The sequence below is a fragment of the Pelodiscus sinensis genome, chromosome 5 (genome assembly GCF_049634645.1).
Source record: "Pelodiscus sinensis isolate JC-2024 chromosome 5, ASM4963464v1, whole genome shotgun sequence".
NCBI lineage: Eukaryota > Metazoa > Chordata > Testudines > Trionychidae > Pelodiscus > Pelodiscus sinensis.
Window position 1 is genome coordinate 26345207 of NC_134715.1, and position 72089 is coordinate 26417295.

Sequence of the window (72089 nt, forward strand, 5' to 3'; positions counted from 1 at the left end):
CCCCACTAGTTCGAACTAGCGGGGTAGTGTAGACATACCCTTAGAGTGGGTCACCTGGTTTATACCCACTGTTTTAAGGTCAGAATTAAAGGCTCCATAAGGAGATCCTTTTGTATGTGAATTCACTCCAGTGGCTTCTGGAATCTTTTTGTGGCTGGACTGTGCTTTGAGCCTAAAGCCAAATCCACCACAAGCCAGCAGGGTAGTGATGTGGAGGTATGTGTTGCAGCTGGTGATTGATGGAGAAGTGTGAGGAGCATCCAGCAAAGTTGTGGCTGTAAGGGGCAATGAATGGGCCAGCAGGGCAGTACTGGAAAGCAGCAAGCAGGTGGATGGTAAGTAACCAGCAGAGTGGGTGAGATGACTCCTACCCCCACACACTCCGGCTGTGTCTACACTGGCACCCTTTTCCGGAAAAGGGATGCAGATTAGCCAAGTCGGAATTGGAAGAACAGTTGCACAAGAGGGCTTATTCCTGAGCAGGAGCATCATAGCTCTTGAGCAAGAAGCACTGATTTCACACATTAGAACATCAGTGTTCTTGCGCAAGAACTCCCGCCAGTGTAAAGTGGCTGCTTTTGCTCAAAATCATGCCAATGTAGACACAGCCCTAGTTAATGTTTTTGTTCAAGCCCAGGGTCCTACAATTGACAGGTACCTTTTCCCCCCTCTGATATAAAATATTTGGTTTCTATTATTCCTCTCCAGCTCATCATCTGATGAAGTAGGTTTTACTCATGAAAGGTCATGATACTATATATTTTTGTTAGTCTCTAAGGGTATGTCTACACTACCACCCTGGTTCAAACTAGGGTGGTAATGTAGGCAAGCGGAGTTGCAAATGAAGCCCGGGATTTGAATTTCCTGGGCTTCATTTGCATAAAGCCGGGCGCCGCCATTTTTAAATGTCTGCTAGTGCGGACTCCGTGTAGCGCGGCTACACACGGCACGGACTAGGTAGTTCGGAACAAGGAGTAGGTAGTTCAGAACGTGAAACGAGGAGTAACGGTAGTTCGGACTAGGAAGCCTAGTCCGAACTACCTAGTCCGTGCCGCGTGTAGCCGCGCGGCACGGAGTCTGCACTAGCGGACATTTAAAAATGGCGGCGCCCAGCTTTATGCAAATGAAGCCCGGGAAATTCAAATCCCGGGCTTCATTTGCAATGCCGCTTGCCTACATTACCACTGTAGTTTGAACTAGGGTGGTAGTGTAGACATAGCCTATGGTGCCGCAGGACTACTCATTGTCTGTAAATAATTGTGAGGCAATAAACATGGAGTACCAGGATGGTATTTTAATACACAGAAGAGCAACACTTTAAAAGTCAGATTTAACATTCTTGCCTGTTTACTTATTGCCCACTATGTTTGTATGCAATATAAAAGTCATGGTTGGGGACTTCAGATGCTTGAATCATAGAAATGTAGGACTGGATGGGATCTCAAAAGACTATCAAGGCCAGCAGCGCTCTGCTCTGAGGAAGGACCAAGTAAATGAAGACCATTTCTAACTGTTGTTTTTCCAACTTGTTCTTAAAAATCTGTGATGGGGATTTTACAGCCTTCCTTGGAGCCCATTCCAGAACTTAACTACTTTTATCATGAGAAAGTTTTGAATAATACCTGACCTAAATATCTTGTGCTTCAGATTAAGTCCATTATTTCTTGAAGGCACAAGAGCATAAAAATGGCTATGCTGGGTCAGATCAATGGCCCATCCAGCCCAATATCCTCTTGTCCAATAGAGGCCACAGGCTTTAGAGGGAATGAACAGAATAGGGCATTATCCAGTGATCCACTCCCAATTGTCCAGTTCTAGATTCTGACAGTCAGAGGTTTAGGGACACCCAGAGCTCAGGCTTGCTGCCCTATCTTGTCTACTAGCTATTTCTAGGCCTGTCCTCTAATTATTTTCTAAGCCCAATTATACTTTTGGCCTTCACAACATTTCATGGCAATGAGTTCCACAAAGGGGTGATGCTTTGTGTGAATCAGTATTTCCTGATGTTTGTGTTAACCTGGCTTCCTAATAACATCATTGGATGACCCCTGGTTCTTGTATTACATAACTAACATCACTTTCTGCATGCTTTCCACACCATACGGCTACATCTAGACTGGCATGATTTTCCGCAAATGCTTTTAACGGAAACGTTTTCCGTTAAAAGCATTTGTGGAAAAGAGCATCTAGATTGGCACGGACGCTTTTCCGCAAAAGCACGTTTTGCGGAAAAGCGTTCGTGCCAATTTAGACGTGCTTTTCCGCAAAAAAGCCCCGATTGCCATTTTCGCAATCCGGGCTTTTTTGCGCAAAACAAATCTGAGCTGTCTACACTGGCCCCTTTGCGCAAAAGCTTTGTGCAAAAGGTCTTTTGCCCAAATGGCAGCAGCATAGTATTTCTGCAAGAAGCACTGATTTTAGACAGTAGGAAGTCAGTGTTCTTGTGGAAATTCAAGTGGCCAGTGTAGACAGCTGGCAAGTTTTTCCACAAAAGCAGCTGTTTTTGCGGAAAAACTTGCCAGTGTAGACACAGCCTACGTGATTTTATACTCCTCTATTGTCCCATGTCATCTCTTTCCTAAGATAAACAGTTCTCTTTTAAATCGCTTTGTATGGAAGCTGATCCATATCCCCTAATCATTTTTTGTTGCACTTCTCTGCACCTTTTCCAGTTCTATGATCAAAACTACATGCAGTATTCAAGGTGTAAGTGTACCATGGATTTATGATATTTATGGTCTTATTATATATCCCGTTCTTGATGGTTTCTAACATTTTTTCCCAATCACTACTATTATGTTTGCAGAGAACGATCTACCATGACACCCAGATCTCTTTCTTGGCTGCTTACAACTAACTTAAAACCCATCAATTTGTATGTACGAATCACCCCATACGAGTCGTGAGGTTAACGTAGCCCGTTATGCCATTTAACTCCCTAGGATGCACCTGGAGAAGAAGCCAAGGAGCAGAGCTTGATTAGATATGAGGCTCAGCTGGACAGGAATAGAGAGGCCTGTAAAAAATCCAGGAGCTAAAAAGCAAAAAGAGGCTGTAGGGAAGAAATCTGTAGTCACTTCCTGGGAGGTGGGAATGGTGTTTGGGACTATAAAGCAGCATCTATAGCATTGGTTCCTCTAATTTTTTCCACCCCTGAGGAGAGTGAATTGTCTTATGTGCACCAGTGTGGTGTTGGTGATGTTAGACACATCACCTTCATATTGGTGCACATAACAAAATTCATTTGGTGGGGGTATGGCCAATGGATTCTGAGCATAGGACTCAGGGCTAGGGCAGAGGGTTGGGGTACAGGCTTTGTGGTTGGGGATGAGGGGTTCATGGAGGGGCTTTGAACTAAGGATGGGAACTCTGGGGTACAGGAGGATGCTCAGGGCTGGGGAAGCCTCAAGATGCGCAGGTAATTGGGGCTTAGGCTTACCTGGGAAGCTCCCTGCTGGGTCTAGCAAGGAAGAGCCTCTTCCCCCACGTGCAGCAGCTTGGTGTTTGGGCCAGCATGGAGGGGCTACTCTATGCTAGCCCCAACTCTGTGCTGTGGCCAGAGGAGAGGGGTGCTTCTTACTGGCTGCAGCAGCTTCAGACTTGGGGAGAGAGATCTCCCTGCTGTGGCCCTGAGCCCCTCATGGAGCTTAATAAGAAGCTGCATGGCCATGAAGGTTAGGGGAAATTCAGGACTACTGTTATTACCTTGTGCTGTGTCTACATTGGTGCGATCTTGCGCAAAAGCAGCTGCTTTTGCACCAAAACTTGCTGCCTGTCTACACTGGCCGCGAGTTCTTGCGCAAATATACTGACGTTCTAATGTATGAAATCAGTGCTTCTTGCACAAGAACTATGATGCTCCCACTCAGGAATAAGCCCTTTTGTGCAACTGTTCTTGCGCAAGAGGCCAGCGTAGACAGGCAACATGAATTTCTTGCGCAAGAAAGCCTTATGGTTAAAATGGCCATCGGAGCTTTCTTGTGCAAGAGAGTGTCTACACTGGCATGGATGCTCTTGCGCAAAATCATGCCAGTGTAGACGTAGCCTGGGAGGAGGAGAGTTTGGAAGAACAAAAGAGGCTCAGGGAAAAGCAGCAAGGGTCAGGAACGCTCATCTTGGCTGCTAATGAGGGGGCATCTAAACTGGAACTCAGAGTGGATAGGTGGTTTCCATGCCAGCTACTGGGGATGTGACACCGGGTGGATAGTGAGCAGGAAGACTGCATGAGCCCATTTGTCAAAAAACCCCTTAGTACTCGGGAAGGGGGAAACATGTCTAGGGACCTGGCTGGAGACCAGTGGAAGAGGGAGCACCATGCATTGCAGATGGTGTGAAAAGAGGATTGGATATGCTGCTGGAGACGGGCACAGTGCTGGGCCAGAGCTCATCTGTGGAATGACCAGGAAGTGATGCCATTCAGTGAGTGGATCCCTTTATTTTGACTATATCTGTTTAGTTTCATCTGCCTCGTTACACTTAACTATCCATTTGAATGAGATCCCTTTTGTAAATCAGCTGCAGATTTAACATCAGCAATGCTTGACCACTGCCCTCTTTATAACAGCCTTTAATGTACTGGAAAATTATTAGCCCATCCCGTCCCTTGTCGTGTTTTTCCTCGAGACTAAATATGCCCCATTTTTAAGCTTTTCCTCACAGGTTAAGTTTTTCAGAACTTCTTAATTACTCTTGTTCTCTTGTGGACTTTTTCCAGTTTATCCACATACTTCCTAAAGTGCCCGCAATTGGACTAGAACCAAGCAGAGAGGGACATTTAGCTCCTGGATCTTGTATGTCCAGGAGAGCTGAGAGGATTGCTGGGCCTCTGGGCAGTGTGTGTGGGGGGATGCCAAGCTCTTGGAAGGGACAGGACTGCGAAGAGAGACTCCCTCCCCTTGCCCACCAATGGCCGTCAAAGCTGGCCAGAGTGTGCTGCTTGAGGTTCCCATGGCAATTTGAAAGGGCCCAGGATTCCAGCTACCTTAACTGTTCCCTTTCCCCCTCTCCTGTTGGCAAGCCCTGTGCACATTACCACTCTTATAAATAAACCTGTGATGAAGTATTTCCTCCTTTCTTGTCCTGAAAGGGTTAATGTAGACCCAAAAAAAGGGCCAATTAGCCAGGCTCAGCGGAGGGGAATTAGGAGGAATGTGTAATCCTCTGAATGAGGGAGCTCAGCTGAGGAGGAACAAGCTGGGCTGGGTTTTATTACAATGGCAAGGTGATAGAGGAGGTAGGCTACAGGGAAGTAGTCTCTCTGGAAACTATAGTGGTGGGAGGCATTTAGGAGACTGGCAAACCCAGTGGGGAGGCTTGGATTCCCCCTGCCAGCCACAGAGGAGGGTAGCATCATGAAGCTTTGAGAATCCTGACCGGGCTGCAGGGCTGAATTACAGGGAGAAGGCTGCAGCTTGTGGTGTAAGAGAAGGACTGAGGAGTGAGGGAGAGGTGCTATCCCAGTGGTAAGTAGAGCACCCTGTCACAATACCCTTCAATATTAGCCTTCTTCACAACTTCATCACTTTGATTCATAGTTAATTTGGGGTTCTCTAACCCCAAGATCCTTTTTGGTAATACCAGTTATTCTCCCTTCCTTCCCCCACCCCTCCATTTTGTGCTTATGCATTTCTTTGCCTTCCTAAATGAAATACCACTTCACACTTAATTAATTTCATCTTGTTGATTTTAGACCAATTCCCCTATTGATTTTGAATGTTAACCCTGCCCTCCCAGTGAGATGCCCATCTACAGATTTTTATAAGCATGGTCTTCATTGCATTGTCCAAGTCATTAATGAAAATATCAAATAGTACCAGTCCCAGCATTAACTCCTGTGTGACCTCACTAGATACACCCTCGTCGTTCAAGAATAAGTAGAGGGGCTTGAATTAAAACCAGAGAAACAGTATGCATAATATACTTAGTGTTCACTCTATATAAGCTACTTTAAGTAGGTGCATAAACACCATAATTGTCTCCCATCTTCATGCTTGGCATCTTATTTCCAAATAGTCACCCCTCACTCCAAGGGCACCTATGCTTTGTTCTTTCCTAATGATTGCAGCAAAAATGTTTTCAAAATTGGGTGCCTAACATGCAATTCCTATTGATGATAGTAGGAGATGAGGGTGCTCTGAAAGCCAGGCCATTTCTATGTAGCAATCTAAATATTTTTTTAGATGTGTATATATCCTAAGGAAGGCTACTTAAAATGTCTATTAAAACAATTTAAAGACTTCTGTAATTGCCACCAGCTGGATTTGAACCTGGGACCTCTGGAGCTTAGTACAGATGCCACTACCCTTTGTGCTAAAAACTAACTAGCTCTCAGCTTGTGCTGTAGAGGTCTCTTGTTCTTATCTGTTACTGTGGTGCAGGTGCCACTGCATGGGACAGTGAGCCACACTAGAGGTGTGGGTTACACCGGCAGTGATTCAAGCACCCAGATTTGAAAATGGTGGCCCATATTTTTTGCATATTGATGATACAGTCTGGATGTGTCCACCTGAATCTAAATCCCTGTCTGTCTTTAAAGATCTATCTCTCATCTTTTGCTTTTGATTCCATCTTGTCTTTATTCTAATTTAATATCAAATATGAATCATTGGCATGTTACTTTTTCACAATGGCATTAAGAATTTATTACTTAGTGTTGAAAGAGCAACTCTGAGTAGAGGCTTAGAATGTTTTTATTTCACCAAGAAACAAAATCAGCAAAAACATTGCTGCCTGCATAGTAGTGACAGGGAGATGGTGACAAGGAGACAGTATTTCTTTCTCTCTCCCTTTCTTAAGGAGAGGATAGTGTTAAACTACTATCCAGTATAAGCAGAGATTTTTATGCTGAGGTCTCCAACTCAGTGAATTTACATTTCGTAAGAACACCCTGAGGGGCTTTCAGCTACTTTGCTTAAAAGGTAGACAGATACATTTACAGCAGTGCATGCAGTGCTTCCTGTGCTAACGCAGTCATATAGCCACAGCTTCTCTCTTTTCCACATGTGTATTAAGGGTGACTTAGTTTTAAGTGGATAATGGGGAAGGACACTTTTATGTGTAGGCTGGGAATATAGTTCAGTAAAGAATGTGACTGTAATTACTAGTAACAAGGATATAAATTTCTGATTCTTTGAATTTTGCTAGTGTTCTGAATGCATTTACACTGTATAACTGCTTTATTTGTAGGCTGAAATTGGTACACTAGATTTTAAGGATATGAAATTATTTTATTCTATTAGTGAGCTGTTTGCCTTAAAAGTGGCTGTTTTTTAAAATATGATTGCATTTAAACATTTTTGGTAATGTAATTATTGAAAATTTTACCTGGATTACATAAATCACCTGATATCTTTCTTATTTTTGGAGAGAAAAAACCTTGAATCATTTCTTCAAGTTCATAATGACTCTAGTGAGAAACAGCCAACATTTATATTAGTAATCTGATGATATCGAAAATATCCCAAAATGAGGAAAAACATTTCTTAAAAATGTAAGTTGGTTTAATGAGTTACAACTTCAAGGATTTAGAGTACAGTCAATTATTTCTGATAATATTGGAAAGATACTACAGGTTGAACCTATCTGGTCCAGCAACATCTGTGGCCCAGCATGATTTTAGTTAGCTGGATGTTGTGATGGATAGGAGGAGTGCTGACAAGCACTTGGTGACTAAAAGGTTAAACTCTGGTAGATCGGGGGTGTTATTAGGGAGCCAGGCAAGCCAATGGCAGAGACTGTGAAGATTTGAATTGTAAAGATCTACCTGCCTGCCATTTTGCTTTTTGTATGAGTTTAAGCTGGGAGCTGTGGGAAACAAGATGAATTAATCCAGGCAGGACTACCATCCCTACAAGGAATACTGGACCTCGAAGTATATTGTGAGTAAATAGGGAAAAAAGGTATATTTAGTTGCGAGCAGGTTATTTACTTTGTTTTGTTGTTTGGCTAAGCTTCTCTGTGCTAAGCCCATGTGTCCTCCTCCTCCTCCTTCTCCCCCCACCCCATTCACTATATCTAAGCTGTACACAGAGCTGTTTCTCTGTGTTTTAATTTGTTTTTCTCAGTTGCTCTGTAACACCTAGTAACCAACTATGCTTTATTAAGTATATGTTTTTGTTAATCATCTTTTTTTAAGGCGATTATTTGATTCTTGTGTCTGGAAGGTATCAGAGGATCTGTGTATGCATGCCTAAGACTAAGAGATCAGCTATGAGAGACTGCAGTTTTTCTGTTTTTTCTCAAGCCCTCTTGCAGAAAAGCTTGGGGGTACCCCTGTGAAAGAAGATCAAGCGCTTCTTCCTGCATTTCAGAAGAAGGGGTCTTTGTTTTACTCTTAATAGTGTCAGCTACCAGTGTTCCCTCTAAGCTGAGTGGCAGCACAGCTTCACAGATGATTAATCCGCCCCACCCAGTCAGAGGCTCAGGACTCTGTGCATGGTGCTGACTCACTGGGCAAGGTTTATTAATCACCTGTGAAGCTGTACACAGCTTTGAACACTGGCAGCTATTTCCCAAGGTCAGGAAATCTGTGACCTTGGGGAGTTTTTATAAGCAGATGCCTGAAGAGACAAGGTATTTAAGGTCTCTTGTGAGCCCCCACCTTTTGTCAGAATGGGAAACATCCTTGACAGATGACCACTTATCATGGCTGTGGCCAAGTTTCCCACAGTCCCATAAAGTTTATTTACAGCCACCAGTCCTGGCTTTGTGTTCTGTCCTATTGTTTAGCTCTAATATACCCCTAAATACCTTCTAACAGCTCAGAAGTATTGGTAATGCTGCTAGATAACATTAACCTGGTCTGGAAAATTCTCTGGTCTGGCAACAGTCAGAGGGTCCTGGACTAGAGAGGTTCAACCTGTATTGGTTTCTCTTTCTGATGGGGAAGAATATACTCACTAAACTGTAGGCTGGATGTTGAGTTTTAAATTATTCAGCTTTATCTTCTGATTGGAAAACACTACTGGAAAAAGCTTTGTACAACAGCATTTTTATTCATCAGACTTCCATTTTCACGTAAATGTGGGATATTTTAGAACTTCAATTTAAGAGCAAATATAGTATCAAAATGTCTAGATTTTAGCCTGCTACATCTTTCCTTTTCCAGTGTGTTTTTTTTCCAGCAGCAATTGTGGATTATAACAAATTGTACAAAATGGTGCTTTTGAACAAATGACCGTATAGCATGAAACTATCACTGCCGTAGCTTCAAAGACATAAAGGGCAGATCCCTAGGTGAATGGCCATTATGTTAACCTGATCCAGCATAGAGCTTTCAAAGTTCTTATGTGTATTTAAAATTGCAGCCATTTTGCAAGAGCATCTCAGAAATATTGTGACTTTATACCTGCTAGATGCTACTCCTACTATTTCTGTACTCAACTGTTCCATTATTACTGAATAAGAGTTATTAACATCAAAACACAAGCGTTAAGGATTTGATTGTGCTTTAAAAGAACAGACCTGTGCTGCGGGTAGACGGGCTTGCTGTAATTAGAACCCCAAGAAGAACTCTGAGCAGGACCTGCACATTTATGGCCATCTCCTGCAAAGGTGCAAAAAGGAATCAGGAGTTGGAGGAGCTGCTAGCACCTACTTCTCCACTCTTTCCACGGCTACGCAGCACCACCTATGACTTAGCTCTAAGCTCATGGTTGACCACTGAGTTTTATTGCTGCTTAAGAAGAAAAAGACAGGAACATGGTGAAAGAAGCATAGCCACAGCCACATTTATAAAGGAAAATTTGAAGATTCTTGTCCAATGGAGCCAGAGAGAAACTAGCATATAGCACAGGCCTTATGGATTGTATAGAGATTGGGACTATGTTTATAGATGTATAGATTTCAAGGCCAGAAGGGACTGTTATGATCATATTAGTCCAGTGATGGGCAACCTAGGTTAGTGAGTGACCGGCATGAGTGACCCTACATCTCAGTGGGCTGCAAGATAGTCATAACCAAGATGGTTTCCTGGGATAGGGTAGTTTTGCTAACTGCGCTTGCATACATAGAATGTGTGGGAGGTGCTGATTGGACCTTAGCAGAGCTATGATTGGCTGCAGAGGTAGCAAACATGGCTGTTATAGTCAGTGTTATGTACAATCAGCAGCGCCTTACTTCACATGCCCCTGTTTTACACATGTCACTTTTCCTAATACTGATATGGGGGTGGACTGTAGAGGGAAACCAGGAGACTCTGGCCACTGTGTGTAATGGTGTGTTCTCACAAGTCCTATTGGGATTGTTTCCCCAGTGTGCTCATCATTCCACTGCCACCTATTCTTGTGCTCTTGGGCTCCCCATCACCCTATCCTGATGGGCCAGATCCTCTGGTCTCCCCCAAACAAGGCACAGAGTTGGGATTATCACCCCCTGCAGAGCAATGCAGGAAACTGAGCCACTACAGGTCTGGGAAGATGCAGCTCTAGGGCTCAGCACAAAGGAAACAACCCCCTAAAAGGGATCAAACCCCTAAATAAATCCTCCTTTCTGTGTTAGTTTTACAGATGGGGGAAACTCATGAGAATGTTCAACCTCCCCTCCCCCATCTTTGTCAGTGAAAAAGAGAGATGAACAGTGGTTGCTTCTCTCAGGTAACAATTATTTTCACTGGGCCTGATAGTAAACAAGTGATTTTTATTGAGTGCAAACAGTAGGATTTAAGTGGCTGCAAGTGAAAACAGACAGATGAAAGTAAAATGAATAGAAAGCACATAGCTAGTTCCAATTCACTAAAATTTGTTACTTGCAAATTCTTACTCTAAACCACTGTTCTTATTTCAGGTTAAAAAACCCCTTCAAATCAAAGTTGGTCTTTTACTCTATTGGGTCTCCAGCCCTCATAGAGTGTGCCAGGCAGTTTCAAAAGCCAGCTGAAGACAAAAGGCTGATAGCTTCCCATTGCTTAAGAGACAGCCCCAGAGTGGGAATCTTTCTGTTTGGCATCTCTCCCCCCTCCCATAGAAAAACATCAGGTTCAAAATGGATTCCAGTACCAGGTGGTATGGTCACATCTTTCTAGGACGATCCACCTTCTGGACTTACAGGACAAACAAGGCTGTTCACAAGTCATCGAGTTGATCAAATCATTAGGCTCATGGGGCATTGCTGATGGATCTCATTAGCATATTTAAAACTATAAACACTCTCACTTCATATTCCTAACTTCACATACAAGAATCCTATATGCACAAAAATAGGATATACAGATCCAGCAAATTGTAACTCTAAAATTGGTATGTTAGATGACCTGTTTTGCATAAAGTATCTTCAAGTTATGCATAGCTAATTCACATGCCAATTCACATGAGGAGGCATGTTACACCCTGCACATGGGGAACATTAAACAAAATGGGCCGCAGGTTACTCACCATTGATTTCGTCTGACCTGTTACAGAGCACAGGCCATAGAACTTCCCCAAAATAATTCCTAGAGCATATGTTATACGAAACTTAGTCTCAAAATATTGCACAAGGTGGGGAGGAGGAGGAAGCAAGGAAAACGACAGAGTGGTAACAGTGGGGACATTGTAATTCCCTAGACGTAAGAGTGGATTATATTAAGTGGCATAAGTAAAACTTGATTTGGTGCAGGACTGCTTTCTAATTTAATGGCAGCATAAATGGACAACAAAAGAAAGAATGTCACATTCAGTATCAAGCAACACAGAGTATAATTTAGGGCACTGAAGGTAGAAGAAGGTATAGGGAGTGTAGTGATTCCAAGTTATCTGGGTAGTGACTTAAGCAAAAACAGAAGCTGGGGTGAGATCCTGTGCTGTACCCCTACGACATACAGGACAGAACTAAGTCTGTGGGAGAGGTGAGTGAAGATGGTAGTGCAAATCAAATGTGAAAAATGTAGTTCAACAAATATACCGCTGTGCCATTTTAAGCACCTAGAGAGACACATCGAAATAGGAACATTCCCATGAAGGCAAAGCATTCAATTCCTCCCAATTTCTGTAGCAATTGTCATCTCCCAAGAGGTTTTCTGGTGAGTTTGAGGTTTGCTTGTAAATGCTCTAGAAATTTTCCTTTTTGGGACATTAATATTGGTCAGCACTGCTGTGACATTGTGCTAGCGCATAAAGCCCCCAGGTAGTGTATAGGCTTTTTCCTGTGGAGGGACAGTCTGATCACACTCATCCCCTTGGTGAAAGTGGAGTAATTCCACTGAAGTAAATAGAATTTCTCCATTTTTACATTGATTCAAGATTTGGCTCATACCGTGGTTTTCAGTTTCCTTTATTGCATTATTCTACAACTTAGCAGGTCTGACAATGCCATTCCATCCAAAATTGAACAATTATAAACACTGTCCGGAAACTCTAAAGTAGCAAATGCTTAAAAAAAAATCCTGCAAGGAAATAAAAAAAATCAAGGGAGAACTTTCGCTTAATACATTCAAAGTGCACAGCCTGCCAAGCAATCAGTGGGGCCGTTAAAGGATCTGAGTGGGAAGCCAGTGGACAGGCTGATATTGCCAAGAACCCCCATGAATTCTTTGCTTGAGAATTTGTGAAAGAAGCTGAAGGTCATGTCCTGGAAACTGGGATACATTTTCTTGAGGGGAAAAGTGAAATGTTTTATCATCACCCCAGAGCAGATAGTTAGGCAATAGAACAATTAAAAGTTGACAAGGCACAAGATCCAGATCAGCTGCATCTCAGAGTTGTGAAGGAACTAGCAAGGGAAATGAGAGAACCTTTAGTAATGATGCTTGCAAAGGAGGAATGTTTGTCTAAATGCCTGGAAGGTAGCTACTCCAGTTCAGCTGTATTTAAAAAAAAAAAAAAAAAAAGTCAAAGGAGGATTTAGGAATCTACTCACCAGTAATCCTAGCTGTGGTTGCTGAACAGCTATTGGAAACATTAATAAGGGACAGGATTATGAAATGCATAATCTGGTACAGGGGAATCTGCACATTCAGATCACCCATTGCAAATGTGCTTGGCTTCTTTTACTATGTTAGTAAATCAGTAGGCAGAAGTGAAAGGCTGTCCATAATTTATCTGGATTTGAAAAATTCATTTGGTGCTGTACCCCACAAAAGATTGATCTACAAAATCAGTAAGCATGGAATGGGAAGAGAGCAGTAACACATGGATTGAAAATTGTCTGAGGCACCAGAAACAGGATGTCAGCAAAATGAAATGGTTCAGGGTGAATAGAGGGACAGTAACAAGACAGTTCTCCCAAATTTCAGCAGGATGCCCACTTTTTTGTTAAACTTTTATATAAATGGCCCACAGGGGATATATTTTTTTAAAGTGGAATTTTTTGCTGATGGCAGATAAAGTGGAGAATGGTGCACAGAGCAAGCAAATTTAAAATGATTTGAATAAATTATGGTTACACTCAGTTAAAGACAAGCACTTCAGTGCAGCTAAGTGAAAGGTAATACACGGAAAGGAAGCACAGAATGGAATACTGACCAGGGCTAAGGACACATCTGTGTCTAAATACTAAAACTGTGGGAATAATGGTAGGCAGAAATAGAGAAGTTTTTGAGGTATTGTTCTGTGTTTTGCATGCTTGGCTATTTCTTTTAGAAAAGCTAAATTGACAAACCTTTTGGGGGATCTAAAAATAATATTGGAATTAAATGTCCCAGGTTTATAGTAAGGGGAAGTGATTTAATAAAGAACTGACAATGAGGGGCTCTGTAGCCATTTTTTCTTCTCTCCCTGTGCCCCAAAAAACAAAGTATACATTTTCCCTGCGCGTGCGTGCACACACACATATGCTTTTCCCTAACACAATTTAGTATTTTTCTGTTTATTCTCTCACTCTGAAAGGCAGTTTTCTCAAGTGGAAAAAAAAAAGCCAGATCACTCTAGGCACAAATTCAGGAATATTCAAGTTCACAGTTTTCATTAATAATCAAGTTGAACATCTGGATTAAGGGGTCAAGCAAAACTCTTCCAGCCAACTAAACATGATCTCCATGATCTACTGTTATTACATAAGGATAAATCCCTAGAATTTATCCTGGCTTTGCACTCCATGAACCAAATTTGTGCAGGTTTTGCCTATATATGTGCATGCAGAAAAGAAAATGTAGTAAGAACAACAAGAAGGAAAGGGACACTTTAAAAATACCACTAAAATAAAAGCTGCCGAAATATATGCTCAAGTGCCCTGTTTCTGAGGCAGTGTATAATCAAAAGGGGAAAGAACATGTGAAAAATAAACTAAATGTTATGGTTACTCCACAAAACTCTATCCCAAGCTGTCCAGTCTTAATACATTCAAGAGCGTGGGTGTATAATGGAGGGGCCTTTGGGAAAGGAGAAAGACAGGAAGCTGGAAAGGGGAAAGAGCAGGAGACAGATGAGGCTCAACACCATTGTAGATAGCAATGGCCATAAGCAGGGTGACAGAAGGGATGATATGGGAGAGAGAGAAAGGAAAAGAGGCACCTTTCAAAAAAAATCAGTGCGGTGACAAACAGCATATACTAGCCTGCACAGTAAAACACATTCCCATTAAGCACATGATGAGTACTTACCAACACCTGAAAGGCACAGACTGTAAGAAGAAAGAGTGTAACAGTGCTTGCTTGCTTACTTGCTTTCTAAGATGACACACATGGGGAAAAAAAGGCTGAGAGCTACAGCCTGAACAACAATCACCAGCCCCATCCTTGGCATATCTTAGCACTAAAGCTCCATCTGTACAACCCTTACGGACACAGTTCCCCACACCACTGAGGTAACCACTCACCTAAGCTAGCCAAAGTGAGGGTTGTGTCTTAAGCCTCACCCCCTCTCAGGGAATTTAGCACCTACCAATGGCTGGAGGCAGGTACCTCATGCTGCTTGGGAGTCTCAGCTGCAAACCCTCTCATGGTTTTAGGGGGCTATATAGGTCTTGTAGGGATGAAGGCTTCCCCCATAACTTCTAGCCAGAGGTTGGGGTACTCACGTGGAATGTGGGAACACCAGCTTCAGGTTCCTGTTCCACCTAAGGGTGAGAAGGAATTTGAAGTGGGATCTGCAGCCTCTTACGTGAGCTATTACAAGCTCTAACCCCTGAGCTCTTGATGTCTGACTTGGGCTCTCTGGCTGAAGCTTCACTGCAAATAAATAAAGAGCTAATGCTTCTGCCTCATCTCTCATAGGTAGGGTTTTTAATCCCTCTGGGTTTTACCGATACAGTCCAGTTTTTGGCTTCTATGTTTAGGTGTCATTTAGGAGTGCCAGGTGACTAGTTTTTTACTAAAAGGGCTGGTGAAAAGGAGGACTTGGCCATCCTGAATGGTACACAAGCTAAAAATCCAGTTACCTGGGGACAGGGAAGGTGCCAGGTCATTAACCCATGTCAATCCCTGCTGCTTCCTACCTGCAGGCAGGCTCTTTGAGGCAAGCCAGAAAGCTATGGAGAGAGGGAGGAGAGGAGCAAGTGATGGAGACGGAGCCTCCCAAAAAGAGGCAGAGTGGGGTTGGAGCCTTGGGAGTCTGATTGATAGCAATTAGACTGCAACTCTAACTCCAAGGGAGGGGAGACTTGAACTGGGGGGGGGGGGGGTCTCCCACGTCCCTGGTGAGAACTCTAACTACTAGACTAAAAGTTATGAAGTTAGCACCATCACCTTATGTGAGTTTCCCTGCACAGATTCAATCCAGCTCTAAACAGGCTTATCAGATAAGGCCCTGAAGATGAGTCAGACAGAGGAATGTCCATCTTCCCCTGGTTGATGCATCACACTGGGCCTTATGCATATGGATGCCTTGAGGGAACCTGCGGTGCATATGTTCGGGGCACCAAAGGAACTTGGACTTCAAAAACAGATGAGCTGAGTGATATAAGCCACCTATACATTCTGGGCACCTGAGTGAGTGCTGTGAATCATAGTGGGTCTTGATTTTGGGATTGAAGGACCAGAAGTGGTAGTTAGGTGCCTAGGTGGTAGTTACATGCCATTCTTTTTGTGAATCTAGGTCTTCATACTGTGACGGGATATTCCATCTTCTTTATGGGAATACGCTTGTGTCAAGGCTGATTCCCCACTCTGGCACGATGAATGCAGAAGTGTGGGCCTGCAAAAGCAACCCTAAAACCTTATCTTTCCAGGCATTGGTATAAAACTTCCCCCAAAATCCTAAAAACCTAGATTTTGGGGATAAAAATCCACTGCCACCATCAAGTGCTTTTGAACCCACAAACAAGGGTGGACTCTTGAAACCAACCCCAGGGGCACCCCAAGCTCTTTTTCCCAAAGAGCTTGAAAAAGAATAGAGAAAATACAAATTGCAGTCTGTGGCTGCAATCCCCTAGTCAGAGGCATGCAGATCCCACAGACATATTTTTCTAGGACACAGAACTGAACCAATACTAGGTTAATAAAAAAGAAATAACTTTTATTATCAAAACTATACTCTTATTGCAAGCATAATGACTAGATGGAAAAAGTCACCAATTAATATACTCATGGGGACTCCCATGGGTCAAAACTTAGTTACAAAAGAGAAGAATCCCCATTTCTAACAGCACAGACATCAGATCCAAAGTCCCACAACAGAAAACAATAAAACCTAAAGGAATTATCTAAACTTTACCCTACTTACACATTATGAAGAGTCTTTTTCTTGCAGAGAGACATGTCTTCTGTCTCCCTCAGTATCTACAGCAAAACTGGTTCAGAGACAAAGGAGGGAAACCCAAAAATTCCTTTCTCAGTTTGAAATCCTGATCTGCATTTCTATTGGCTGAGCAGATACCTGGTTAGGTACAGGGACATAGTTAACCCCTCAGTCCCCAGGCTGCTGCCCAACCCTCAGTGTTATGGCAGCTTGTTAATGTTGTTAATGTTTATGCAAGATTCTTCATGCTGGCATCCATTTTGGAGGCTGTATTTTCCCACAAGAGCACAGGGGAAGTGTATACTGAACACACAAGATTCTTACCTTATGTTAAACCTATTAAGGGTGGGAAATGAGGTAATCTTGGTCATAAGCTCTCCCAGGCTACCCCACCTATGATGACTGCTGGAAACATCTAAGACTGAAGTGGGGGAAGGATGGGCCCAGACTGGAAGATTTTCTATTATCTGCTATCCCCTAGTCAGAGGCATGCAGATCCCATAGACATATTTTTCCAGGACACAGAACTGAACCAATACCAGGTTAATAAAGAAAGAACGTTTATTATCAAAACTATACTCCTATTGCAAGCATAATGACTAGATGGGAAAAAGTTACCAATTAATATACTCATGGGGACTCCCATGGGTCAAAACTTAGTTACAAAAGAGAGGAAACCCCATTTTTAACAGCACAGACATCAGGTCCAAAGTCCAATAACAGAAAACAATAAAACCTAAAGATTTTCCAGTCTGTGAAAGAAGCTTATTAGAATAGTTTTGAGGGTGAGATATTACATGTAACTAATTTATTTAGTGTATTAAGCTTAGCTTTTGTGTTCTGTTTTATTTTGCTTAGTAACCTACATTGTTCTGTGTGCTATCTCTTATTGCCACTTAAATCCTACCTTGTACACTTAATAAATCAGAGGAGCTATGTACCTGAGTGCTGAAGACAGTTATCTTGCTGTGCTGTTTTCAGTTAGGGTCTGCAGCTTTGGGGGCATGGCCCAGATCCTGTGTCTGTGTGGCAGCAGTCTAGCATGTCTGACTCAACAAGACAGCATAGTAGGGGACCAAGACAGAGGAGGTCTCAGCACATTGGGTAACAGTCCCAATAGGGTCCTGATTCAACACCCTTGCCTAAAGATTTGTTGATTGAATCTGGTTTAATGACCAGCTTCAGGGATTTAGCTGCTTAATTTGTAGGCAAAGATTTCATTTTACCATAGAAATGATTTCATCATCTCACAAGTTTCTGGACATAGAATTGTACATACTAGAGATGAAGAAAGCTTACTAGCTCACTAATTCATCCCCCTGACAGAGTTTGTCTTTGTTTTATGGTCTACTTTTGGAAAAACCCAAACAATGGGGACTTGGTTACTTCTCTTGGGAGACCATTTTACAGTGTAATAGAATTCACTGTAAGGAAGTTTTTCCTGATATTCACCCTACAGTTTTCCTTTATTAACTTCATCACACTATTATCTAGTTATTTTGCTATCGGGCTAGATGATGTGTATGTTGCACACTTTGGGTACTTGTTAGCTTTTATTTTGTCTCCCTGCCTCTTGTTCCCATAATTTACTACATATTTAAGCTAAAATGTTGAAACATTGAAAGGTGTGGGCTTTGGTTTTTCCCATTGAAAATGTAAACACTGTAGGATGAAAAACATGCTCTTCAGGGCAGGCACTTGTCTGCCTTTGTGTTTGTACAGTACCTGACAAAATGGGATCCCAGTTTTGATTGGGCACTTGGACACTGCTGCAATGCAAATAATAAAGAATAACAATAAAGAGATTTTGATTTTTTTTTCTGTGCTCCAGTCACAACCGCAGCTATTCAAAGACAGAAGCTGAGTGGTTCCTCTGCGTTAACGTTTGCATTATTGCTCCTAGGTAATTTGGATGCCCACTTAGCTCTATGATTCTCTTTGACCATTTTCAGACCTTTAGCATTTGAGTCAAGAGGCTTCTTTCTTTAGAAATTATAATAAGATTCAAAAGCACATTTCCTAATTTGTTTTAGCAGGCTGCGATGATTTCTTTTTCTGTCCATATTGAGACAGATTTTTTTTCTCAGCATATGATATAAAACATTCTCTATTGGTTTTTAATAATTCTGTCTAAAACCAAGTGCATTTAAAACCTTAAAATATTTTAAAATTATCCATAAGAAAATAAAAAACCTTGCTTCCCTCCCCCCCTCAGTCAGTAAGGGACAAATTCAGAGGTAAATCTAATGCCTTTTCTATTCTTACAGTGGCATTTAGCATACAAGAACTAGTCCTGTAGCTATGCAGCTGCATCCACGCTCATCCCTACAGTGCGTAACTACGTGCAGCAGTGAGAGGCCCCAGCAAGGAGGAGGCAGCATTAGGGAAAGGCTCTGGCAGCTTCCCTCTTCCAGAGCCTTTCACCACTGCCTCCCTTCTGCCTAATCCTATCCCCATTATAGGAGTCTTTCCCTGCAGTGAGGACAGGCTGTGGCAGGGAGGAGGCACTGGGACTCTACACAGCTAAAAATAGCAGTTCAGATGGGAATGTGGAGAGCAGTGCAGGGTACGTACCCTGAGGGTGCAGGTGTGCAAAGCACTACAGTCTACTCCGTTCTCCTTAGATGGTGAGATATCACTTAACAATGGATATCTGTGCTTGCAGTGTCCAGACTCTACACACAGCCCTAAGTGTAGACATCTTAAATAAATGTGAAGAAATCTATTGTGCTACCTATAGCAGACAGTATGAGTATGTCTAGACTACATGACTCCATCAACGGAGCCATGTAAACTAGTTTACCCGGCATAGGCAAAGAAGCGGGGATTTAAATAATCCCCACTACATTAAAATAAACATGGCCACCACGCTGTGCCGACGATCAGCTGATCCAGCACAGCGCGGTAGTCTAGACGCAGATCGGTCAGCTGGGGAAGCCTTTGCCAACTGATCCTGTAAGCCTCATTTCAAGAGGCATAAAAGTCATTATTTAAATCCCCGCTTCTTTGTTTATGCCACGTAAACTAGTTAACATGGCTCCGTCGATGGAGCCATGTAGTCTAGACATACACTATGGTATAAAATACACATTATTCTATGGGATAGTTTAACTCCTTGCATCTTCTTTGGTTATTTCCTTTCTTGCTACGCTGTCTAACATCTCATCTAACACCTCACTTGTCAAGGGCAGGTTTAAAAATTTCATGCATCAGCATGGCATAGGATGTAAGCTCTCAGGCATCTGATGTGTCCCTACAGTTGCCAACCCTCCAGGAATTATAGATTAATCTTTAATTAAATATTATGGCATAAGAAAACCCCCAGGAATACATGTAACAAGAATTGGCAACCCTATCTCTCTCACATGAATAACTCTGGCATGTCATGGAGATTCACTGCGGAGTTTAAAGACATAAGAATTGCTATCCTTGAGTAGATACAGTGCTGAGCTCACTTGGAATTCACGATTGCAAATCTCAAATTAGATTTTATTTAAAAAATATTCCCTTATGGAACATTTATCTGTAACTTAATTGTGCTGCAGAAACTTCATGTTTTTAGAGTCTGCTCTTCACACCATGGTCCTTCTCTAATGTTAGATGTGCTATAATCTATTCCTGATGCACTTACATTTTTTCATGTTCCTATGCTAGTCAGAACACTCATTGTTCTTTCTGCACTAGACACACATAATCCTTGTCTCTTACGTCACATGCTAAAAGCACAATCACTAGAATGATCTATGTTCCCTCTTAGGACTTAGAGCTTTCTAAGGCCTTATTGTATATAATATTACAAAATGGGTTAAGAATCTGACATCAGATAAGTGTCTGAAAAATAATACTGCATTAAAACAATATATATTAGACCTTAGTGCAGTTATTATTAAAAAAAACATTTGTGGGATAATAGTAGCTGCAAACATTGTTTTAATATAAACATGTAAAAAAAAAAGTCATAAACATAGTACTCTTTGCAGCATTTTTAATTTAATTAGCACTTTATATATTAGCACTTGCTGATAAATATTTTAGTCCGACAAACACAAATACGTGTGTTTAATTTAGGCACATGAGGAGTTGTCCCATTAATTTAATTGGCACCACTCATATACTGAACTATAAGTGGTTGCAGGATGACTACCTTATTTTGGAAAATTCTTCATTTTTCTTACTGTGAGATGAATCCTGCCTTGGAAGTCCCATTAACTCCAATGTGAATCATGTATGCATGTCTACAGGTAAAATGAGGCTCAACATTCTGATCCCCATGTATTCAGTTTCCCACTAATTTAGTTTCGTAGTAGGATGTGTGATGATTTCAGGATAAATGACATGAGGAATATTAGAAAAACTTGGGGTAAGGGGAGATGTTCAAAGTCAATTAGGTGACTTTCAGTGGGAGTTTGGCTCTGAGCTGTCATTTGTGTCTTTCAAAAAATCTCCCAAGGTTTTAGATTGAACAGTGATTTGCTGAAAAATATCTCTTTCTGTGGGTGGAGAATTGAAGGGCTAGAGCGGTCCCCTCAATGTCTATGCAATAAAAGCACATCTGTCATCATAAGCACATATGTATTAGCACACAAAGCAATGCAAAATCTTTCCAATCATATTTTAATTAAAATATTATTTAACAGTGTTTCTATGGAATAATTATATAGTATCGCACATCATTGGTCATATTTTAAACAAACATTTAATTCAGTTTACATGTACATTGCATTCCCTCTGTAGGGCTGTTCATGGGATTGCCTGTTTTGAGGAGGTTAAAAGTGCATGGCGGGATGTTTGAAACAACCTATAGTGATGTTCAGACCCGAAATGCAGTAGCCTCATTTTTTTTTAAATGAATTTAATACTGGTGAACTGAGTCCCGAAGACTTACATCTTTTATATCCACAGAAAAGATTCTGCAAGGGCAGTTGTAGTGCAGGTTTTCTCATTATCAATACCTATTACTCTGACCTTGTGGGACTCCCTTTAACAACAAGCAATTTATTATTTACGTCAACTCACTTTGTCCTCTCTACAAAGTCTACCAAAAAAATGACACATAGGACTGTGTTTCTTGTGATGAAACTGGACTGATATCTCCAAATCATTTCACGTAGCCCACTGCAGAGCTATCCCACACAGGTTGTAATTATTTTAGTAGTACTTCCCTCCAATCTGAACTGACTTTCACTTGAGGATACAATGCCAAATCCTATTGGCCTTATGAACAAAATTAGCCCCACAAAACATTGCAAGCAAAATTCGGAGCTACGTAACGTCAATGACTTCAGGTGAGTTTACTGAAGCTATAGGGATTTAACTGGAGTGAATTTGGCTTACTGGGGCTATACACAGGCCAGAGTCAAGGCAAGTAGCATCTTACATCATGCATACTCTCACCGTAGTGCTACTTGCCATGAGTAAGGCTATTCAAATCTGACCTATAAAGTGAATGGGATTTTATCCAGAGCTGTTGCATTTTCCAGTCCTTGGTACCATTCAGTGCCTCAGAAGTGGTTCTTCTTCGAGTGATTGTTCATGTCCGTTCCATGTAGGTGTGTGCGTGAAGCGTGTATGCATCGTTGGAAGCTTTTCCCTTAGCAGCACCCATCAGGCTAGTGGGGGAGCCCACTAGAGTGGCACCGGTATACCGGCCCATATATACCCCTGCTGGCCCTCCACCTCCTCAGTTCCTTCTTACCACCTGTGACGGTCGTTGGAACATGCTTCTGTCCTTGTTTAGCAAGCGCCCCTTCATAGCTTAGTGTTACAGTTCTTTGATATAGTGCTATAATTATGGTTCTTAACAAGTTCTCATTAAATAGTTAAGTGGTTTTCTGAGGTAAGGTCCCACCATAGTCCCTGTCCCACGCTCCCAGCCCTGTGAGAAGTGCCAGAGACCTATGGCCTGTGACGACCCGCACTCTGCATGCCTTAAGTGTCTGGGCGAAGCCCATTTGTCCGAGGCCTGTAATACAGCCGGTCCCCAAGTTGCGAATGGTCGACTTACGACCATTTGCAGTTGTGACCGAAGCTGTCGTAAATGGTGGACCTCGAGTTACGAACGCGATCCGCATTTGAACCCTTGGTGATGCTGGTGTTGGTTACTACACCTGTCCTATAAGGTCAGTGGTCCCCAATGTGGTGCTAGGTCAGTGGTCCCTAACGTGGTGCCCACAGGCGCCATGGCACCCACCAGAGCATTTATGTGCACCCGCCTAGCCCTGCCTCCGGGAGCCTGGCGCATGTGCGGCCCCTGCCCCAGGTGCACGGCACATGCGTGGTGCTGGCAAGGCGTGCAAGGCGTGTGGCGCATGCGTTGCCCCATCCCTGGGCGGCCCGTCAGCCCTGCGTGTCCCCCAAAAGGGTTGGGGACCACTGCTCTAGGTGGCCACCATATTGCCAGACGTGTCCGAACTGAGAGCCATCATGGCAGATCCCTCACTTCCCCCCCCCCCCCCCATATAGTTTTATTCAAAGGCAAAGTCAGGTTGCACCCTACCCTGCATTGCTGCCGAAGGCAGTGTCCAACTTTCACGTACTGCAGGACATCTTCCTGCCAGTTTTTTACCCCAAGTCCCATGCATCGGGTAAGGAACAGGTGCTACACCCTTTGGCCATTTGGAGGGCTCTAGCCGTTTATTTAGAAAGAACAAAGCCCTTCCACAGGTCACCTCAGCTCTTTGTTGCTGTAACAGAGCGGATGAAAGGCCAGCCGGTATCAGCACAAAGGATCTCCTCTTGGATCACAGCCTGCATTAGGGAGTGCTATGGTATGACTGGGATTCCAGCCCCTCCCTTCACGGCCCACTCGACTAGAGCTCAGGCCTCTTCCACAACCTTCCTGGCTTGGGTCCTTATTCTGGACATATGCAGGGTTGCCACGTGATCCTTTGTCCACACCTTTGCTAACTATTATGTGCTGACTAATCAGGCATGGGAGGATGCTGCCCTGGGTAGAGCTGTCCTCCACTCAGTGGAAGGTTAGAACTCTGACCTCACCTCCTTGGGTGTCTGCTTTGGAGTCACCAACGTGGAATGGACATAAGCAATCACTCAAAGAAGAAAGAACGGTTACTTACCTTGTATCTGTGGTTCTTCGAGATGTGTAGCTCATGTCCATTCCAAATCCCACCCACCTCCCCTTCCTCGGAGTAGTCCAGTAAGAAGGAACCAAGTGGGTGGAGGGCCAGCAGGGTACATAGTGGCGCTGGTATACCGGCCTCTCCAGGGGGCTCCCCCACTGGCCCGGCGGGTGTTGCTAGGGAAAAAGTTTCCGATGACATGTGCATGCTGCATGCACACCTACATGGAATAGACATGAGCAACACATTTCGAAGAACCACAGTTATGAGGTAAGTATCCATTATCATCTTCAGGTAACCAGAATCCAACAGTTTATATACTGCTATCATTCTATCTTCTGTCTTCATTGAGAATCCACAATGGACTTTAGACTGTGAAAGTGAAGAGGACAGCAGGTTAGGTCCAGAAGAAGTAAGTTAAAATAGGTTATAATTAAAATATTGCCAATAGACTAGAAAATTTACAGTGTACAAGGGATCTCTTGCTGGGTAAAAATTGTCAAAGTATTTATTAGAAGAAAAAGCAAACCTAGCCATAGCTCAGACATTTCAACCAGATTCTCAGCTGGTGGGGTTCACCATAGCTCCATTAATTTCTATCCTAAACCAGATTAGATGATAGACCATTGCTCTTTAAGGTGAAATATTTATTCTGTATCATTATATCATATAAAGAGTAATGAATAGCTGTAATTCTATTTTTGTTTTGACTAATTACAGCAGTAAGGACAGTACATAAGTGCCAAAAATTACATTCGTAAATCTGTATTTTAGCACCTAAATAAATGGCCTGGTTTTTCACAACTGCTTAGCATCCAACACAGGATGCTAACAGAATTTCCAGGCCCCTGGGCAAGGTGGGAAATCCCAGCACCGGGCCCCCAGAAGGGCTGAAGCCTCAGGTGGAAGGGGTGGAGCTGGGGCTAGCCTCCTCCAGCCAGCTCTTCAGTGCTGCTTGGTCCACACCACCCATGGCTCAGGGAGCAATTTAAAGTGCTCCGGTCCAGCCACAGCCACTGCTGCTGCCATGGTATGATCAGCCCTTCCTCTCCTACCAAAATCCCCTCCTTTCTCAACCCTCCACCCCACCATCTGTGATCTTTTCTTTTCCACCCTCCTAACAAAACAAGCTCCCTCCCACATTCCCAATGGTTGCTCAGTCCTTGAGAAAGCAATCCAACCTGACCCCCCACTTCTGCACCAGATTCCCTCCCTTTGATTAACAACTTTTCCCCTGCTGTGTGCTCTGGCTTCCTGCCAATTGTCTCACTTTGAACACATTTGTTATCAATCCAGCTTCCCATTTTGATATCTGGCTCAACAGTCAGGTTATGAATTTCTTGTTTTCTTCCCCTGCAATCCCATGTCATAGCCTGGCCCTTGTGCATTGTTTCTATCTGCCCACTCAATCTTCCTTCCTTATTCATTCTCTCTCTGTCTCTCTTGCTTGTTTGTTTTCTTGCTTCATTCTTCTATCCCTGGAATCCCCTGTTCATTCCTACATTTCCTGCGGGGTTCACCCTGCCTTATCTCCCTCTTTTCTCTGTGGTTACAACACTACAGACAGGACCAGATCTGCTAAAAGTAGGGCTCTCAAGGAATGTCCTTCAATAGGAAAAAAAATGTTGGTGCACCCTCTGGATCGTTCAAGCCCTGTTACATCCTTACATTCACAACATGGTCTACATAGAGAGCGAGCAGAGAAGTAATGCTTTACGGTCCCTGATCTATCCACTGAAAGGAAGAAACAGTGAACAATGGTGAAGTAGAAGAGAGAAAAAGCTGAAATTTACTATCACATTGGTAGATATTTGGCAAGTTAGTTACAGGCAAGGAAGATTGCATTTAAGGATGAATGAACCAGAGTCCCCAGTGCTGATAACAGCCAGCAATTCCAAATTCTTCCAGTGCATTACCCAATTATCTCAGTACTAATAATATCACACCCTGAACCTACTTAGCCCTCATTAGAATTAATTACAATGTTGCAGACTATCCTGTGGGGGGTTGAATGCCTCCTGGGAAGTGCTGAGCTTTGGGGGATATTACAGGATCAGGCCCCTACAATTAGGAACTCAATTAGAAGAAATAAATGGTCAGACTCTGCTCTCCGTTACCTTCCCTCCACCCCCATTAATTTCAGAGCAGTTTTAGTATGTCAGAGCAGAATTTGGAGCAGGTTTTTTTTTTTTAAATATTGCTAATATTTATACAAATACAGGCCATGCAGCACTTCACATCCTGCCAATATCCTCAGTGTAAGTACAGGCAGTCCCCGGGTTACGTACAAGATAGGGACTGTAGGTTTGTTCTTAAGTTGAATCTGTATGTAAGTCGGAACTGGCGTCCAGATTCAGCCGCTGCTGAAACTGACCAGCGGCTGACTACAGGAAGCCCGAGGCAGAGTTGCTCTGCCCTGGAATCAGCCGCTGATCAGTTTCAACAGGCTGAATCTGGACGCCAGTTCCGACTTACATACAGATTCAACTTAAGAACCCCAGGCGTCCCCAAGTCAGCTGCTGCTGAAACTGATCAGCGGCTGATTCCAGGAAGCCCGGGGCAGAGCAACTCTGACTTGGGGATGCCTTGGGGATGCCTGTGGTAGAGCAGCTGGGGTGCTGCTGGGTTGGTCCAGTAGCGCCGCTCCTCGGCACTACTGGACCAACCCAGCAGCACCCCAGCTGCTCTGCCCCAGGCGTCCTGATTCAGCCGCTGCTGAAACTGACCAGCAGCGGATGAATCAGGACGCCTGGGGCAGAGCAGCTGGGGTGCTGCCGGGTTGGTCCAGTAGCGCCCAGAGCGGCGCTGCGGGACCAACCGGCAGTGCCCCAGCTGCTCTACCACAGGCATCCGGAGAAAAGCCTGGTCTGCTGGGGGGTGGGGGCACACTAGCTGCACGCCCCCCCCCCCAGCAGACCAGGGAGATGCGGGCGGTGGACCGAGATGCACCGCGGTCCCGCCGCCCGGGTCCTCCGCGGCTTTGCTCTGCGTCTCCCTGGTCTGCTGGAGACCAGCAGACCAGGGAGACGGGGAGCAAAGCCTCGGAGGACGCCGGCAGCAGGACAGCCGCTGCGCGTCTGGGCTGTCCCGCTGCCCGCGTGCTCCGCGGCTTTGCTCAGCATCTCCCTAGTATGCTGGGGGGGACTTCCCCCCCCCCCAGAAGACCAGGGAGATGCGGAGCAGCTTTTCTCGCCCCGGAGGACACGGGTGGCGGGACCGCGGCGCATCTGGGCGTCCCGCCTCTCCAGTCCTCCGGGGCGAGAAAAACCCCGTTCGTAACTGCGGATCCGACATAAGTCGGATCCGCGTAACTCGGGGACTGCCTGTAGTAAAAGAAATTGGGTCAGTGTGGACAAATGTGGGGTCTCGCATGAATTCATTCATCATGGACTAGTTGTGTGAATAATTGCTCAGGACTTAAGGTGGGTTTGTATAGTCTACATTAGTGTGCACACTACTGCAGCTTCTCTGCTGCCAAAACAGCTAAATAAAAACTAGCGTGGGCATGTCTACATGAGCTGCCCTCACACTCCATGATAGTAATGGGAACATCATTGATGCTAGGAGTGCTGCTGCATCCCTTGGCTTGCAGCAGTAATAAAAACTCAAATAAATGGTTCTGCCCTCAGCACCCCCATTGTAAAAATTGTCCCTGCAGACATAACCTGAGACCGCTTACTTAGGCCACTGCATGTGTAGGCCTCCACACAGTGATCCGATTACAACGTCTTTTGATGATCACTGACAAAGTATCCAAAATATCGGACATGCCTGGGGCAGAGAAGCTGGGGTGCTGCTGGGCTGGCCCCGCAGCGCCGCTCCTCGGTGCTACTGGACCAACCCAACAGCACCCCAGCTGTTCTGCGGCAGGCGTCCCCAAGTCAGCTGCTGCTGAAACTGACCAGCAGCTGACTACAGGAAGCCTGAGGCAGAGCAGCTCTGCCCCGGGCTTCCTGGAATCAGCCGCTGATCAGTTTCAACAGCGGCTGAATCTGGACACCTGAGACAGAGCAGCTGGGGTGCTGCCGGGTTGGTCCCCACAGCACCGCACCTCGGCGCTGCGGGGACCAACCCGGCAGCACTCCAGCTGCTCTACCCCAGGTGTCCCCAAGTCAGCTGCTGCTGAAACTGACCAGCAGCTGACTACAGGAAGCCCGAGGCAGAGCAGTTCAGTTTCAGCAGCGGCTGACTTGGGGACGCCTGGGGCAGAACAGCTGGGTGCTGTTGGGTTGGTCCAGTAGCACCACACCTTGGCACTAGCTGCGCCCCACCACCCCCAGCAGACCAGGGAGACGCAGAGCGGCTTTTCTCGCCGCGGAGGACGCAGGCGGTGGGACCGTGGTGCGTCTCGGCGGTCCCGCCACCCGCGTCCTCCGTGGCGAGAAAAGCCGCTCCGCGTCTCCCTGGTCTGCTGGGGGGAAGTGCCCCCCGCGCCGCCAAAGGCGGCGACAGTGAGGGAGGCACCCCGCACTAGCGGCCCCCCCCCCCCGGTTCATAACTAGGGGTCCGACTTAAGTCGGACCCACGTAACCCGGGGATTGCCTGTATATACCATGTACCACAAGCACATCAGTATGGATAACAAATAATCATATGAAATCTGAGCGCCCTTGAGTTTTGGCTGTCAGCTTCAGCAGCAATTTTCTTCATAGGGCATACCTATTTTTTGCCTTAGCCCAAAGTAGCTTTTAGAAAAATTGACTGTAGCTATAAGTAATAGATGTAGCATCTTCATTTCTTCATTGGATTCCCAGAACAATTTCAGTATTTATCTGCATAGTGAGCCTTTAAATTATTGATCATATGCATAGTCCAGATAACACATCTATAACATAAGCATATAATATGGAGAATAGCTAGACCCAAATGTAAGATATTTTTTTTATTTGGATTACAATATAAACCTTAAGAGCAAAATCTGAGTTGTTTATATATATATATCACCAGGAGTCATAAGTAAAATAATATTTTTATATATGTAGAAGGTTTTATATAATTGAGGCTTATCAAAATAACTCTCGAATAGCAACAAAAAACATAAAAAAGCTTATCATTCAAATTTAACATTTTGCATCACTTCCTGCCTTTCATAATGTTTGTTTCATCTGCTGCACACTTTCTCTAGTCTCCCAAAAGCTACTAAATCTGAGTACATTTCCAGAAGTAAAGCTGCAATATATAACTGAAATCCCTTCAAATATTTTGAGTTCTCTGGTGACATCTCTAACAGTAAATTATAGGTAGAGTCATGGTCGTGCCACTATTTGTCATGGTTGAGAGAACACTATCATTCTATATTCATCTTTTCAATTGCTTATAATTTTCTCACAATATGACGGTTTTTGATGAATTTTCTGATGCTTGGGATTGAACCAGAAGTGATACTTTTGGAAAATTTTATGACCCTTTTTGAGTGTAGGATTGTTGGGTTCTTCACAGCTAGACAACTCAAAAATAAGCTTTGTTTAAAAATGTTTCAGTTTGGCATGAGAATGGCCATACTGGGTCAGACCAATGGTCCATCTAGCCCAGAGCTACTCAACTTTAGAAGCCCCAGGGGCCACAACGATACCCACAGCACATGCTGCGGGCTGCAACTTGTTTGGTTGAATATTTATGCAAATGTATGCAAATAGCTTATTTCCCACTGATGGGCATGAATACAAAGATTAAGCAAGACTACACAACACGCAGGTCCCATTTAAGTCAGTTCTGCTGATATTAACAAAATGCAATATTTGCCTAATTTCCACCCACGAGAGTATTTTAAATGAGACATGAAAGTCCAGGAATTGAACTACTAAAAAGCATATCAACAGAAGAGCATTATATTGACTATATTTTGTTTTGGCTTCACAATTCTAACAAATAAAACAAAAACTGCTAATACAATATTTACTGAAATATAAGTACAATGTGAAGTTTAAGGCACCGAGGAGAGAAGTGGCATGGCTAGAAAAGGAACCCAGTAATCCTGCTTCCCAGAATCCCTTCCTTTCCCCTGCCTGCCCCACCAAGCACCAGCTCCCACAGTCCTCACAGGGCAGAGACCAGAACCCCCAAATCTAACCACCAGACCCACTGCCCGACAACAGGAAAGGAAAGAAATCAGAAGTTTTAATTCCCAGTTCCCTGCTCTAACTCAATGCACCCATCCCTCCCCCAGAGCCAGGCACCCTCCAGCCCTCCCACTCCAATTCAATGCCCTTCCCCTCCCCTAGAGCCAGGTACTCCCCAACCCCCTGTTCTAAACCAATGCCCCTCTCTTCCCACAGAACCAGGCATCCCCAGCCTTCCTGCTCTAAACCAATGCTCCTCCCCTCCCCTCCCCCAGAACCAGGCACCCCCAGCCTTCCTGCTCTAAACTAATGACCTTTCCCTCCTGCAGAGCCGGGGACATAAATCTAGTGGGGCAGAGGGTAACACCCTGTGTCTCATCAGAACAACGCACTTTTCCCTCCAGGCGCTGGGGCCCATGCTCAACGCGGCTGTGAATGGTCCGAGCGCGCGGCTCCAAACATTCCATTGAAGAAGGCACGTCTTCCATCCCCTCCCCAATCCCCTTTGCAGGGCAAGAAATCGCAGACATTTCTTGCCTTTTAAAAAACCCATCCGGATGGTGATTTAACATGTGCAAACAAGGACGTGTCCAGGGAAAAGTGGACGTATGGTAACCCTACCCAAGCTCCAGTGCGGACCTTTCTCACTCCAGCCTCGCTGCCTGGCTCTGCCGCCACATCACTATCTCCCTGCCCACGTCTCTTGCTGCCCAGCTCTGCCACTGCCTTGCCACATGCCTCACTATCCGGCCCCCCCGCTGCCTCTTGCTACCCTTGCAGCTCCTGCGAGCATGTCACCACAGCCTTGCTCAGTGCCATGCTGCGTGGCTTCACTCGCGGGGAGGTGCAGCCGCTCTGGGTAATGCAGTGGGAGTGTTCTTCCACTGCCTCTTGCTGCCTCCACCCCGCCAGCCGGCAGCTCCTGCACACCCAGCCTGTCTCAATGTGGCACCACACAGCTCGGCTCATGGTGAGTCGCTACCAGTGGAACCCACAGCAATGAGACAGGCAGGCAAGCCGGGAAGCAGCTCACGGCACTGCTGGCTGCATGCACATGGGCCACGGGCCTCAACTGGCCCTCACGGGCTGCATGTTGAGTAGCCCTATTCTAGCCCATTTATCCTGTCTTCCAACAATGGCCAGTTCAGATGCTTCAAAGGGAATTAACAGAACAGGATGATTATCAAATGATCTGTTCCTTGTTGTCCAGTCCCAGCATTCAGAGGCTTGCGGATACTGGATTTCTATTATCCACATGTTTGTTGATACCCTTCACCCCGAAAGAAGGCCAATAGAGTGTTGAAGCATGCTTTGGCCTTTGCAAAAGCCAGTGATGCCAGTTTGAGTCTTCCCCAGCAGATTGTGTTCATCTGTGTCTCTAATCATTCTGTTCTTTACTGTAATTTCAACCAATTTGTCTGGTGCTGGTATTTGGCTTACTGGCCTGTGATTGCCCCTGGAGCCTTTTTTTAAAAATTGGCATTGTATTAGCTCTCCTTCAGTCATCTGGTACAGAAGCTAATTTAAGTGATAGGTTACACCAGCAGATCCCAACCGCAGGTCTGCGGACTGGCACCAGGCCACGAACTGCTGGCTGCCAGGCTGCGGCGGCTCTGGGGCTAGGATTTGGGATACACCACCCAGCACCTCCCCTCTTGCTACAGCTGTTGGGAGAGGCATGTCCTGCCCGCCTCTCAGCCAACCAGCACCGGGCAGGGGTGGGATCTACTCCCGGCTGCAGCCTGTCATGTCAGCCTTAGAGCAGCCATGACATGGGCAGCAGCGCTTAGCTGGGGGCTAGAGGCAGAGCAGGGCTAGGTGAGGGGGGTGGGGCAGGCACTGGAGGCTAAAGTGGTGGGGCTATGGGTGGCTCTGAGGATGGGGTCTTTAAGAGGCAGGAGGCTGGCACTGGGGGGCTATGTGGGTGAAGCTAATACTGGGGGGCTCTGGGGATAGGGCTAATACGGGGGGCACTAAGAGGTAGGGGCTGACACTGGGACAGTGGGGGTGGGGCTGGCATGGGGGGGCCAACACTGGGGACTAGGTGCTGGCACTAGGGGGAACCCTAGGGTGTTGGGTGCAGTGGGGCTCTGGAAGCAGGAGGTTGGCACAGGGAGTGGGGGTCTGGTGGTGGACAGCTCTAAGGAGTGTGGGCTAGCGCTGAGGTATTTTGAGTGGCAGGCTGACACTGGGGGGGGGGCTATGAGGATGGGAGGTTGGCACGGGTATTGGGTGGAGAGGATGCTGGGGGGCAGTGGTGGGTTGGGGGGCTCTAGGTGTTAGGTCTGGCACTGGGGGGCTCTGTGGCTGGGGCTTTTCATACCATGGACCAGCAAAACCCATCCATAAACGTTTAGTGGACTTGTAACATTTTATTTGCATATTTGAATATTCGTTATTTGGATAATGAGTATGGAACCATGCAAATAAAATGTTACCAGTCTACCAAAAGTTTGTGAATAGTTTTGCCGGCCTGTGGTTGGGAACCACTGGGTACCAGTTAGTGTTTCTGCATTTTCATATGATAGTTACTTCAGAACGCTTGGCTGACATCTAGTTCTGGTGACGTATTGTTTAATTTATCGATTTATGCCAAAACCTCCTCTACTGACATTTCAGTCTGGATCAGTTCCTCAGATTTGCCACCTAAAAAGAATGGCTCAGGTGTGGGAATCTCCCTCTCATCCTCTGCAGTGAAGTCTAATGCAAAGAATTCATATAACTTTTCCACAGTTGCCTTACTTGAATGGTCCCTTAGCTCCTTGATCTTCCAGTGGTCCCCTGTTTGGCAGACTGCCTGTTTCAAATGTACTTAAAGCACTTTTTGATGTTAGTCTTCTGCTAGTTGCTCTTTAAACTCTTTTTTGGCCTGCCTAATTATGTTTTTACACTTCACTTGCAAGAGTTTATGCTCATTTCATTTTCCTCAGTAGGATGTACATTATGATTGTTTTAAGAACCTGAAAACTAAAATAACTAAGGTTAATAGGGTAAAATCTGTGTGGATGGAGAACATTGGCCCTAAATTATGGATCTTAAAAGTTAAACTGTTGGAGGTCCCTATACAGATGCACATGCTTAATTTTGCACACTGTAAAAGTCCCACTGAAGTCTATCCAGGTGTAATCAGAGTCTGAATCAATGCATGGAATGCAGCCAGCTGGAATGGGAAAGAAATCCTGGGTGTGGTTATGTAAATCCAGTTCAATGAGTGATATAGGCCTGATAGATATTCAGTTTTTAGAATATTTTGCCTATTGTAACTAATTTGGCTGTTGTGGGGTCACAAACCATGTTAACCCTAAATATAGGAACTGTAAAATGTGACCACCAGTGCATGCAGGAGAGACGCTGACTTGGATTGATAAGGCTTTCTCTTCCAGAACCAGTGAAGTCAATTGGAGGGGAAGGGAGAGCTCTGAGCCAGCAAGCTACATGTCTTCCAGGCATGAGCTGTAAGATTGGTTCAGCCTGCTTCCCTCTCCTCCCTCTCCCCCCCCCCCCACTTTTCTAATGATAGAACTAAGACTGGCTCCATAAGGAGTCTCTTTAAAATAAAATGTTATTCCAGTGGATGCTGGAATCTTTTGGCTGGTGAGCCAAGAGCTGAAATCATTGAGAAATTAACATCACACAGAGCTGAAATCACTAGGTTTGGCCTAAAGCCAAACCCATCTCAGAGGAATGGCAGATGGCCAGCAGGGTGGCTGGCAGGAGCAAGTGGCTAGTGGAAGCAGTTGGCAGGTGGCTGGTGGGAACAGCAGCAGGTGGCCAGTGGGGCGGTTGGCAGGAGCAAGTGGCTGGCAAGAGCGATTGGCAAAAGCAGCACATAGGTGGTATTGCCATGTGCTCAATGAGTGAAGACATCAGGATGCTGTGCCTATGGACTCTGGGTCTGCACTGACTGGACAGAGCCGTAAGTGGGGGTTGAACTAAAGATCTTTAAGCAAAAGACTCTGCCCTGTGGAATCTGGGGATGGTGCTTTGCTTACGGGTTTTCTTTGTTTATGGGTGTTCCTATTGGTTGATGCTAGATTACTGTTACTAAATAGACTGTTTCTATCTCTGATTCAGTGCTTGTGAGAGGGGAAGAATGGCCTCTAAGGATGCCCAGTGGATAGGTTGGAATTTTTTGCAGTTCACTGGGTGGGGGCTTGAGCCGGTTTGATTACTTTGTTGAAAGAACCTCCCTAGATACTGAACCCGGCCCTTCTGGCTGTCGACTGCTACTGGCAGAAGGGTTACACAGGTGCTCAGAATTCAATATATACTTACTAGGGATGTAAAATCCCAGTTAATCAGTTAAACATAACATTTAATCAGTTAACTGGTTAAACGAGGACAGATGAGCTGGAACACTTCCTCTCTTCCCCCCCTTCCCCCCCCCCCCCCCCCCCCGCTCCACCAGGGACTGGCGCTGCTCTGGATGGGCTTCTTAACCATTCGCATCCCTAATACGTACATGCTTTGATGGATCAGAGCCAGTGTTCAGCATCTTGCAGGATCAAACCTTTATTGACCAGTCATTCAGCTACTATGTTGGAGCTAGAACTGGGCTAGTACAAGACATACCAGCAACTTTCCTACTCCCATCTAGTTCTATAGAATTGAAGTGTTTGTTTTAAAGAAAATATCTGGCTGTTAAGGGGTTGGGTGCTCTCAGTTTTGTCTCTGAGGTGAACATATGGTGACATCAACCTGTGCGTATGAATCCTGAAACAAAAGCTTTCATTGACTTTCAATTAACTTAGATTTCTAAGTCACTTAGGTGCATTTGAAAATGTTACCTATTATTTTTCCCCATTGTTTCCATCTTGTTTTCCAGTAACTTAAACGTTTAGAATTTTTTATAGACAATAAATTGCAGGATTTGTGACTTATAGGTCTGTCTGGTCTTTCCAAAAGTACTCCCCTGATGATTCCTCCCATCCCTGCTCCCTCTTGCATGTTTGCTTTTTTCCATTTTAGAAGGTTATCACATAGGCCCCAATCCTTCAAGAGAAAACCAAGTGAGTGTAGCAGACTGATGCCCTACAAAAAGTTGCCAGATTGAGACCATTTTTTGTTTTATTTCTCGCCAATATATATAAAAATAAAATCACACTATTTGTTTTACAGAGAGGCTAAACTTTATGTATGTATTTATTTAGCATCTATCTTTACCCTAGGGACGGTTGTAGAGGCACCTATTATTTTCACGTCATAAAACGGAGGTATTGTTCGAGATTGAAGTATCAAAAGAGAAAGTGATGGAACAAACACATCACCAGGACTGAATGGTATAACACCAGACTTCTGAAAAAGCAGCCCATCTGCTTCATAACACAAATATGTGATGTCTCATTAAAATCTGAGTGAGAGGACTAGAGGGTAGCACTACTTTTCTGTCTTTTAAAAAAGAATATCCAGGGTTATTCTGGGGATTGCAGGCCAGTAAACTTTACTTCAGTACCAGGAAGACTGGTAATCTGTTTCCAATTATCATTTCAACCAAACACTTAGAAAAACTTGATATGATTAGGACAAACCACCCTGACTGCCTGTAAAAAGAAAACCTTTTCTGTCTAATCACTAGGACTCTTTGAGCTTTTCATTTAAAAAAAAAAAAAAAGATTGTGAAAAACCAGCCAATGTGCTATATTGGACTTTCAAAAAGCTTTTGACAAATTTCCCTACAAGAGGTTATTAAGGAAACTGCATAGCATGGTGAGAGAGGCAAAGTACAGTTATGGATCAGAAACTAGCTAGGACAGAAAGCAAAGAGCAGGAATAAATTGACCACTTCCAATATGGCAAAAGGTTAACTCTGCTTGTCACTAGGATCTGTGCTAAGATGTGACTTGTGTAATATACTTGGTTAAAGGTATGGAAAAGGCAGCAAACAAGGAACTGGCAAAAAATTTTAGATCCAGTTGTTCAGTTCAGACTAAAAAAACACTATGACAAACTTCAAAGGGCCCAACAAAGCTAAGTGAATGAGCAGCACAGTGGCAGGTTAAATTTAGTGAAGGTAAGTCCAAGATAATGTATATTGAAGAAATTATCTGAGCTGCTCATATATTTTACTGAGTGCTAAATTAAGTGTAACCACACAGGCAAAAACTGTAGGTAACACTGTGGATGTCTCAGTGAAAACCATTGCTCAGTATGCAGCAGCATTCAAAACATCAAACAATATGTAATGAAGGGAATATAATATAACACTAATAACATCATGCAATTACGTAAATTAACGTTATGCACTCACCTGGAATACAGGGCAGCTCTTCCACTGTTGTAAATAGGAAGCCTTCCTTTAAAGTCAATGAGGACCTAGCTTACTGTGTTCCATTTTGGTCACTCTATCTGAAAAAGGTATGGCAGAAATAGGCCACTATGATTAGAGGCATAGAAAGACATCTATATAAGGAAAGATTGAAAAGAGTGGGACTGTTCCTTTCTGAAAGGAAATGGGAGTAGACATGACAGGTGTGCAAAATAATAAGAGGTAGAGAAAGCAAATTGGACATTCCTATTTACTGTCATAAGTACAAGGGAAAAGTGACACCTAAAATGGTTAAAGGGAAATCCTGTAGGTAATGCATAGCTAACCTGTGGAACTCATTGCTATAGCATATAATTGAGGCTAAGATCTTAAGAATCAAAAAGGGAAGAGATGCTTAAGAGAAGTAAGAGCATGCACAGTTAGGATAAAATGAAGAAAAGGTATAAAACCTCAGACTTCATGGTATAAATCAACCTCTAACTGACAGGTGCTAGGCCAATATTTACCTTATAAGTAGGTTATTCCATAATTGGCTAGTATGTGGTTTCTTGCTCCTCTGCAGCGTTTGATTCTGGCAACTATCAGAAACAGGATACTGGACTTAGATGGATCACCATTTGGATCCAGTACACCAAATCCTACTGTGTTGACGCTACTAAAGGCAGATGGGATGTTCAGTTGTCTATTGTTCAAACTGTTCCTTTAAGGAATATTCCTGTTCAGTAGAGGCATAAAAGAGTAGAAAAAGGAGAACAAAAAACAGGTCATTTTTCTCAGTAGAGGCCACCATGAATTTGTTTTTCATGTATTCCCAATGATCCAGCTACTGTAAAAAACTGCTGTAAATCCAATATGCAGACTATGTGTAGTAGCAGTAATAGTTTTGTCTTATTTATTGGTAAGAAGCAAACACTGGGTCCAGCACTTACTGCACTGGCAGGAGGAGTGGAGACAGGAAGAACATACCAAAATTCTATGTCAGATGTGATTATTCAGCGTTCCACAGCTAATGATTATGAACCACTGATTCAATATGACCGGGGTGAGATCCTGTATCTTGCATAGCATCTCATACAGAGAAAGGGGTTACTGTCAAAGCATGTAGGATTGTAGGGAGACAACAATAGATGTAATTGTTTCAAGGAGTCTTGGGGGAAAAGGCCTGATTCCAAAACTAATTTAATTTTAACTTTTTAGTAGACTGGATCAGGCTCTTAGATTAGAGGATTTGTGAGTCAGGACTCATAGCTTTTAGTTCTCATTTTACCACTGAAAAGTGTTTTAACTTGTGTAAGTCATTCAACTAGTCAGATCTTCAGTTTACCCATTTGTAAAATGGGGATGATAATGATTACCCATCCCATAGATTTTTAAAGGTTTGGGTTTTTTGGTTTTTGTTTTTTTTTTTTCAATTTGCCAAGTTCTTTAAGATCTCTGAATGGAAGAGCTGTCAATGCAAATAATAAACTGCTTGAAATTGAATGCTTAAACATCAGTTGGCCATGGTTGCTTTTATACAGTTTGACAATGTTATAAAAATGATCTCTTTGAAGACACGTAGGTCTATACTGCTGTGTTCTTTCGGAATAACTGACTCTATTTCGAAATAACAAAATGCGCATCTACACAGCAAGCCATTATTTTTCGAGCTGGAGGATGTCTTACTCTGACTCCTGTAATCCTCAATTTATGAGGAGTAAGGGAAGTTGAAGGAAGAGCATTCTTTCTTCAACTTTCTTCAACCTCTTGCTAATAAGCTATTTCAACTTTAGCTACATAATTGACATAGCTGAAGTTGCGTATCTGAATTTGACTTTTGCCCTACCGTGTAGATGTGCCCTTACTCTTAAATACCTGTATTCTATCGATGATGTATTTCCCACTTGTGAATGCATAAATGTATTTCTTTCAAGATTTCTTTTCAAGTCCCAATATGGTCAAAGGATAATACACAAATATTTTTTCTGTTAATCTATAGCACTTCTTGGGATACTTAAAAATACCATAACAACCACTGTTCCCTGAAGATGTTTTAAAACCAGCATTCTTTAAAATTGTTGGTTTATTGTGACAAGACAAAGAACGTTCATGAAAGAAGATTCATTGATGAACCTAGTCTGAAGCACATTTAAAGAGGAAGAAGCTTTATACAGGCATTTTATTTCTCTTACACAAGGAAAACATATGGTGGATAGATTGGAAACAAATGAAAATGTAAAATGTCACTTTGTATGGTATCATTCTCCAGAAAGTTACTATGCTCAGCAGGGTATAATTCCATGGGGTTTAAGAATTTGCAAGAAAAAGTCAGCTTTATACAAATATAAAGAAGGAGTTTGCAAAGTTTCTTAATAGCATTGGGCCAAATTCTCATACTCTTAATCATGTTGAGCACTAATTTCAGTGGCACCAATTATAGAGGATAGTACTATTTAATGTGAGTAAAAGTCAAAATCTAGTCCAACATAATGTTGTATAAAAGGAACTAACTGAGGGTATGTCTACACTACAAAATTAGTTCGAACTAATATCCGTTAGTTCGAACTAACTTTCCTAGGTGCTACACTAGCGCTCCGTTAGTTCGAACTTAATTCGAACTAACGGAGCGCTTAGTTTGAACTAGGTAAACCTCATTTTACGAGGACTAACGCCTAGTTCGAACTAGCTAGTTCGAATTAAGGGCTGTGTAGACCCTTAATTTGAACTAGTGGGAGGCTAAGGCTTCCCAGGTTTCTCTGGTGGCCACTCTGGCCAACACCAGGGAAACTCTATTGCCCCCCTCCCGGCCCCGGAGCCCTTAAAGGGCCACGGGCTGGCTACACACTTTGTGCCAGTTGCAAGGCTGCAAGCACCCGTGCCTGCACAGCCTGCACCTGTCACACAATGAGCCAGCCATCCGAGGGCTCCCAGCCCTCCACTGCTCCCCCGGACCAGCCTGGCGGCTCCCAGGAGCCTGCCCGGGGGCGCAAAAGGCGGGCGCCCGCCTGGTCAAGTGCGGAGATCGTGGACCTCATCGAGGTTTGGGGGGAAGCCTCCAATGTCCACGATCTCCGCACTAGCCACAGGAACACGGCAGTCTATGGCCGAATGGCTGACAGCCTGGCCGCCAGGGGCCACCAGCGCAGCCGGGAGCAGGTGCGCTGCAAAATAAAGGACTTGCAGCAGTCCTACTCCCAGGCCTGCCTGCCAGGGGCCGACCCGGAGGCCTGCCCCCACTTCCATGCCCTGGACCGCATCCTGGGGGCTCATGCCGTCCCTGCCCCCCGGGACGTGATTGACACCGGGGCAGAGGGATCGCTCCTGGACACAGAGGAGGAGGAAGAGGGCTCTGAGAGCCAGGAGCCTGCCGCCAGCCTGCCCGGGACCCCCGAGGCACGTCACAGACCCGCTCGCCTGCGTCGTCTGAGGCCGGGGAGGCGTCCACCTGTGAGTACCCTCGTGTTCCCCTTATGTGTACGGGGAGCTGGGGCGAGAGGGAGCCCCGGGACCGTGTGCATGGGCCTTGCCCACCACGGAGCAGCAGCTGGGGATCCTGCAGGGGCCCTGGCCTTGCAGAGGGGAGCTGGGTTTCACACACCTGGCCCCTGGGGTAACTGACCGCTGGTCTTCTTGCACCACAGCCGCAGCACCTGGGCCTGCAGGGCGCACCACACCGCCTGCAGCAGCCACCCGCGCCCGGGCAAGCAGGACAGCCAGGAACCAGGAGGACTACCAGAGGCGGCACCTCCGGTTCCTGGATCGACAGCTCCGTCTCCAGGATCACTGGGTCCAGGAGGACCTCAGGCTGCGCCGGAGGAGTCTGGAGGCCCTGGAGGAGCAGGGCCGTGCTCTGTGAGGCCACCTCCAGAGCCTGCAGGACCGCTTCCCATTTCCTCCCCCTCCTGCTCCCCCTCCTGCTTCCGCTCCTGCTTCCTCCACACCCCCTGTCCCTCCTGCCCCCCCCCTCCACAACCATTTCCCACCGACGCCCCCGGACACGCAGTGTGGCGAGACGGGAGAGGCAGCCGGACTCCCACCCCTGAGCTTTCCTTTCCCTTCCTCCCTTCCCTCCCCTTCCCTTCCAGCTTCCTCGTCCCAGGTTTCCCCCTCCCCTCCCCCACCCTCATTCCTCCCTTCCCGCACCCAGTTATGTTCAATAAACAGATGTGGTTTTTTTTCAAAAACAGGTGTCTTTATTTTACAGTAGATAGGGAGGGGAAAGGGGAAGGGGGGTAGGGTGGAAGAAGGCCCCAGTGGGGCATGCAGGGAGAGGTCAGTCCTCCTCCTCCTCCACCAGGAAGCTCTCCCGCAGGGCTTCCCGGATCCGGACGGCCCCCCGCTGGGCTTCCCGGATGGCAGCGGTGCGGGGCTGACCGTAGTGTCCAGCCATGCGGTCAGCCTCAGCCATCCAGGCTGGCAGGAAAGCCTCTCCCTTCCGCTCACACAAATTGTGGAGCACACAACATGCTGCCACCATGGGAGGGATGTTGTGCTCGGCCAGGTCCAGACGGGTGAGGAGGCATCGAAAGCGGGCTTTCAGTCGCCCGAAGGCCCCCTCCACCACGATGCGGGCCCTGGTCAGCCTGGCATTGAAGGCCTGGCGGGAGGGATTGAGGTGCCCCGTGTAGGGCTTCATGAGCCAGGGCTGCAGTGGGTAGGCGGCATCCCCCGCCAGGCAGACGGGCATGTCTACGTCCCCGACCCTGATGTGGCGGTTGGGGAAGAAGGTCCCGTCCTGCAGCCGCTGGCACACGGAGGAGTTGCAGTACACCCGGGCGTCGTGTGCTTTGCCGGACCAGCCCACATTAATGTCCGTGAACTGTCCCCGGTGGTCACACACGGCCTGCAGGATCACGGAGAAGTACCCCTTTCTTTTGACGTACCGGGACGCCTGGTGTTCCGGGGCACGGATGGGGATGTGCGTCCCGTCGATGGCCCCCCCGCAGTTGGGAAAGCCGAGGGCGCCGAATCCCCGGATGACGGCGTCCGGGTCGGCGAGGCGGACCACCCTGCGGAGCAGCACCCGGTTGATGGCCTTGACCACCTGCGGAGAGAGACACAGCAAAGCGCCAATCAGTGGGGCGCCCGGGTGGCTGGGAGCGTGCGTGTCCTGGCAGTGCCCCGCGCCCCACTCCCGGAAGCAACCCCCCTGGCAGCGTGTAGTACGGCCGGGACAGCCCGACCCCTCCGGTGTGGGGCGCTTTCACCTCCTCCCGCCCCCCCTTTGTCCCTGGGGCGGCCCATCCCCTCCTCGCAGCCCCTCTCCCCCTCGGCTCGGTGACCGACGAGTGCCATACCTGCATGAGCACCGCTCCGACGGTGGATCTCCCCACGCCGAACTGGTTCCTGACGGATCGGTAGCTGTCCGGAGTGGAGAGCTTCCAGAGGGCGATGGCCACCCGCTTCTGGAGGGGGATGGCGGGTCTCATGCGAGTGTCCCTTCTTTGCAGGGCAGGGGCGAGCCACTCGCAGAGCTCCAGGAAGGTGTCCCTCCTCATCCTGAAGTTCTGGGTCCACTGTCGGTCCTCCCAGCGCTCCAGGACGATGCGGTCCCACCAGTCGCTGCTGGTGTCCACGGCACCCAGGGCGGCCAGGCGGAGAGGCAGGGGGCTGACGTTCACCAGGTGGTGACAGGCAGCCTCGAGCCATTGCTGGCAGGCTTGCAGCAGCAAGTCCAGAACGTGCACCAGAAGGTGCAGGGCGAGCCGTGGCTCCATGTTGCCACCTGCGGCGGCCCCCCCGAAGGGAAGCACCGACACAGACGGGCACAGAGACCAACGCTTTGCTGTCCCTCGGCGAGGTTGGCAAGCAAGCAGGAAAAGCTGAGAACCGGCTGTCCAGGGGGGTCCCTTTAAGCTCGAGCCTCAGATAGCCTCAGACAGCAGCCACACAAAGCAACTACTGACCTGATGCCCTGCCAGAACTGGTTTCAGCTGCCCTTAAATGCCTCCCTGCGTCCAATCAGTGTGGACACGCTAGTTTGAATTAGCAAAACGCTAATTCGAACTAGTTTTTAGTTCTAGACGCGTTAGTTCGAATTAGCTTAGTTCGAATTAACTAATTCGAACGAAGTTAGTTCGAACTAGCGCTGTAGTGTAGACATACCCTGAGAGTCTTAACAATGTGTGGAGTAGAATATATACAGAAAAAAATAGTGGTTGATCATGAGACACTGAAAAATGTAAACCAGCTGAGGGTATTTAAATCAATTAGAAATGAATATGAAAGAGGAAAGATCTACTGATTTTTTTTTAAGGGATAAGCATAAGGAGATGGCTAGACAACAAGCTTTTGTTGGAAAAAGTTACGCAAAATGCGCTGTGCATTTTGCGTACCTTTTTGCCAATTCTTTTGTTGGAAGAGGCTTTTCTGACATTTGGCCCATCTAGACTGGGCCAGATGTTGCAAGAAAACCCTTTCAAAAGCCCCCTTCTTACTCATAGAACGAGGAATACAGGGCCTTCTGAAAGAGTGCATTTGCTCTTCTGCAGAAAAAAAAAAAAAAGGCGGAAGAGCAAATGCATTCCCTGGACACGGTACAGGCAGTCCCCTGGTTACGTACAAGATAGGGACTGTAGGTTTGTTCTTAAGTTGAATCTGTGTGTAAGTCGGAACTGGCGTCCAGATTCAGCCGCTGCTGAAACTGACCGCCAGTTCTGACTTACTTACAGAATCAACTTAAGAACCCCAAGCGTCCCCAAGTCAGCTGCTGCTGAAACTGATCAGCAGCTGATTCCAGGAAGCCTGGGGCAGAGCAACTCTGCCTCGGGCTTCCTGTAGTCAGCGCTGGTCAGTTTCAGCAGCGGCTAAATCAGGACGCCTGGGGCAGAGCAGCTGAGGTGCTGCTGGGTTGCTCCAGTAGCGCTGCTCCTCGGCACTACTGGACCAACCCAGCAGCACCCCATCTGCTCTGCCCCAGGCGTCCTGATTCAGCCGCTGCTGAAACTGACCAGCAGTGGCTGAATCAGGACCAGAGCAGCTGGGGTGCTGCTGGGTTGGTCCAGTAGCACCCAGAGCGGTGCTGCGGGACCAACCGGCAGCGCCCCAGCTGCTCTGCCACAGGCGTCCGGAGAAAAGCCTAGTTTGCTGGGGGGGGGGGGGGCGTACTAGCTGCGCGCCCCCCCCCCCCCACCCCAGCAGACCAGGAAGACACGGGCGGCGGACCAAGACGCACCGCGGTCCACCGCCTGAGTCCTCCTCGGCTTTGCTCCCCGTCTCCCTGGTCTGCTGGAGACCAGCAGACCAGGGAGACGGGGAGCAAAGCCTCTGAGGACGCCGGCAGCGGGACAGCCGCGGGGTGTCTGGGCTGTCCCGCTGCCGGCTTCCCCCGCGGCTTTGCAAAGCCTCGGGGAAGCCGGCAGGGGAGCAGCCCAGGCACGCCTGGGGTGCCCTGCTGCCCGAGCCCCTCCCCCCTGCCCGCAGCTTTGTGTAAGAGGGGGAATGGTCCCGCTATTGTGGGGAACTTTCCTGGCTTCTATACACCCCGGTGAAATGAACCAGCGAAAGGATCTGAGTCCCCGCTCCCACTTCCTTTACCCCATGGCTCCCTGATCCTGAGGGCTCCCCCTCCACTCTCCTGAGTAGCAGAGCCCTTGAAACCCCAACAAGGCTGGGCCCAGGTTTCCTGGGGCTTAATCCCTGACCTTGTAGTCACTAGGGGCAGGAGTTAGGGTGTCCCCACTCCGAGGTGCTCTCTTTACACTGCAGGCCTTCTTGGCCCAGTGATCACTTCATAAGGTTCAAAGCAAATACAATTTATTAAACAACAACGGATTAAAGAGAAAAGAATAAGAAAAAAATGAGAATGGTTAAATGAGAACACACAGCTCTGCTCTGTAGCACAGGGACATCAAAACAGCAGCCTGCAGAGTATAAGGACAGTCCACAGTCTCTTTCTTAGAGGCCCTGGATATGCTGCAGGAGGGGCTACAGGCTGGACACGCTAGCTCTGGTAGTGACCACACAGTCTCAAGCTCAAAGTGGCCAGACCCCTCTCCCAGTCCAGAGCCTTTCCCCACACTTTGCTGGTCCCAGCTGCTCACCACATCCAGCTGCAGGCTGTGCTGCTTGGCCAGTTCCAGCTCCTTGTGTTGCTTCTCTGTTCCTTTTTGCTCTCTGAGCCCAGCCAGTCTGCTGCTCAACACAGGGTCTGCTCTCCTTGAGTTGTGTATGCCTGGCTCTGCTGCTGCAAAAACTGCCCCTCAGCACAGCTTGCACTCTTCTTGGCAGTGTCTCAGCTCTCTGTTCCTTTTGCAGGACTTCTTCATACAGCTTGCACTGCTCTTTTCAGCTCTCTGTCTTTTGCAGGACCTCTTCTGCACACAGCTTGTTCTGCTCTTTCAGCTCCCTGTTTGCTCAGAGAGAGCCAGAAAAATCCCCACTTACAACCTGTCAGTCAGGCTGAGCTGGAGTGTTGACTGCTTTCCATTGTATCTGGGGTCTGTCAGTCTCATGAACCCTTCCCCTTCTGAAGCTGATAAACCAAAAAACTCCCACAGAGTTTTAGTAAGGGGTAACAGTCCCCTTACATTTGCAAAACCTCGGGGAAGCCGGCAGCGGAGCAGTCCAGGCGTGCCTGGGCTGCCTCGCTGCCCGAGCCCCCCCAGGCGCGCCTGGACTGCTCCGCTGCCGGCTTCCCCGAGGTTTTGCAAAGCCACAGGGGGGCTCAGGCAGCGAGCCCCTCCGCAGCTTTGCTCCGCGTCTTCCTGGTCTGCAGACCAGGGAGACGTGGAGAAAGCCCCGGAGTACACGGGCGGCAGGACCGCGAGGTCCCGCAGTCCATGTACTCCGGGGCAACGCCGTTCGTAACTGCGGATCCGACATAAGTGGGATCCGCGTAAGTCGGGGACTGCCTGTAGAGCTTTTCTGGGATACCTCCAGTATCCCGAAACCCTCCCACAGTTCAGCCATACCTTCGAAGGGAAAATCTCAGCTAAATCTCACAACAGAATCCATCAATCCCCTCTGAAACAGAGGCACCCATTTTCCACTCTGTATTTATGTAGGAACTCCCCTTAACTTTAACTTAATATGTGCTAATTCCCCATGTACAGATTGGAGGTTAGGTGTGACTCCATAAAAAACAAGTCACAGTAGTAGCAGGCGCATATGATCTCAGAATATGGTGAAGCTGCTACACGAAAGATTCTAGAGATTGCATGTATTTTTAAGAATTTCGCCAGCTCTTCAACTGATGTTAATCAGTTTATACCAACCATCTCCTATAGAAGCGTTTTAGAGCATGAGGAAAAAAGGAAGAGAGAAGTGACCTACAGACCCAATCTCTTTTTGAGAGAGTCTTACAGCCATTTGACTCACAGGATAAAGGTGTCTTCAAACCATGCAGCGTCCCCATTATTCCACCCTGTCCTATCTTGTCAATGTTAGAACTGCTATGGCAGGATCATATGAGTGGTCACTTTGCAATTAAGAAAATTTGTCTACCAAGCTTTATGATGTCAATGAAGAATATCCTTTCCCAGTTTAAGAAACCTAAGACTAGAATAGAAGCAACTTCAGACCATGGAACAGGCAACTTAATAGATGCAATCCTGGGGCAGAGGTACTGATCCGTGGGAGAATAAAACATGCTGATCTTGGACCACTTTGTACTATTCACCCTCAACCATAAAGGAAACGAAGAGAGTCACATGTTAGCAGTTTCTCTGAAGGAACAGAGAATCAAGGAGTGAAAGGAAGATCCAAGTGAAGAGCCAGATTGTGCCTTTGCTTAGACCAGAGATGGGCAATAAAATGGCAGTGGGTCACCTGGGTTAGCCTGACATGCTGCTGCTGCTATATTCACCTGTTCCTCTGGAGGTATGGACAATTACAGCTCCGATAGGCTGTGAATTGCCATTCTCGGCCAATGGGAGCTCTGGGAAGTGGCACGGACCAGGATACTGCTTCCTGCAGCTCCTTTTGGCCAAGGACAGCGATATGCATCTAATAAGAGTTTCAATCCACCATGCTTGTAGAGGTGCAAGTAAATACAGCAGTGGCAGCCCATCAGGGGCTAACCCTGTGGAACCGGATCCAGCCTGCGGGTTGGTATTTGCCCACCCCTGGCTGGGTGATGAAGTCACATACACTAGTCACATGCCTCCTCGGATCTCAGATCTACACACTAATTAAACAGTTCCATAGAATGAGCTCTCCAAGCCCAAGTCAGCTGATGTGGGCCAGCCATGGGTGTCTAATTGCAGTGTAGATGTAATCTTTGTCCTGTTTCAAATAATAATTTTACTGAACACATTGAAATATTTAATCTTACTTCCTTGTCTGTGAGCAGCTGCAGCATTACATTTAAATTTCAACTCCTGTTTGATTTAATACTTCCACAAACTATCTCTCATCTCCAGCCTGACACTTCTGCTCAGGACTGGCAGCCTCTTTGGAACACGTTCCCTGCACACAACCATAAGGTAGCTTGAAAATAAATAATTTAGAGAGGAAAATCTCATTTTAATGCTTTCTTCTCTGTTGACATGACAAAACAAATGTCAGATGCCTTGCCCAGTCTTGTGTCAGGGTTGTTTTGCCACTTGTGCACAATATTTTGATGTGCTCTTTCTCATCTGTAGTTAGAGTGGGATGTTCAAAAGCCCCTACAGCCAGGCCCGCTCTGTTTTTTGCTGCCCCAAGCAAAAACATTTTTGGCTGCCCCCCTCCCCTTTTTCGTTGGCTTTTACACATGTTTGCACTTTGCAATTTTTTTTGTTTTGGTTTGGGTTTTTTTTAAAAAAAAATGAAAACAGAAAATTTGTAGTTAGTGAAATAAAACAATTTCCTACTAGTGTACTCATTTAATTTTAACAAAATCACAATTATAATCATTTTGGGTTCAACTATGCAATGTAATGAAAAACGTTAGTGTCGTCCGGTGCACCCAGTTTCTCATAAATTAAAAGAATGTATATGAACTGAATTTTTCTGGTTTTTATACTTGTGTAGCCTTTTAATAATTCAGTAAAATCTAAATTTTTTGCAATGGTACTTTCAACTGAAATTAATGCGAGTCCTGACAAATGATTTTGAGACATGGTGGACCTCAATTTTTTTAGTAATTTCAGTTTTGAGAAACTGCGCTCACCAGAAGCCATGGATACTGGCAATGTTAAAAGAATGTGTAATACTATAGCAGTGTTTGGAGTGAAAAAAATAATTTCTTGCTATAAATTCTAATACTGCTGGTGCCCCTTATTCTTGACCCACAGCCAGGCCAGCCATGGGCTTCCCCCACCAGCTGCCAGTGCCCCTCATTCTCTGATACACAGCCCCCATAGCCAGCCCAGCCCAGCCCTGCCAGTGCCCCTCACTCCCTGACCCACAGCCCTGGGCATCCCCCCCTCGCCCCATCCCCACTGCCCAGGGGCCATTACCTGGAGGCCAACATCTCCTGACAAATTCCCTCGGGGTCTTCCTTGAAGAGGTTGGTGGCCTGGCTGGCCTTGCGCTGGAGGTTGCTGATGAAGACAGGGAGTTATTTCAAAATAATTTTCCTAATATGGACATGCCCTTAAGGAGACAAGATGGTGAGGTAGTGTTTTTTTTTGGACCAACTTCTATTGGTGACAGAGACAAGTTTTCCAGCTCACACAATGCTCTTTTTCAAGAGTGGGAAATATACCTTAAATCTCTACCTTATTGTTCTTATAGAAATAGGCTACTTTCTAATTGTGGTTTGAATGCATGAAAAACTAACACCACAAATAGTTAGTTTATATTTCCTTAAGTACCAAAAATAGAAGGGAGAACTTGTGCCACATCTAAAACTCAAGTCGTTTACAGTTATACCTAATCAATCTTCAAACCAATTACAATCCACTAACAATACCACACTGTTTTAACATACTTGTCAACCAATTATAGCACATAAGACATCTAAACTAAATCAATAAATATTTGTATTGTTAAACTAGATTTGTTTTGGAATGCAGTGGCTCCTTATGGGGCTCTAACACATGTATGTTATCAGGTAAACTGAGATCACTGGGTATGCACATTATTTTTGTGTGTCCACCTTGTTAGTAGCCATTATATATTCAAGTTTATGAGGTATTACAGTGGGAGAGGAGAGTTGTATGTGCCCAATACAACTATATATGGAATGCAGCTTAGAGACATCAAACACAAAAGTTTACCCTGCCACCAACCCAGATCAACGAAGTTTAATTCTTTAAAGAAATATCTATGAAACAGCATGTGTGGTTCTTTGAAGAGTGTAGAACAGTTAATATTCTGTGTGTGCACGTGTGTGTGTGTGTGTGTGTGCTGGATCCTTGTTTGACTCTACCACAAACATGAACAAGAGAAATATACTAGGAACAGACTTCAAAGGTTGTGACTGACCACATAGCTCAGTTCTGAAGGAACACACAGCAAGATGCATATGCGCTATCCCCGATCTTTTCCGGACTCAGTCAAGGCTGAAAACGTTGCGTACAGCCACTCACAACTCTCCATGAGCACTCCAGATGCACTCTATCAGCCAAACCTGTCAAGTGCTCTCCCAGACTCACTGATGATCAAGAAGGGAACCTGCTACAGCCTCCAACTAGGGAGACCACAGTCTCTTCATTCACCCAATTAATTCTTCCTTTGACCTCTAACAACAGCCACAGCAGGAGCCAAATGCCCCCCAAATCTGAACAACGCAAACGCGGAGCTCTGGGCTAATTCAGCACCCTGTGAAGAGGAAGAGGAGCAGAGAGTTTCTCCCAATAAGAAGGAGCAGTACAGCCCCTGGAGTGAAGGGAGACCTGCCACTGTAAGACTCCCACAGCCTGGCCTCAGGCAGAAGGGATCTGATGAAGTTGGGGGTTCTCAGAAAGCCCAAGCTCATGGGGAGGGTCCATCCTACTACCTCTCTTGGCACAGTGACTGTTCTGGGCAGAAAGGGGGCATCCTACCTGGGATTTCCACATGAAGTAGGTGGAGGGGTGGCTGCTGGGTGCCTGCTGGCCCTTCCTCTGCTGGAGCCACTTTCTGGGGGAGGAAAAGAGGCTATTGGTGCTGCTGCCGCTGCTGGCGGCGTTGAGAGCAGAGGTGGAGGGCGTTTGCACCAGGAAGGGCAGCTCCCAGACCGTGTTCCTCTTGCCCCGCGGGCTCAACTCGTACTCGAAGTGGAAGTTGCTCGAGGGGGACTTCTCCAGCGGGGTGCTGGGAGTGGTGAGTGTGCCACCACTGTTGAGGGACCGCCAACTGCCCTGGCCCAGGGCGTCCTGGCCGGGCCATCCCCCTCTTCTAGGCTGCAGCTGCCGATGATGGCTGGGTCCAGGCTGCGGGTCTGGTGGAGCCTCCACTTGGAGAGGCTCTTGGAGGAGGTAGCAGCTGGGGAGTAGCAAGAGACAGGGCCAGCCAGCAGGCTCCACACGTGTATGGTGCCAGCGCTGCGCAGCAGATAGTGGCGTCTCCCGCGGCCCTTTAAAATCGGCATGGCGTGGCTGGGCATTGCAAGGGGCGGCTGCTTACCTGGAAATGCTGCTCCTGGAAATGTGCCGCCCCAAGCACATGCTTGATTTTCTGGTGCCTAGAGCCAGCCCTGCTACTGCACCGAACTCTATTCAAAGTCAAAGCAAGTTAAGCACCTACCTGTTCTAGGCACGTTAAAAATCTCAGACTTTATCCTACCTCATCACAACCCAGTAGATGCTTCACCCCTTAGAGCTAAATTTGGCTATCCCTTACTCACCATGAGGTCAACTCTGATACCCTTTCTCATCAGTAGCATTTCATTCTCAATCTAACCCGTGGAAATAAACAAAGTTTATTTCAGTGATAAAACACTTAAGGGCTACGTCTACACTGGCATGATTTTCCGGAAATGCTTTTAACAGAAAAGTTTTCCATTAAAAGCATTTTCGGAAAAGCGCGTCTAGATTGGCAGGATGCTTTTCTGGAAAAGCACTTTTTCCGGAAAAGTGTCCGTGGCCAATCCAGACGCACTTTTCCACAAAAAAGCCCTGATCGTCATTTTCGCGATCTGGGCTTTTTTGCGGAAAACACTACTGTGCTGTCTACACTGGCCCTTTTCCGGAACAGTTTTCCGGAAAAAGACTTTTGCCCGACCGGGAGCAGCATAGTTTTTCCAGAAAAGCACTGATGATTTTACATTAGATTGTCAGTGCTTTTCCGGAAATTCAAGTGGCCAGTGTAGACAGCTGGCAAGTTTTTCCGGAAAAGCGGCTGATTTTCCGGCATAAAATTGCCAGTGTAGACACAGCCAAGGTGTTTAAGAAGAAATCTGATCCACTGAGGAGTACCTTAACCATCATGCAATCCCCAAGAAAGCAGTAGAACTATTTGTGCAGGAAGTTTCTACTCTGTTTAAGTATTAGAATCTGGCCCTTTTGATAGTTGTCAGGATTGTCTAGTCCTGGGTTCCTCTGAATGCTTGTTAAAGGTGCCTCCTGGTTCACTAGAAATAAATCTACTGAGCTCATGTATCTGTAAGTATTAAGGATTCTCTTTGTAATTGGCCTCTCATGGATAAAGTCAGACTGGTTTGGTGTTCTACAATGGGGAGAAGGGGGTAATAGGAGATAATTAGGCAAAGTCAATCAGCCTAATATCTCCCTTCCCACTGTATTTTTAACTTTAAATAAAACCAGACCTCATGCAGCTGTGCAGGGCATGGGAGTCTAAGCCTATTAAAGAAATCTCTAATGACTGTAAAACTACCATTAATTGAAATAAAAATATTTTCACACAATTTTCACATTAAGTGTCTCCAAAATAATCTTAATGCAATACATGGTGTACAAACTGTTAAGGCTGACAAGTGCAAGATGTAATTTGCGCTAATTAGCCCAAAGTAGGGGCAGTGTGAAAATAACATGATGCATTAATTTTGTGGTTTACATTTGACAAAGTTTGGAAGAATTTATGAAACATTCTCCCCAATCCTGAATGCTTCAGTCAACTGCAGCCTATAGAATATTGTGTGGATGATGTATTTCTTTGGGTGCTCATGGAATCCCTTTTGTATATACAGCCACTTTTTTGGTTTGGCCAAATCTGGATTTCTACAGCTCTGTTGTACATTGTTTTCCTGGTGTTTCTGGTCATTCTGAGACATGGGTGTAGGGAATGAGAGGTATGAATGCTATCCTTCGGGGAATAATTTCCAGCCTACTTCATCTTCTAAAAGTCTTCCCAATCAGTTAAATGTGAACCTTTTTTGATGCTACTGTAAGATACTAAGAGATGTTCATTCAAGGCCTGATCCAGATCTCCCTGAACTAAATGAAAGAAGGCCCACTAAAGTCAAGGGGGATATTTGTATTTATTCTGAATACAGGAATCCAAGGATCACAGTAACAATGCCATTTTATGAGGTTATTTTGAAAAAATATTTACTCCGTGCTGAAGAGCATTTTAGAACTATTGTTTTCTTGTAACTCATTTTTCCATTTGGCCAAATTAATCTGGGTATGAGTTACATTGAGTACGACTTTTGGTTCATTATTTCCAGAGATGTACTGAACATTTTGGAAATATGTCTGAGTGACTGGCCCAGTACTGCCACGGACAAACAGATTTGTCCATTTTTAGATAGAAAGCATATAATTGTATACGGTTATCAGAAAATATTTTATGGTGATCAAAATGATTTAATAATTAAGTACTGATTATGTGCTTGACACTCAACTGATCACCAAATAAGACTGTTCCTGCCCCAGAGAACTTAAGTTCTAAATATCTTGGTGACAATTTTCAATTCTCAACCCTAAAGTATTAATCTGGAAGACAAAATGATCTAATGTGCTACAATATGCAGGCAAAATGATCAAAATGATTATGGTTATGTGGGTTATTAGTTGCAGGCTTCTTAGTGGTTCATTTTTATTTCGCTCATATTAGATTTCCCTCTCTCCATATAGCAGTCCCAGCTGCAGTTTCAGTGTCTTTATACCTGTCCTCCTCAACACATGATCCCTCCCATTCATATAAATTATCAACTAACGAATAAGGTAAAATATAATTTTATTGGTTTCTGAAGTCAAGCACTCAAAAGTTAGGAATGTTATAATAGCTGATATAACTGTAATTATGCCCCCTTGTGGATCTTTCCTGTACAGATATGAGGCAGGGTTCCGGGGGCGGGGGGAGGATATTATATGATCATGTAATTAAAGAGTGATATGTATACATTAAAGAATAAAATATATATGAACAGAATTGAAGTTTCATGGGCTATCGTAAACCTTATGCCTTTCTAACTTTTGAGTGCTTGACTTTGCAGAGTTCTTAATTTAAAAAAAATTATATCTGTTTTTAAGAGAAAAACTGAGTAAAACATTTTGTGTGGGTAGGAAATCAAGACAGATGATGAGCCCTGGATGAACCTTTTAGAGCACAGACAAAGAAAAAAAATTGAACCTGAGAAATATTGTGTAGGAAGAAGAGTCAGTCAAGGTTTGGATGTGTACAACATGGGAGAAGCTGAAGCTGATTGCATTATAGCTTGGCATGATGAGGATGAGGGTGATGTGCTCAACAGCAACAGAGAATGTTATGGGAAGTAGTAGGGATAATATTCTCGAGGCAAAATAAGAAATGCAGTTTTGGCCATTATAAGGTTGAGTTGATGGCAAGACATCCAGCAGATAATGTCAGATAAACAAGCTAAGATGTGGGATTAGATGGAAGGAGACATGTCAGGAGAAGGAAGAGATTTCAGTGGAAGCTTTGTCAGAAAAGAACAAGAGCACTTAGGAGAGACTTCTTGTATATCTCCAGAGAACATGGGAAAAGGGAGGAAGAGAATTCTTCAGAAGAGGCTCTAATGGAGCAGGCACAGGAGAGAACTGGGAGAAGATAACTTTGTGAAAGTCAAAGGAGGAGTAGTGTCAAGCAAGAGATTGTGATGCACAGACTCCAAAGTGGCAGACTGCTTAAGGAGAATGTTGGCAAGAAAGGCAGAAAGATGCCAGAGATGGGGAAGTTTTTAGGAGGAATTCAAGGACTGTCCTATATGAAAATTAAACAAACTAGTCAAAACAATGGCCTGCAGGGTGTTTAAGTCCTGTATATCTGCTCATTTCTATTCTAATATAATCAGTTTGTCTTTTGGAGGTGTTCCTGTGATTAGAAATTGAAGACAAAAAAGCGGAAGGGCTCTGATGCCCGGTTTGCAGTCCAAACCTGCAGACGTGGCTTTATTAATAAGTGCCCATTAAACCAACAAATCAAAGCTGCACCATTAATAATTTGAGAGCAAAATCTGTTCACCCAATATTGCCCATTATACCAGCTGTTCCAATTAACCACTTACTGTTTTAATATACTTCAGAAAATATTTGTGGCACAGGAACTTCCTTGGGAGATGCTGTTTGGTTCTGATACAACAGTGTGGGTTGTGTTTAGAAAATAAATGATTATAGCACATTACAACGTTATATTACACCCTCTGTGCCACTTGGCAACTACTGGGCTAAAAGGAACAGTCTAACCTTAAAAACTCTTGACTAAAATTTTTGTGCTGTGTAAAACAATAAAAACTTTGCCTTTTTGTTTAATGAACTATCTAGTTCTGATAGCCTGGTCAATTTACGCTGTCAGCCCTGGTCTACATTTCCAAATAACAACCCTTAGTTTGAAATAACAAGCAGAGTGTTCATACTACCAAGACGATTATATTGAAATAACAACTCCTGCTTGTCGTGAGGAATAATGCTTATTTTGAAATTATTATTTCGAAATAGCGTTAGTGTGGACATTCAGCTGCTTCTGTTTCAAAATAATTGGCCTCCAGAGGCCTCTCTCACGTCCTTGTGGCCACTCTGGCAACTCCACTGACAACTCCACTGCTCCCCTTCTCCTGCAAAGTTTAAAGCAACAGACAGAAGAGGAAGGGCTTGTGGCACCAGGAGAACCCTGTTAGCCCATGCCACACAGCACCCTTCATTGGAAGAGCTATGTCTGACCCCAGTGCTCCTTTTGCACCCACCTTGGCTGCCAGCACACCCACAGCAACCTCTGATGCCCCTGTCTAGAGGTGAAAGAGGGCACCAGCCTGGAATGATACAGAGATCCCAGATCTCACCGAGGTCTGGGGGGAGGAGACCAACATCCAGGATATCTGCACCAGGAGGTACAATGCAGACATCTATAGCCAGATGGCCACCAGCCTAACCGACAAAGGGCACAGCAGGACCCTGACCAGGTCCACGTGAAAGTTGAGGCACTCTGGCAGGTCTACACAAAGGCCAAGGAGTAACATTCCTGTTCTGGGATGGCCCACCACACGCTGCTGCTACAAGCAGCTGGATGCCATCCTGGAAGGTGGGGCTAGTCACCCCCTGCATAGCTGTTGACTCCAGCCAGGTCATACCCAGCGTCAGCCTGCACAGGTTTGTGGAGGAGGAAGAGGAGAAGCAAGCTAGCCAAGACACCATGCCCACCAGCTAGGAGGTCGTCATCAACCTGGAGCCGGTCCCTCCTTCCCAGGATGTCTCCCAAGGGTTGGATGATCCTTGCAAAGGCACTTCAGGTGAGTTCCTTCACTTTCCCAATACACACGCGAAGCAGGCAGTGAGGGGCTGTGTGCTCCTGGCTCAGCCTTCTCGGCCTGGGACTTTCACAACAAACTGTGCATGTGGGTGCACATGGAGCATCAATCCAGCGCACTCAGCCCCAGGAGGCTCTTGCTGCTTCTCACACGGTTCCTGCACAGGCTTGCCTTACTCCGGACTCCGTGGTGGGACACCTTCCCATGACAAGCCACCACTAAGGAGGTTGGGGTCTTGGAAACACACAGCAGTGTTGCACACAGCACAGGGTCATGCCCACAATCAGGCAGCATCCACTCCCAGTCAAGCGTGGTGTTGCAAAGGAGACTGATCCTAGGAACCTGCTGGGGGGGAAGAAAAGGAAGGGAACCCAGTAGCACTCTCTCTGGCACTCACATACCCCTCCCACAAAAGCCCTTCCCCTCCTCTCCTCCAGTGGGCAGAGATAGAAGTCCCTGCGGGACACCGCCAATGCCAGACCTGTGCAGGACACGGAAGGAAGCCAAGATGCTCCACCCTCCTCCCATCCACAGGCTCCTGGGCTGGCCAGCCTCTTCCAATGTCTGCTTGTCCTCAGGACATGGGGGTAGCAGTGCTCCCCTGGGACATCTTTGCCTCTGCAGGAATGTGCCCACTGTCTAGGTAACAGATGGCCTTGCTCAAAGCATATTGCCAGCATCTAAACTGAGACCTTCGGTATTGGCTCAGAGACTTGTGCTAGGCTTCATAGACAGTGTCTCCTGGGATGACTGCCCTGGTCACTTGTCTTCACAGCTGGGCCAGCTGCAAGCATGGCACACCCACCACCTCCAATGCCATCAGCACAACTCCCGGATATCCACAGATGGAAAAGAACCCGCGAGGATCTGCTGCAGGATCAGATGGCCTGCCTCTCGTCCTTCATCTGAAGCTTTAATAAGGTGCGCTGGGAGTGGGACTGCTGATGGCAAAGAGCACTGGGCTGACCAGAAGCAGAGGAAGACCACGTGGGAGCAGCTGTTGTACCAGCACAAGGCTGTGTGCTCCTCAATAACAGTAGTCATGGAGTGCATGGCTGTATGTACACAACAGGCCACCAGACATCTCCTCGCCACCACCCCCTCCCTATGCCCTGCCCAACTCTTCACTCCCTTCCTCCCAACTCCCCACCCTTACCTCCGGTTTCTCCTCACAGTGCCCAAAGGGGCTGCTGGGGTCCCCAAACACATGACAGTGGGGCCTCCTGAGCTTCCTGAGGCAGGCGCCAGTCCCAACCCCATCCCTAAACCCTCCTCCTCTCCCTCCACACGTTCCTTCCCCAGTCCTTCCCCTGTTGCATATACCCCAAATAATTTTTTTTTTCAAAACAAAAAGGCTTCTTTATTTGCTCTGCAGGGGGGAAGGTAGGAAGGCTGGAGGAAGAAAGGCGCACACAGGGGTTATGGGGAGGCCCAGGGGAATCTCACAGGTGACCTTGGCTGAAACTCTCCCACAGGGCCTCCCGAATGAGCACAGCCCCCTGATGTGCGCTCCATATGGCAGCAGTGTTGGCTGCTCATATGCCCAGGCCAGCAGATCAGGCAGGAAAGTCTTCCCCCTTGCTCTCATATATGTTGCAGTGCATACAGCAGGCCATCATCATGTAGAAGATGTTTTGAATGCTGACGTCCAGATGGGTAAGGAGACTTCTGAACCTCCCCTTTAGGCAGCTGAAGGCACACTGAACCACCATGCTGCATCTGCTGAGCCTGGCATTGAAGTTCTCCTTGCTGGGGTCATCTCCCCATGTAGGACTTCATCAGTAAGGGGTAGGCTGGTGAATGTACCCAGAATGCACATGGGCATCTTCACATCTCTGACCTGATGGTACGGTTGAGGAAAAAAGTGCCAGCATACACCCTCTAGAACAGGTTTGAGTTCTGGAAGATGAAGGCATCATGCGCCTTACCCGACTGCCCGACATAAAAGTCCATGAACTGGCCCTTGTGGCCCATGAGTGCCTGCAGCACCATTGAAAAGTACCCCTTCCTGTTGATGAAGTCTGAGGCACGGTGGTCTGGGGCTAGGATGGGGATGTACATGCCGTTTCTGGGCCCCCTGAAGTTGGGGAAGTCCATGGGGTAAAGCCAGTGATGATGGGGTCAGCGTGCCCCAGGATAATCACCCTCCATAGCAGGATGGTGTTGATGGCCTTGACCACCTATAGAATCATAGAAACAGAATCATAGGGTTGGAAGAGACCTCAGAAGGTTATTGAGTCCAACTCTCTGCCCAAAGCAGGACCAACCCCAACTAAATCATCCTAGATAGGGCTTTGTCTTAAAAACCTCTAGAGATGGAGATTCTACCGCCCTCCTAGGTAATGCATTATAGTACTTCACCACCCTCCTAGTAAAATAGTGAAAACCTGCATGAGCGAAAACCGTGGATTTCCCCATGCTGAACTGGTTCCCCATGGAGCAGTAGCTGTCCGGCATGGCGAACTTCCACAGGGCAAAGGCAACGTGCTTCTGCAGGGGGATGACAGGTCACATGCAGGTGTCCCATCCTTTGAGGGCAAGGGCGAGCCATTTGCAGAGCTTGAGGAAGGTGGCCTTCCACATGCGGAAGTTCTGGAGCCACTGCTGGTCATCTCATCTCTACAGGACGATGTGGTCCCACCAGTTGGAACTGGTCACCCTCCCCCAGAAGTGGTGTTCCAGGGTGTGCAGGTGATGGAGGATTATATGGTGATTCAGGAGCATCAGGGCTTTGGTGAAGAGGTCCCCCAGTCTGGGCTGCTGGACGTGGTCTTGAATCAGCACATGGGCAGTGTGGATAAACTGTGCCACGAGGTGCAGCACGAGGCCCATGAGTCAGTGCTGTGGGGTCCGCAAGGGCAACCAGAGCGCATGGCATGAGTTTTGTGTTTGTCAAGGGCATAGGCAGTGGAGAAGTGGCGTGTGAGACATGACTGTAGAGAGGAGCCCCTTCAAGCATGAGTCTCAGCTAGCCTCAGCAAGCAGCTACAGGAAATGACTGCTCTCCTGATGCTTTCCCTGGAGTGCTTCCAGGGGCTTTAAATGCTATTCAGGCTCCAGTGTGGACACGCTATTTTAAAATAATGTTGTGCTATTTCGTGGGGACTTGTAGTGTGGATGCACTATTTTAAAATAGTCATTTGGGAGTTATTTTGAAATAAGCTATTTAAAATAATTTCCTAGTGTAGACATGCCCTCAGTAAAAAGTGTTCTAATATTCAAGGTTGTGCATGAGCTATTACTGAGCATAGAATGGATGCGGCCTTTTCATTGTCTTCAGAAGTGCTTTTGGATAGTTGGAGTATGAAAGGCACTATACAAAACCAAATTGTATGCTATTTATTGCATGTATGGAAACAGAACTCCTGATACATTGTTTTTAAAGTGACAGCCCAGCAGGTGTCCCTATAAGTTGATAGTACGGTACTGAGAAACTCTGAAACTTACTAGGAAATAAGCAAAATTGTATGAACATGTTAAAGTAGACATTTTTTGATTGAGGCAGGCAACCTTGCTTGATATATATAAATGATTAAGTGAATTCCTTCTCCTCTATTAAGAAAGGGTTCTATGGGATGATTCACTGTTTTTAAATGAGATCTTCTCCGCTTATAAATGCACTTTGACATGAATATTACTTAATAGCAAAATATTTTTAAAACTTAATGACATGACAACTGTCAGTTCTATGTGCATGTGACAGTTTATATGTCTAAAAGTGTATGTGTGTCTATATGAAAGAGCTCAGATGAGAGGGTAGAAGCTACTGCATGTTTTTTTTTTTTAAATATTTCAGACTTTTGCAGTAATATAAAGTGTGGTCCCTAAATTATTACGAGTCTTACTGACACAAGTAGTCACATTGATTTCTCTGTGACTATTCGTATGGGTAAGCTGAGGTGAGCTGGCCCATAGCAAAATCAGACAGGAAAGAACATAATAAAGAAGAGTTCTGTGTAGCTTGAAAGCTTGTATCTTCCATCAACAGAAGTTGGTCCAATAGAATATATTCTCTCACCTACCTTGTTTCTTTCTCATAATGCATTAGAAGTCAAAACGATCCAAAGACAGTAAGGCTACATCTATACTGTGGCCTTCTTGCAGAAAAGCATATGCAAATGAAGTGTGGCGTGGAATACTGCCACACTTTATTTGCATAGGTAATGACCAGCTGCTTTTGCTCAAAAACGCCCTCTTGCACAAGAGGGGTTTTTTGCACAAAAAGGAGCCGTCTACACTGCTCGTTTTTGCACAAAAGCGTCTTGTGCAAAAGCAGCTGCTCATTACTTATGGAAATGAAACATGGATTTTCTACTTTATGTCTGCTTTAACATGTTCATCCAATTTTGATTTTCCGCAAGAAGGCTACAGTATAGAGGTAGCCTAAGTGCCTATGTAACCCATACACCTAGGCTATGTCTACACTAGCAGGTTATTGCGCAAGTATACGTATACAAGATCTCTTGTGCAAGAGAGCATCCACACCAGCCAGAACGCAGTGCAAGAATGCTGAGCTCTTGCACAAGAAATTGTGCACTCTGGCGGGACACCGTTACACAATAACTTGGCCCCGGAACCACTTTGGCCATGTCAGAAGGTCACCAGCAGCGTCTGTGGGCACGTGCTGGACCCCTGCTGGGTAACACACTTAAAGGGACCCCTGGTCATCCCTTTTCCTGCGGCTGTGTGCAGAGGCACCTCATTGAGGCATCCAGACACACAGCCGTGTCCTCCAACTCAGCCTCTGAGCAAATGCCCCTGGGCACCATCGCTGCCTTGCTCACAGACATGGAGCCAGAGGAAGACCCCACCCAGCAATGTCCCATCACGTCCATAATTGAGGCTGTGGAGTTCCTTCTGCAAGGACCCACACTGCTCCAGCAGAAACTGGAGACCGGGCAACACATGCTCGATCAGATGCATGCAACAGCTGCACTCGGGCACCCCCACCCCATCACCGACAGGCACCTGTGGAGCCACGACACCAGTGGGGACTGGTGGGAGCGCCTGGTGCTGGGACAATGGGGCGACCAGCACTGGGTGCAGAACTTTAGGCCACGCAGGGGGACATTTCATGAGCTCTGCACCTGGCTTGCCCCTGCGCTCCGGAGGCAGGACACCTGCCTGCGCTCCGTCATCCCCGTGGAGAAGAGGGTTGCGATTGCCCTGTAGAAACTGGTCACCCCGGACAGCTACCGCTCCATGGCAAACCAGTTCAGGGTGGGCAGGTCCACCATCGGCGCGGTCGTCTGGCAGGTAAGGCCCTCCATGGACCACAGGCCCGTCCTGGGGGAGGGAAGGGGCCAGACCGGGTGGGGGGAGGCTGTAGGGGCAGGGGGAAGCCCCGCACCCGTGGGGTCATGCTGTCCCTCCTGCACTCAGCCCCGCTGGTTGGGGGGGGGCGGGGAAATCCCAGGGGGCAGAGGGCCCTGGCCTGTGTGGTGGGAGGGGCCATCAAAGGGAGGGTGAGCAAACCCGAGGGGCCCATGTACACACTGTCTCTCATTCCATGCATCCCCTGTGCTCCCATGTGCCCCTCTGCAGGTTGTCCACGCCATCAGTGACGTGCTGCTCCAGAGGGTGATCTGCCCCCGTGACGTGGACACTACCATTGCCGGCTTCGCCAGCCTTGGGTTCACGAACTGTAGGGGAGACATAGACAGGACCAACATCCCCATCCTGGCATCAGAGCACCGAACAGCCCGGTTCATAAACCGGAAGGCTACTGCTCAGTGGTGCTCCAGGCATTCATGGAGCACCAGGGCCAGTTCCAGGACATTTATGTGGGGTGGTCCGGCCGGGTTCATGACACTTGCATCTTCAGGCACTCAGGCCTGTGCCACAGGCTGGAGATGGGCACCTACTTCCCCCAGCGGGAATTTACCATTGGGGACGTCAGGATGCTGGTCTGCATCTTGGGGGATGCGGCCTACCACCTGATGGCCTGGCTGATGCGGCCATACACCAGCCAACTGGACCACAGCCAGGCCACCTTCAATGCCCACCTGAACTGGGCCCGCAATCCCATGGAGTGCGTCTTTGGGCGTCTGAAGGCATGATTCAGGTGCCTCCTGACCCGCCTGGACATGGGGGTGCAGCACATCCTGGAGGTCATCTCGGCATGCTGTGTGCTGCATAATATTATTGAGGGGAAGTGGGAGGCCTTCCTCCTGGGGTAGATGGCAGGTGAGGGCCAGGTCTACCAACAGCCCCAAACGGCCGCCACCTGGCAGACTGGCCGCCACGGGGTGCGGGTCCAGGAAGCTCTCCGGGTGATACTGGACCAGGCCCCACAATAGGCCACCCCTACACCTCTGACCTCAGGGATGCCCCCACTTCCCACTCCCATCACCACCCCATCCCTCACCTCACAATAAATAAAATGCACTTGCTTTATATAAGGCACTTTTATTTACACGGGGAAGGGGGTGCACTGTGGGGAGGGAGGAGGAAAGGGCCCTGAACTGGGAGGAGGGGGAAGGAGGGGGCCCTGAACTGGGAGGGCCTCATGGGTGTGAAGGTAGGCCTCTGCCACCCCCATGGGTGCGGGGGCTGCACCAGGAGGTGCCGATGTTGGGGGGGCCACATGATGGGGCATGAGCACATCAGGGGCGAAGTGGGGGGAGGACTGAGCATGTCAGGAGGGAAGGGGGCGGGCTGGGCAAGGTGGGGGGGCAACAGGAGGGGGCCTGGCCATGCTGTGCTGCGGCACAGGGCCCATGCGCTCCGCAATGGTTCCCAGGAGGGCGTACATGCGGTCACAGCGCTCAGTGTACTGGCCCCATACCCACTCCCACCACCCCTTGTCAGCACAGATTTTTTTCCTGAGCGAGTGCTCCATGCGCTCGATGGCACAGACATGGTGGCGGAGAAGGTGGTGGTGGTCTCAAGTGCGCTGTGATGGGCTCCTCGGTGCTGGCAGAATGGGGCTGGAAGGTCCCTCGCTGGAAGGGGGTCCCACTGTAAAGGAAGCAGATGAGAGCGAGATCATCAGTAACCCCTGTCCCATGGTGTTCCGGGCGCCCCGTGCCTTCCTCATGCCACCACACGTGCCACAATGCCTGGGGACAGGTAAGACTGGTGTGGGGGGATTCCCCTAAGTGCAGCAGGGGGGCCTGAGGTGGGCGAGGGGATCCTGGGAGGGCTACATGTGGGGGTGGCCTTCCCTTGGGGGCAGCTACTGTGTCCCATAGATGGCCATGGATTAGTGCTATGTGCAGTACCCTTGGGCTGCGTGGTGTCCGCCCTGTTCCCTTGAGGCTGGGCTGCTCCCAGCTGGACCTCCTCTCCCCCCCCCCCCCCCCGGGCTGGGTGTCCATGACCCCTGGGGTCCCAGGCACATGCTGGGGCTGGCAGCCGTGTTCATGTGCCACTTGTTCTGGCTGCACAAGGTTGCACTTGCTGTGTGCTGCTGTGCAGCACCTGACCAGGCTGTGCCATGTGCTGAGCCCTCTCCCCCACCCCATGGCCCCCCTGCACACTTGTGAGTGGCAGATACAACACTCACCAGATGATCCCTCCTCAATCTCCGAGGAGGCCCAGGACACATGGTGGCTGCTGTGCTGGGCTGGTGGCGTCTGGCTGCCATCCTCTTCCTCCTCGGTGGACTGGTTGCCCTCCTCTTTCTCCTCCGTGTCTGTTGGCTGGACCACTGGGGTGGCCAGGGCTAGTCCACCATGGCCTCCAGGGTCTCAGCCTCCTTGTCGGCCAGGATACTGTGCAGGCGATGGTAGTGGGGGCAGGCAGTGGCTCCACCACCCCCACTCTCGCTGGCCTGCACATAGCTGAGCCGCAGGTCTTTCATCTCGGCCAGGACCCGTTCCAGGGTCCGGGCCGGGTGTCCCTGTGTGGCCAGCGCCTGGGCCATGTGGGCAAATATGTCCGCATTTTGCCTCCTGGATTTGAGATTACAGAGGACCTCCTCCTCCTCCCAGAGGCCTGGACCTCAGCGTTGCCCCAGCATGGAGCCCACCGCTTTGTGCCCCTGTGGGCCTGCTAGGTGCTCTGGGGTGGCTCCTGGGTGGGACCTGAGGGACCTGGCTGTTGCTCAGCAGCGGCCATCGCTCCCTCTGGCACCTCCAAGGGCTACACATGGCTGCCCACCTTTAAGGGGAGGCTGGCTACAGGGAACCAGTGAGTGGTGATTGGGCATATGGAGCGTCGGAGAGGCCACCTGTATTTTTTCCCCGGAGGCCAATTCTTGTGCAAGAAACCCCTGCGGCGCGTCCCCATTGCCCTCTTTCGCAACAGCGCCTGAGCAAGAGAGCTTACACCTGATAGAAAACAGCGTAGCTCTTGTGCAAGGAGCTGTCTCTTATCATGCTGTACTGTACATTTACTTGCGCAAGAGCAGGTGGGCAGTGTAGACGCTCTGCAGATTCTTGCGCAAGAATGGCCGTACTTGCATAATAACCTGCCAGTGTAGACATATAGTGTGGTTCACTGTCCCATGCGGTAGCACCTAGACCACAGCAACAGATAAGAACAAGAGAACTCTACAACATGGGCTAAGCGCCTGCTGGCTTTTAGCTCAGAGTAGAGGCTCCTTTACTAAGCTTGAGAGGTCCCAGGTTCAAATCTACCCAGTGGTAGTTACAGCTACTTATTTTTAATATAGGCAAATTTCAGTGGAGTGTGGGCATGATTTTTGTGCCACTGAAGTCAGTGGCAACACTTGCCACAGACCTCAACAGAAGAAAGAGAGAGCATGTCTGCATATACGGTGCTTTACTTTTTTTTAAGTACGCTTTCTAATCTGAAAAATGGCTATTAAAAACGGCACCTTCTTACTCATTAGACCTGTTCTCTGTATGTGTTCAGAACCCCATCTGTTAATTTACTGACACATACATTTTTGCTACACTTTTTAATTGTTAGTCCTGTACCTGAGGGCTCCATTTAGAATAAAGCACTGATATTTGTGCCTGTAATCATGTCTTCCCTTTGAGACTGACATGGAGCAATCGAGCTAGGACACCTTTGTCCTACCCACTGGAAGCAGAAGGGCGGGACAGGAAGTATAAAAGGCAGCTCTTTTGGGATGGAGCTGCTGCAGGAGACAGATGCCTCCAGCCTACTCCAGGAGCTGGAGCCCAGGGAGGATCCCTGCAACACCAAGAACGTGCTGGAGATACCTGCCACCAAGGACACTGAGGAGTTGCTGGGACTGCCTGCTGTTAGCCCTATACCGTGGGAAGATGGAATTCAACCCTGAGACACAGGTACATGATGAGGGGAGTTTACAGTCTGGTGTCCCCAGGCTACTCCCTAGTCTGTCTGTCTGTTTTATTGCCTCAGTCCAGGTCATTGTGGTTTAGTTGGTTCTCTGCTGACCCAATGATGGAACCCTCCACCACTGTTAGCCCCCTGCCTGGGACCAGGTGAGGTAAGATGGGTCCAGGTCTCCCTTCCACCTATCTACCTACCCCATCCTTTGAGTGGCAACCTCTCCACCTTAGGCCAAGGAGCTTCCATTTGTCTGCCATTTGCCAGAGCCATCTGTTTGTTGCTCCACCTTGCCTGAGGGCCTGAGCCCATAGATGGTTTGTTTGGTGCTCAGCCCTACCTGGGGCCAGAGTAATGGACAACTTCCCACTCAGCCTTACCTAGAGGGCCAGGGCCTTAGAAACTAATTCCCAAATAGCCCTTGCCTTGCTAGGGGGCTGAGAACAAGAGGTATGTGTTCCCTCTGAGCCTGGTGGGCAGTGTCATGCATGAGGAGACAAATGCATGAGGAGTGTCTAAACTATCATTTACTAAGCTGTTAACTAACTGAATTTAATTGGTGATTCAAACGGGAGCCAAATCTATAGTCTGGCTATGCCTGGAGAGACCTACCATTTGTGGGTGTGTTTTACATGGGCAGTAACTTAGTACAGGTTGGATCTCCCTGGGCTGGCACCTTCAGGACTGGACTGGTCCTGGAAGGAGGATTTTGCCAGATCAAGGTAAGTCATTCCTGGCCCTCCTGCTGCTAGCCCCACCCCCTGCCTCGCCACCCCACAGGGCTTTTCAGTTCCCCTGGTAGCTGGGTTGCACGCTGGCCTTCCTGTTTCCTCCCTTTGATTCCACCCCCCCCCCCCCAGCCTAGCTGGGCTGCCCGCTGGCCTTCCTGGCTCTCCCCAACCCAGCCCAGCTGAGCCGCTGGGCCACCGATGCTGCTGGACCAGAGAGTTCCAGTTTATAGAAGTGCAACCTGTATGGTAATTTGTTCTGCAAACCTGTGTGGACATGAAAAAATATGTGTTGAATGTTTGCAAAACTGAGAAGCTATACATAATACATACCAAATCTTGTCTAAGAGCTTGAAATGACACTCCTATGAAAAAATAGTTTTTTCAATCCAGTTTTTTAATTTCTGGGCTTTTGAATCCACATGATCTGTTTCTAATGGTAAAATTCTCAAATCTGTTTCAAACCACACTGGAAAGGATTTTGTATAGCTCTAATGCAAATGCTAGTCAGAAAGATGGATGGATGTAGGGAGGTCACATGGCCTGCCAAAGTATAAGTTATGTTACTAAATCAACATATTGATCTGGGAACGCAATGTCCTGGAATCCTGAAAATGTCAGGCTCAGTCTAAATGCTTCATTTCTTTTAAATTAATTTGAGTCTTGCCAACTACTTTTGCTGATGAAATTAGATATCAGAAAAATGAAAATAGCAAGGCATCTGATGTTCATCAAATCCAGTTGCATTTGTCTGTTTTGAAAGACATGGATCACACATAAAATACCTGGTTGCTACCTAATTCCTCATTAAGGGAAACAACAACTTTACATGTAATTTGCATATTTGTATATGCAAATTAGGCATCCCAAATTCTGGTGATTCTTTGTGGATCTTCAGGGATTCCATCCCTGAAACTCTGGCAAAGGAGTTGAGAGGTAAGATTATACGATTGTCTGATGACATTAATCCATCTGCCTTTCTCTCTCTCACACACTCTCACAAAGATTAAAGGATCATCTAATACATGCCCTTGTACTGTGCATCAATGAGAAAGTAGTACAGTTGTGATGCAGAATCTCTGAGGGGGGGAAAGGAGGATGCTACTAGGCCCCACAACACTCCCACAACATTGTAAAATGAAATATGATGATACTTCCTTTGGAAACTATTGTACATGCCAGAAATGTTTTTGGCAATTATGAAAGAGAGTGAGAGAAAAAGAAGATCCCAGGAAAATATTAAGTTCAAGCCTAAGAGATGGTTATCTAGCTATCTAAGTTTGTACATCTGTCTGTCTGGGTACGTCTAAACTACATGGCTCTATTGACGGAGCCATGTAGATTTGTTGTTTTGGCAAAGGCAAATGAAGCCACGATTTAAATGATCGCGGCTTCATTTAAATTTACATGGCTGCCGCACTGAGCTGACAAACAGCTGATCAGCTGTTTGTCCGCTCAGCGCGCTAGTCTGGATGCTCCCCTGCCGACATCAAAGCCCTTTGTCGGCAGCCCCGGTAAACCTCATCCCACGAGGAATAACGGGGCTGCCGACAAAGGGCTTTGATGTCGGCAGGGGAGCGTCCAGACTAGTGCACTGAGCTGACAAACAGCTGATCAGCTGTTTGTCGGCTCAGCGCAGCAGCCATGTAAATTTAAATGAAGCCGCGATCATTTAAATCGCGGCTTCATTTGCCTTTGCCTATGTGTCTAATCTACATGCCTCTGATGACAGAGGCATGTAGTCTAGACACAGCCTCTGAGTCCATTTGTCTGTCTGCAAGTCTGTTGGTTCAAGAATTATTCCTAACCAGTAAAAGCCAGGACCACCACATTTGATCGGCAGCTTCCTCTTATTCTAACTTAAAGCAAAGTCAGCATTAGGTTGTGCCAGGAAAATGGGAAGTGCCTGGAATGGGATTGTTTTCCATAACAAGGAAAGGGAGGGGGCTGATTGGAGGGACAGTGATACTGCAGATGACCACTGGGGGCATTGAGCGGGGGACAGTTATACTGCAGAGTGACCATTGGGGAAAGCTGCACCAGCTGAAAGTGGCCAGCTGGTCCCTGTCCTGACTTCTGCAACCCTGCTTTCAGTCCCCCATCTTCCAGCAGCCTGCCCTGTTTCCTGCATTCCCATGCCCTGCTCTGACCCCCCCCACACACACACACACATACACACCCAACCTCCTACCCCAATAGAGCCATTTATATCATATACATTTTCCTTTTAATTTTCACAAAAATCCCCAAATATTACCACAGTTAAAGGACTTGAGCAATACCAGGTACATTTGCTAGTAGGTAATAAAGAGAAATGCACCACATAGTAAAAGTCTGTTGTGTACATTGAAGCTAGTAGGCTAGCTCTCACTTACACCGGATGTCCCTATTCACTACCTCGTGCTGCCTCTAAGAATACCGCTGTGTTTTCTCAACAAAGTTCAAGGCAGGCATGTTATTCCATCAAACATGCAGCCTAAAATTAATCTTTATGCTGTGCAAATGAAGACAATATGCAATGTCACATGGCATCATACTTGACCCTCGGCTTTCCTTCTAGTGTGTCTGCAATATGCCTGTCTTTGTCTCTGCAACAAAACCCATGTACATCACAGCCTTAGCTTAGATGGTTCTGACATGTTCCCACATGCCTTTGTCTTTTTTCATACTGGTCACTACATTTCCCTTTTCAGTGGACTATTCAAAATACTGCCAACTTCTCAGATGTAAAAAGGTCAACAAATATCACCCTTGTAAGTCAATCAGTTTGTTCTCCATTCATTTCCATATAGAGTCTCCAAAATTGTTCTCCTCTTTTTTTAAACCCTCTCTTAATTTAGCCTAATCTATTGCTTATGCTTTCTGCCCCTTCTTTCATCCCTCCATTCCTCTAGCACTAATTATTATTTGTCATTTCTCAGCACCCCCTGGGACAGCCTGTTTGTATAACCCCTACCTTATCCCACCATTGATTTTTCTCTTTTCGTCTTATTTTTTTTCCTCCTTAAAGTGTGGAACATAACAGCACCGGTGCCCTTCTTAAGGCAGAGAGCAGGCTGAGCATGCAGAAATCACATGACTGTCTTACCCAGAGGAAGCATCTCTTAGAAGAGATGTCAAGATGCCACAATAGAATCATCCTAGTTGGAAGGTTTAAGTAGGACTTGAGTGGTATTTAGACCTTGTGCTTGGCCATCTCCCTGAGTCAGTTAACTTTAGATAATTTATGCTGCTTAAATCTCATACGAAATATAATACTTGGGAAATCCAGTTGCATTCCTTGTTCCTAATATATTTTTTCATGTATTGCATAAAATGAGCATGCATATAAAAATTGGAATCACATGTAAAATTCCCTTCTTTTCCATGCACACAACTAATCCATCTCTTACATACATCTACACAGCAGGGCTTAACTCAAAATAAACTACACAAATTGAGCTACATCAATTGCATAACTTATTTCAAAGTTGGGAGCATCTACACAGCACTTATTCAAAACAGAGCACTCTTCCTCCAACTTCCCTTACTCCTCATACAATGAGGGTTACTGGAGTCGGTGTAAGAAGTCCTCCAGCTTGACAGTATTTCAACATTATTTCAAAATAACTGCCTGCTGTGTAGATGTGGACTAAGTTATTTTGAAATAATGCTAGTTATTTTGAAATAATGTCACTGCGTAGACATACCCATAGTAGGCAGCCATAGATTTCTGTCATCTGAATGTCATAGCACTTTCCACCCATAAAAGAGACTAGAAGACTCACTGGAAGAGCCTATTCGATGAGGAAAGGATCCACAATGCAAACCCTCTGTCAGATGAATGGATGTACATGGAATATAAAATTCTGCTGATAACGCAAATTTACTCCATGACAAGAACTATGCATTTTTCCATGGCTGTTACAGATTTCACAGATTCAGGGAAATCTAGCCATTTTTAGAAATCCCTGAAATTTACTTTTTCACCTGAATCCACATGAAATTAAATATTTTCCCCTAAGAGTCTCCGTAGAATAGGTACCCTAAATAAAATATATTGACTTTACTTTTAGCCTAGCTTCTTACCGTACATCTTAAAATGATATACCAGGAGGCTATAACCTAATCTTAGTTGGTGGTGTACTGTAACCAGAAGATCATATTTTTAACAACATTGTGCAGAAAAATAATAGAATTTAAATGGATCATCTTAGGGAAAGAAAATAATGAAAGGTCTGTGTAAATACAATATATTAGCAGTAGCATACAGTGTTTTAATTTTATATATGATAAATTGCTCCCAAATTCCATAGTGATAAGCGAGAACATTTGACCATGGTTAAAAAACTTTCCGGAAACTTTGTTGTGAATGAAAAAGTATTTATCTCATTAACCAGGCTCTTCAATTAACTTTTCTAAAGTCCCAGAGAAATATGAAAAAATATAAAATATGTCAAACTATGATACTGAACCAGAACAGAAAGGAGCACCAAGGATAATGATCAACAAAAGAATAAAACAAGATTCATGCAATTTATTCTTTAAATTGATTATTTATTTGATAAAAATAATCAGACCCAGCTCAGAGGAATAAACTTTGTGGCACAAGAATTCATTAATCCCTATGAAGTGATTGCTGAGCTATCCGTTCAGTCTGTAAAAATCAATACAGTGAGTCAAATCTGGCCTGCCTTACTCACATGAGCTAGACAGACTATTTACTTAAATATGGGGAGCCAGATTGGATCCCAAATCCCAATGGTCAGATATTGAAGTCCTTTATTTCATGCATAGCTCAAATTTGCCTGCAGCCTGAGCTGCCTGAACAAGGACAGCAGATTTAGATTTCTGTTGTGACTTTGTCAGGACTTGATCTAGCAGCATGAAAATAAGTGAGAGTTTTGTCATTGACTTCAGTGGAACAAGATTAGGCCCTAAAAAAACAGTCCTGTCCAGCAATGTGTTCTGAGTGCCTGCCAATGTTAGAAGATCAATACAAGGCCCCAATCCAGCAAAGCATGTAAATATAGAACTAATCCCTTTGACTTCAAGTGGACTATGCATGTGCTTAAATTTCAGCATGTGCCTGTACATCTTGCCAAATTAGGGCTTAGATGCTTAGTTAGAACTTCCACTGAAGTCTATGGAAGCACTTTGCAGGTTCAGAATAGTCTTGCCTGGCCCAAGACTATACTACACTTTAAAACAGATTTCCTGAATTTCAGCTGTCTTGTTGGTTGGAAGAAGGATTTATTTTAGTCTCGTGCTCCTGCATGGTGAGAATTGATTAGCACAAATTCCAAAATCTTTCTGAGCTAATGGGATTTTGAAATTGGATGGAATATGGATTTATTTCAAATAGCACGTGCTAATCTTAATATCAAATCTACATTTTGCTTTTTCAAACTTTGTTGAATTTAGGGCATAAACAGAGACATATATGCCATTGAAGTCTAAGGACTGATTTCTTCTACACAGAGCAGATGGTTTAAAAATAGGTAAAAAACAGTCAAAAAAGGGGTGGGGGGGATTAGAGAAATGCCATCTTTTATTTAACATACCAGCATCTTTTTCAGCCAGTTCAAAATCTAGACTGTACGTATGTACAAAAAATCCATAACTGTAATTATCTCTCCCAATTCCCGATATATATTATCACTCATTGTTTTGTCTGTATGCTAATTTCTAACAGAAATCACCAGAATTAAAGTGTGTTTTGGAGACATGTCAGTAGGTTACATTATACTATTTTGGTAATAAAAACCAGTTATGTAGAAATATTTCTACCTTTTGCTGATTTATCTTTGAAGTGAAGAGCATGGCCTCTTGCAGATTGATGGAGAGAAATCCTTGCCCATGTCCCTGCTAGGCAGTAGGGATGTCAACGTGTAGTTGAGAACACAATTAAGCAATAAGCCTGGACTTATTGGTTAATCTTCTTGAAAACACACATGCGCGAAGGAGAAGGAGCAGGTGCCAGCCCCCCAGGAGCACAGGATCTACAGAGCCATGTACCTCCTCCCCACCCCCATGCTGATGCCTCTGATAGGGCCCTCCCACAGACAGAGGCTGCTGCCATCCCATATCAGCAGGCAGGAGCTGGTTTTTAAACCAGCTCCCTGTCACGTGGCTGGATCTTGAGGGGAGCAGCCAGATCACTGATGCACCCATAGGTGGGGGTGTTGGCCCCAAAAATGGTATAGGAGGGGGCCATGTGAGGTATTGAATAGAAGCTTATTATCCGATAATCCTATGTATGCTGTTCTGGTGTTTGTATAATGTCTGTGTGTGCAATTATTAGCATGTACTTGTATGGACACTGAAGATTTCCCTGCATGTGGTTAAGCATTGGGCAGAGCCGAGCCTGTGGACATGCTAATTACCGAGGCCCTGTGGAACAATGGCTCTCAATGGGCTATGGACACACCTAAAGAATGGGGGCTGTCACCTGAGAGCAGCCAGCAGGAAACACAGGGATTGGCCTCTGTCCAGATGACCTGCTACATACTAGAAGAGGCCAGGAAGGAGGTATAAAGAGGCTGTAAGGAGCCCCAGATTTGAGCAATTCGCCCTGAGCGGGCGCCCTCACCTGTGCCCAGACACGGCCCGGTCCGTCACAGTAACTTCGGGGCTTCTTACAGCCCCCAGACTGGTGACCTCTCCAAACAGGCCACAAACCAGTCCCACAGAGCACTTCAGCAACCTACCTGAAGCCTCCCGAGCAAAACCCCTCCGACACCCCAGCAATATCCGTGCCCCAGATGGCCCCAGGCCTATACACAGGTGGGGGGGTCCTAGCACCCAATCCCACCTACCCCGAACAAGTTCTGTCCGGTTCCAAGAAACCAGCCACAGATCCCTGGTCAATTTACCCTCTGGACCTTACCCACAAATCATGCTGGGCCAATCCTTTAGAATCTATATCTAAAGGTTTATTATTACAATAAAGAAAAGCATGAGAGTAAGGTTGTTAAAGAATAGTACGTTACATGCACCGAATCTCCCAGTCCTCGATGCAGGCTCTAGCAGAGATGTTACAGCTGCTGGTTTAAAAGTTCTTGTTGCACATCCTAGGGTCAGGATGGGTTCACAGGTCTTCCGGGCTCTTCGATCCCTGTAGTGCTGCCTCTGGGATGAAGTGCTGAGCTGAGAACAAAATGGCATCGACCGCATGGCCTCTTTATACTTCCTTCCTGGCCTCTTCTAGTATGTAGTAGGTCACCTGGACAGAGGCCAATCCCTGTGTTTCCTGCTGGCTGCTCTCAGGTGACAGCCCCCATTCTTTAGGTGTGTCCATAGCCCATTGAGAGCCATTGTTCCACAGGGCCTCGGTAATTAGCATGTCCACAGGCTCGGCCCTGCCCAATGCTTAACCACATGCAGGGAAATCTTCAGTGTCCATACAAGTACATGCTAATAATTGCACACACAGACATTATACAAACACCAGAACAGCATACGTAGGATTATCAGATAATAAGCTTCTATTCAATACCTCACATGGCCCCCTCCTATACCATTTTTGGGGCCAACACCCCCACCTATGGGTGCATCAGTGATCTGGCTGCTCCCCTCAAGATCCAGCCACGTGACACTCCCCATGAAGACCAGCTTCTGCTTGCCACCCCACACTACTGCCTCTGATACAGAAGTAGCAGCATGGGCTCCCCAG

General features: G+C 46.5%; 1 long non-coding RNA gene across 1 annotated transcript; it reads left to right on the plus strand.

Annotated features, from left to right (window-relative positions):
- Nucleotides 1-5235: 5235 nt before the first annotated feature.
- LOC112545143 (uncharacterized) lies at nucleotides 5236-53442 on the plus strand. Its single transcript, XR_012903793.1, has 3 exons — nucleotides 5236-5462; nucleotides 51853-51942; nucleotides 52712-53442. It is a non-coding gene; the product is annotated as an uncharacterized LOC112545143 (long non-coding RNA).
- The last annotated feature ends 18647 nt before the right edge of the window (nucleotides 53443-72089 follow it).